We start from the raw sequence: 72,089 nt of genomic DNA, 5'->3' as shown, positions 1-72,089 counted from the left end.
CGCATTTGTGGCTCTTACATGGAGCGGACTCTGCGAGTGGCTCATCTAACTCGGTGAGTCTAGTCGCGAGTCTCCGAGTTTGTCCCCTTTTAGCTATGTCGAGTTGTGTGGTCAGTCCAGGGTGGACTTGGTGAGTTGGAAGCCAAAACTCACCCATAGTGGAACTTGGCGAGTCGATGCCCAGACTCGGCGAGTTCAAGGCAATCTCCTTAGATCAAGATCAGACTCGGCGAGTTGTTCATACAACTCGGCGAGTCACAGTATAACTTGTTCATCGGATGAAGATGAACTCGGCGAGTTGTTCATACAACTCGGAGAGTAGGATGAAGGACTTGAACATCAGTTGGAAGGAGAACTCGTCGAGTCGACGCCTAACTCGACGAGTAGAAACAGAATTCAAGTCAGTCGTTGGGACATGGACTCGGCGAGTCGATTCAACTGTAAGTTGACTCTAACTTTGACTTAGGGCATGATCAGGGATAAAATGATCATTTTACCCAAAGAGCGGTCAGCAGTTTTGACTAAGTGTTTGGTGGGAATTGCAACCGGAGGATTTCCGGAGCAGCAGCAGCCGCAGCAGTTAGACTATTCCCACACAGATCAGCATCTACGAGGTGAGTCACCTTCCAATAGCGGTGGTTCTAAGGCCACAATGTCGGCCCACCAGTAGGAGATGTATGATTAGATGATTGTCTCTGTGATATTCATCTAGGGTTGCTACTACCTACGTTATGTTTATGTGTTTGTATGATATGATGCTATGTGCTAGTAATAGTAAGGGAGATAGTCCCCAAGTTACCGGTTGATAGGGCCGAAGGGGCAGTCATGCCTAGCCATGCTAGATAGACTATGTGATATATGTGTTACATGGTAGTAGTAGGGGGTGAAATAGTCCCCGGTACTCGGTCGAGAGGACTGAAGGGGGGCCAGCACCTAGATATGCTAGGCAGTATCCGGTCGAGGGGACCGAAGGGGAGGCCAGCACCCAGATATGCTAGGCAGTATCCGGTCGAGAGGATCGATGGGGTAGGTCGGGCACCCAGATATGCCTGAAAATTTATGCATGTTATGTGATTGTATGGATTGTGGTACAATGGGGGAACTCACTAAGCTTTGTGCTTACAGTTTACAGTTTTGGTTTAAGGTACCTCTTCATCGAAGGGGAAGGAGCTGGCTCGGTAGCGGCACATCATGCACACACACGGGTTTCCGCATTTATTATATTTCTCTGGGATTTATACTCTGATGTTTCAGTTGATTGTATGACTTGACTTTTGAATATGGTTTATGCTGTGACGTAGTTTGATCAAACAATGTTTTTATCTATTAACATTTTCTAAAGTAATGTTTTAAAAACGAAATTTTTGGACATGAAAATTGGGTCGTTACAGTAGTCTTCAAAGTGGTGCGTCCACACTTCATAATCTCGAGTAGAGAGAAAGGGTATCCTAGTAGTGGATCCAATGTTGTTGGAGATGTTGATGGGATTACATTGAGAGTCTTCGTGAGACATGATGAGCTTCTTCTAATATCTGCTAGAATCAGACTTGTAAAGATGAACATAGGGTTTTATCAAGCACAAGAGACACCGTCGACCAGAAGAAGACAACTTCTATATATTCGATAAAAGCGGAAACCCTAAAGGATTCTTCAAAGAGAAGAGACACGTATTAATTACACAGTCTCCTGCTCTGATACCAATTGATGAGAGTAATAGGCTAATAAGATCGATAGATTCTAAAAAGATAACTAATAACAATGAAGTAACGAACACAAGAATGGATCAAACGATATCGAATGCTTAATAATCAACACCTCAGAAGAGCTCGATTAAGAACTTCGACTATAGAGGTGTCAAGGGTTACAATGCAACAATTAATAAAAGCGTTCTTCTCTAAGGCTATACATGCATGCACTATATATAAGCTAACCCTAATAATAATCCATTGTTGGATAGGCCCAAACTGGATATAAAATATAGAGAGTACCATTAGGCCCAATGATGCAACTCGCATAAACCCAACAACTACTTAATAGGGAGTTTCGGCCCATTAGGGTCTAAGAATAAATTTCACTACCCTATAAGAGTTTCATGGCATAATTAGGGGTTTTGGGTCGAGATGACTTGGGCTAAGGCCCAAATATGAGTAGACTTATCTCATTAGATCGAGTTATAGGATTATACATGGCCATTTCGACATGAATCTTAATGTATGAAAGTATAAGTGTGAATAACTTTGTAGTGTGAATTTCCTTGGACAGGTGTTGCAAGGTCACACAGAAGAATTTGTTGTAAGCAAGCTTCACTTCTTAAATCCTAAATTTCTAGTTGTGACAGAATAGTGTAAATACCTGCGAAGGTGGGCTTTATCTTCCCATCCTTGATATCTTGCAAGTACTTCGGGCAGCTTCATTTCCAATCCCTTTATCGTGACAGTAGAAGCACCTACATCTTTCAGATTAGACGAAGAAGTAGCGGAACCACCTTTGGTTCCACATAAAGAAGAACCATCATGGGACTTTCCCTTGTGGATCTTAGAAGGAGATTTCCTCTTCTTCCCATTCCCTTGTCCAATTGCCAAGACAGGGGCAGTAGCGGTAGGAGTTGATGCGATAGCTTTGCCTTTCAAGAGGGTTTCTGCAGCTCTTAACAACCCTTGAAGTTTGCTCAAGGTCACCTCAACCTTATTCATATGATAAGTCATCTTGATATGTTCATAACATGGTGGTAAAGAGTGGAGGTTACTATCAATGGCTAGCTCTTCATAGAAATTGACATTCAACTTGAGCAAACGATCCACATATCTTTGCATACTTTCCAAGTACTCGAGATGGACTCTCCATCCTTCATTTTGGTTGTTATTAATGAGGCAAATATCTCGTACCTCTCTTTACGTGCACTTTGATGGTACTTTTGAATCAAATCTTGGTGAATGTCATAAGGCCAATAGTCCTCATAGAAATTTTGAAGCTCGGGAGTCATAGTGGCTACCATGATCCACGACACCGTTGTTGCCTCTTTGCATCGAGTCCTATACTCAGTGATTTCTTTGAGAGTAGCGGTAGTTTCATTGATCTCGACGAGTTCTTTTTCAAGAATCTCTTCCTTTTCCTCATACCTTAAGGCTATGCGAATGTTGCAAATCCAATCATTAAAGTTGGATCCATCAAATGTGACCCTCCTACAAATTCCCAAGAGAGAAAGTGGGTTTGAGGAGTTGGCGTTAGAGGAGTTTGAGCCTGACATCTGAAAAAAGAAAAGGGACAAAGTTTAGATTAGACAAGAATCCTTAATATAACACCCAAATGAAATATTACGGCTAGAACCTAACACAATATTCTATAATTCGAAAGAGGGATGTCGTAATCCAATTACAAAATATTTGTAGGTATGTAAATGACGATTTACCAATTTCCAACATGAATAACCAAAATGAACATTAGGTTTTAAAAGAATTGAAATTCCTAGATTCTTTGAGATTCATTGAACTTTTCAATGTCATGTTTCAGTCTCGAATATGCCCTTCATATTTGTGACTAGGATACCGAGGATCACAAATAAGGTGTGAATAAGCATACAAATGTGCTCGGTACTCTCGATGTCATTTATCACCTAATCAATGTGTCGGTTAACCACACACACTCCATTAATATATGATAAACATTGAGCTACCCTTTTCCACCCTTGTTAGTCCAAGTTCGTGTGCCAGTTAATGACACATGCTCCACTAACGACTTGGCAAGGTGCAAAGTGCAATTTCATGGAATAACATCATTTTCACTTTTTTCCTAAAGTAACTAGGATTGGGAATTTGTAAAACAATTTAGTTACTTTATTATAATCATTATCCTTATTAATGAGGACTTAAATGTCTTATCCTAACCGTTCGCCTAATGACCCTCCATCAATCAAGAAAGCAGTGGGTGAGAATGGACACCCATTCAACCACCAATTTATAGGCAGATTCCTTATACCCCCCCCCCCCCGCCTTATAGATCGGCTTCGTGAATGAGGCATACTAACGGTAAGACTGACTAATCTTATATATATATATATATATATATATATATATATATATATATATATATACATATATATATATATATACACACACACACATATATATATATATATACATATATATGTATATATATATATATATACATACATATATATATATATATATATATACATATATATATACATATATATATATATATATATACTAACGGTAAGACTGACTAATCTTATATATATATATATATATATATATATATATATATATATATATATATATATATATATATATAAGTAATAAACTTTTAATATTATATAAGTATAAGGATTGTATTTTAAACTTTTAAAATACTAGGGTTTTAGAATTTAATATTTTAAAACTAAAACTTTTTAATCAAATTTTAAATTCCAAAACTTGAGGGCAAGTTATGAAACTTTTCAAAACTTCTATATCAAATTTAAAATATTTAAAATAATCATATAATTTTAGCTTTATCTAAATTTGACCTAATCCATTTCTAATTGGTAAGATAAATACAAATCAAATTTCACAAATAATTAATTTTTCACAAAACTTGTAATTATCTTAAAATCTGACGATTATCTTTTAAATTTATTGGATATCAATTACCATATTAAAAATTTGAATTTTTAATTGGTAAAATAACTTATGGTAATTATCTTAACCTAATTTAAGCCAAATTCCCGAACATCTACTCTCTGACTTGTCTCCACGACGTGTAATGCCATTTACACGCCGTGTAGAGCCAACAAGTCGTGGTCTATTACGACCACATTATGTTCATAAGGCAGAACCAAAAAACAAATTTTCTTTTGTGTTGAATAATTTATTAATGCATCAAATATAATAGAAAAAAATCATAAGCTCTGGTACCACCGATGGGTTTTGAGCACTACAACATTCCTATCGTATACATCCAACCCTAATGCTTTGGATCTAGGTTTCTCTCAAATTATAAATTCAATACTAATCATCCAAATCATGAACCCTAACTAACTTACAGTATTTCGAAATTGTCAACTAATACAAAGTTAGATGAATAACATTTCTTGTAGCTTGCTTAATCTTGACCATCAAGAGCATAGTGCTTCAAATGTTGCACCTCAATTGGATCACAAACACCAAGTAGCAATGAAGGATTATGAGAGAGGTGGGAAGGCTCTAAAATTCAGCTAGGATTCCTCTTGGGATCAAGTGACCGATTTTAGGAGTCATATGGGTTCCTTATATAGCTGAGCTGCTAGGGTTTATGACTGGAACTCGAAATCTTTGTTTTGCCTTAAGAAACCCATTAGATCCTTCTAGAATCCCCCTTTGGACGAATTCAATGTGGGCTACACATAGAATTTCGTCCATCCCTTTCAAGGGATTCATAAGCCCAACTTTGCAACTATTAGATAATTGCAATATCAGTCCCTATAATTTAATTAGTCTCTTTTGATCACCAAATTAATTTATGATCAATACAAAGTAAATAATATGATTTCTCAATTAATATATTATTCCTATAATATAATAATAAATCATAATTAACCTCATTCTCCATAATTCATCCTATCAAATTGTTGTGGTGAAGGCAGTCCAAAAGTACCATGCTACTATTGGATCAAGTACATACCAATTATTGTTATGGACTTATACACTTAATCCAACAGAAATAACCAAATCATTGCTTTGAGATCACGTGTGTCAACTATAGGAGCTCCATCAGTTTCAATAGGCTTACGTCTTTTTGACCTATATGTGACATAATTAGTCTCTTTTGATCACCAAATTAATTTCTGATCAATACAAATTAAATAATATGATTTCTCAATTAATATATTATTCGTTTAATATATTAATAAATCATAATTAACCTCGTTCTCCATAATTCATCCTATCAAATTGCTATGGTGAAGGCAGCCCAAAAGTACCATGCTACTATTGGATCAAGTACATACCAATTATTGTTATGGGCTTATACACCTAATCCAACAGAAACAACCAAATCATTGCTTTGAGATCACCTATGTCAACTATAGGAGCTCCATGAGTTTCAATAGGCTTACGTCCTTTTAACCTACATGTGACAACCCTATGTGACCCAGTTACTTCACCTCTTCTAGAATACTTGCCTCTCCTACTTTTGGGTTACATACCAAAAAGTGTCTGATTGAAGCGACCGATAAACCTCTCTCAACATGTTTGTCTTCATCACAAGAGCAGGAGTAAGATTAGAAAGAACGGGTTCTGATGATGTTAAAAGAACCTAAAGACATAAAAATTGGGTTAAAACTTAAAAAGATTACTCAAAATGATAATGTACGGAAAAAACATACCTCTTCACGTATTTCTGAAGGGAAAGTAGCGATTATTGATACGATATCCATCTCCTCAGGTTAACCTTACAATATGTGTGACCGTTATTCCTCTTGTGCCTGTTGTTGTGCTAAAAGTTATGCTCGGATATCTAGAAGTTAGGGAATCATTTGAGGGGTGGAAAATGCTACCCCGACTCCAAGATAGATCTGCCACTGGAAGTTGGGGCATCATTTCTTCGTCTTCTTTATAGGCTCTAGCGTTGAGGGTTAGAGGCAGTGGACGTGGATGAGCAACGGAGACGAAGGCATGGATGGAAGGGGATATTAGAGAAAAAAATAGAGAGACGAGGGGGAGAGAAGTGAGTTAAATGAGTGTTTTGAGTGTTCTTCAAAAAATCCCTAGAAATTATCCTTGTGATTTTGTGATAAGAAACGTGTATTTGAGTAAAAATTATAAAGCGAAGTTTGTATAGGACGCACATTTAAGATAAAAGTGTCATCTGTGTTTGTAAATTTTTTATTGGACACTAATTCAAGGGCATGCACAAATGCATGTCCTTTATCCTTGAAAATTTGAAAAGTTGACATATTTTTAGGGCATGCAAAAAATGTGTATTGTAAATCAATGTGTGTCATTGTTTGCGCGTCATTAAATGGTTGTTTTCTAGTAGTGACATCACGTCCATTACATGTTCACTAGCCTGTGGAAATGGTTATGACACCATATTATTTATCTTATTTATCTTTTTTTTTACATTATATTAAATAAAAACCACAATTAGTAAACTTACATAAATATTTTTTAAATAAAAAAACATTAACTTAAATAAAAATAATAATTTTAAAATTCAACATACATTTTACTAATAAAAAACATTAATAAAACATTGAAATAAAAAAACACTACTCGTCGTCATCATTGTCCTCACCGTCGGCCTCGTTCTCATCGTTGTGGTCTTCAAATTTTCGTTGTCGTATGAGCTCAATCAAATCTTCACGTAGATTGTGATGTGTTTCACTGTTTTGTATTTCCAAAAGCCTTGTAAAGTATGTTGGGCTGCCGAATTGTATTACTGCAGGTGGATTGAGTATATCGTTCGCATTATATGTACAAATAGCCCTACCCTCTTCTTCTATTATCATATTATGTAAAATAACACACACTTTAATCACCTTCACCGAATTTTCCCTATCCCATGCTCATGCAGGATGTTTGATTATCTGCCACTTCTATTTGAGGACACTGAATGCCCACTCTACATCCTTCATTGTAGACTCATGTGCTAACTTGAACAATTTTTGTGTTTCATCGGTGGGATATGTGTATGATATGACAAATGTAGCATATTCTAGATATACCCATCACCAAGTAATATCTATAATTGTATTCATATCTATTTACAACGTATGGAATGTTTAGTGTTTTACCCTGCAAAATATCATTAAATAACAGAGATGCTCCAAGCACATTCAGGTCATTGTTTGACCCTGCCATACCAAAAAATGCATGCCAAAACTTGAGGTCCTGGGAAACAACTGCTTCTAGTATAACAGTAGGCACACCATGATCACCTTGTGTGAATTGCCATCGCCATGCATTGGGGACAATTTTCCTTCAACGAATGTGTACAATCAATTGTACCTAGCATTCCTTGAAATCCATATTTAGCCTGATGTGCGGTATACAACTGTTCGACATCACTTCTAGTTGGATTTCGCAAGTATATGTTACCGTAAAGCTCTGTAACATACTCACAAAAAAGATATGTGCATTCTCGACTGATCCTCACATACATTCTCAAATATTCATTTGAAGCGTCTGTAGCTATATCGTACGTCTATTGTGTAAGAGTTGTTGTGCATTTTTATAATGTAGTAAAACCACATTTACCTCTAGCATCTCATCTCAATTGAATAAGCCTTTCACATCACCTCTTACACGCGAACAACCCATCCATACCCGATGAGCTTATAAAGGTATTGTTTTCGGGAAAAAAAAGGAAAAAAAAAACTACCCCTTGTTTTCAGAAAATGAATATGTACATATGCATACAAAATGATGTTATAGGTCAAACTCTTATAGGGGATTAGTTAACATCCTTGTACTATAAAATAACTTAAGAAACTGCATGGAACGCTAAGAGCATAGAGTGTGGGCAACTAGATATAACATCAAATTTGTACCACCTCACATGGCGCATTACCAATTGTGTTATAACACCATGTGGGGAAATGATTTTCATGTTATAACTTATAACAAGATCTAACACCTACTTTTTTCCATGACAATTTTTTTTTTACTTTTTTTTGCTTGACTTTTTTTAAATTAATAAAAAAAATTCTTTTTGATAAAATATAATATTTAAAAACAGAAAAATACATAATATTTAAAAACTAAAATTAAGATTACAATAAAAAAAAGATATAATTTTCCAAGGTAACATTTTTTTTCCAAGTCCTAATTAAGCTAAATAACATTTAATTTAAACCTAAAATCATAATATTTTACTATTAATCCTAATTAACACAAATACTTCTTCCTAATTTGATCATTCATTGCTTGTAGCACCACTATAGATCTTTAGGTGCCAAACCCTCCTCGGTAGTCCGAAGAATTGACAACTGATAGTTCATTAGTTCTCTTTTTTTGCTCTTGCTTCTCCCATGCCTGCCTTTCTAGAAAATCCAAGTGACTACGTTTCAAAAATTTTTTTTATTTTATTAATAAATTGTGCTCATCGAATTTGACTCTTATTTTCGCCACATCTTTTGTTATCGCCTCAACCACCTCTGTAAGCCTTGCAGCGCGCCTCACTTTGTCGCGTCTGAGCGGTCGTCGTGGTGGGGATATCCCCTCGATATCTGTGATAACTCAAACTAAAAAAAATTGTATAAATATATATATTTGGATTATATTATTAAAATAATATAACGGTGATTAAGTAGAAATAAATAGAGAAATCAGAGAAAATAATATAATGGTGATTATATTTATTGTTTTGCTTGTTTTCAAACTCAAGTACGTGCTATTTTCCAAGTAAATAGAAAATGTTATTTTAAACTGTGAGCATTTTCAGTTTTTATTTATTTTAGACTATAAAATCAAAAATTACATATTTAACCCCTGAATTTTATAACTTGTTGATTACTTAACGTTACAGATTTAATATATGGATTTTAACCATGCCGAGTGTATTTTAATGTTAAAACTATTTCTAGACATTAACGAAAGATGGCATATACTTTTCTTAAGGGAAGTATTATAAATTGTTCAAGAAAGTTATTATAAAATAATAATTTATAATTGTTATTAGTCGGTTGGATGAGATACGTAGACAGTTGAACCAAAATGATCGCATAGGATGTTTTCTAGAATTGTTGACTTAGGAAAATTTGTTGGTGGAATGTAGGGTGCGTATAGCGTGTCAAGATTTGGTTAAGACCTAAACGCCAACAAGGTGAGTTTCGTGTGAATTTTGTGGTTGCTTGCATGAAAAGTTGATTTCAAATTATTTGCAATTACATGTTTCTATTGTTATTGCTATGATTATTTGTGTGAAATTTTGTGAATTATTTCATATAAAATGGTGAAAATGGTGGGTGACATATAGGGAACAGGTGTATTTACACGGTCTTATAATTAGTCGTCGTACAGGGTGTTAGTACGCGGCGGAGAGCTTACGCTTTGTTTATCTAGCCGTAAGCATATTTGTTGTGCCGGCGGAGGGACTTGTTCCCTGGAAATGATAGTAGTTCCCTAATGTGTTATCAAGGGTGGAAAGAAATGAAAAGAATTATATTGATAAATTGTTGCATTATTTTTATTTTATTGACGTCAATATGCATGAAAACCACGAACTCACTAATCTCTAGGCTTACCTATTAGAATCTTTAAATGCACGCAACCTAGGAAATAACGTAGCAAGTGGCAGCAGGAATGGTAAGGATAAAGTTCAGACTTGAAGAAGGCGACAAGTTTTGAGGAAGACGTAGCGCACCAAGTGTTTAATTAAATTTCTATTTGCTTCCGCTATTATTATTAATAATTACATTAGTATTTGAATCTTGATTTTTGGAAGTTTTGGGACTATGTTAAGTTATATTTACATTTGAAATTTGGGGCGTTACAAGTTGGTATTAGAGCCAGGTTTAAGCAGATTAGGTGTTCCCGTAAACACTTAAGCTTAGACGAAAGGAGCGAGAGGTAACCTAGAAACTAATTTAGACCATATCTTACTAGTAGGCATCATGTCCTCATGGATATCAGGGAGGCTTATTAAGGTAACACTAGAGTGGGAAGACATTCCAATTTTGGAGTCGATGTTTTTGCACCCGAAGAAGTACTAGAGATTCCCGTAAACCCTACTTCCGGTTGTTGGCGTGGTTAGGGTCGAGGTAGAGGTAGTTGTAAGGGAAGAGGTCTAGGAGTCATTATAGCACTCATACGAGTACAATTGGTAAAACTGAGCTCTAACTCCAATCGAGGTCGTGGTCGGGGTCAAGATTGCGGACGTCGTGCAACAAATATGGTTATGTGAGAATAATTAACTGACGAGATTGCTCAAGATATGCAATCTACATTGGTGCATGTAAATGTTCAGGACCGAGATGCACTATAGAATAACGGTGGTAATAGGTTAATGAAGATGAAGGCTATGGATATGGTATGTCGGTTTCAATTTCTGATCCTAGTGTCACACTACGATCACGGAAAGATGTAAACGAAAAATGATGAGGTAATTGTTACAAGACGTTCATGACTTGTAAACCACAAACGTGTCGCGGGGACGTTGACCAATTGTATCATCAATGTGGATCATGGAGATAGAGGAAACATTAGATACCGGTAAGTGTGAAAATAAGGACAATGTGGTTTATGTTGTGACGATGTTTAAAAATGAGGCTTTATACTGATGGGGAGGATAAAAGTAGTTAGGGTGTCAGATACAATCAATAGGATGTAATGGGAAGAGTGTGCAAGAATTTTTAGAGAGATGTTTTGTCCTCGAACGATGATCAAGAAATTGGAGGAAGAATTCTTGCGGATGGAACAAGGAAATGTGAGACTGAGAGTAAACCAACAAGGATGAAAGAATTTAATAGCAGTTGCAAGATCTGCTTGATAAGGTTTTTATTCAACATAGTACATCACCATGGGTGCACTAGTAGTGCTCGTGAGGGAAAAAAAGAGTGGATGATATATATGCGCATGGATTACCAAAAGTCATAGAAGGTGTAAGATCATTACGAATTATGGAAGATTAACGTTGTCACTTATTCACTAAGTCGTATGTTAGGAAGGAACCAAGTAATATTTATCTGATGAGGATTGATGTAACCTTCAGTGTATTGGGTGGACTGAAGAGGAGCCAGAAGGATCCTCGATAGATGAGAAGTGAAACGTTTTTTAGAATTGTTTTCCTAATACATGATGACACGTTTAACTAGGACATGGGTGTATGATAGTCAGGAACATAACGGGTGTGTTGCGACCGGCGGGGATAGGAAATTGAGATGTTACTCATTTCCTTAAATATTTAAATGCTTGAGCACAACGGACGGGTTGTGCCAAGTGGGAAGGGAAGTGGACCATTGGTTTTTTCTCTGGATATATAAAATACTCCCTTAAACTGTGTTATCGGGTGAAATATATGTGACGGAAAAGTTAGTTAAGTTGTATGTTGATAAAATGGTTCAATTGTCTATTTATGACCATATCCTTAATTTTCTATCACCATTTTGGAAAAGTTTACAACGAGGAATGGATTATTTGTTCATGAAGTTAATGAATGTGGAGATATAACTCATGAAAGCACAATGAAAGTAATGACATGGGAAACGTATTAGATAATAAGACCAAATACCCTTATTTGTTTTTTTAGTTCAAATTCCGAGGACGGAATTTTTCGAAGGGGGGAAGTTTGTGATAACTCAAACTAAAAAAATGTATAAATATATATAATTTGATTATATTATTAAAATAATATAATGGTGATTAAGTAGAAGTAAATAGAGAAATTATGGAATTTTAATTCCAAAACCCATCACTTTGATTAGTGTTATAAATTTAGACTTTTGGGTAAATTAGAAAGGTTACAAACTTGGACATTATAAAAGACATGGGAAATAGAGTGTAGTGCCAACGAAAAAGTGCAAGAAAGGTTGGGGAAACAAAAGAGAAATCGGGGAGTTCGTGAAGATTTTCAAAGCTATTTTAGAAATTAAGGTATGTCTCTTTGATTTGAGTTTGAGTAGGTTTATAGGATTTGAGTATTTATTTTGGTTCAATCCTATGTCTCTTTTCGGCCAAGGAATAATCGAATTCGGTGAAAAACAAATGTTATGTTTTGGTAAAAGTAATTATGAATTTAAATTTGCTTTATAATAAGTTATTCAAGATTTAGTATATGAATATTTTAGTATGAAATGGAGATGATTAACGGTGGTTTTATAAATTTTATTTGACAACAGTTTTTAAGTTTTACTGTGATAAAATGGTCGAAAACGTTTTTATTGTTCGGGTAAAGAAGAAAAGAATATGGATCTTTTGTTGAAACGGTTATCTTGATGTTTCAAATGATAAAAATGATATTTACATAAATGGTCCTACTATTGTTGGTAAGTTGGCAATTTTAGTTTTCACAAATAGGTAACAAATGTGTTACTTGTGTATCATAACAAAAGATATGTAAAAATAGCCCCTCGAGTTTTTATAATTTGACAATTTTTACCATCACATAAATGGTTGTTATTTTAAATTTGCTACTTTATATTGATGTTAAGGTTTAGTTATTTTGACATTTGAATATTAAATCTTTTATGGGTAAAACCTCATTAAATAGGAATGACGACATGAAAATAAAATGAAGAAAAAGATAATAATATTTTTATTAAAGTTGTTACGCACATTCTAATTAATATGATGAAATAATTATTGGTTGGCCGAAGGAGACATATGTGTGATGGAACCAAAACAAACACATAAGATGTTTATAGGATTAAGCCTTAGAAAATAAATGTTGGTTAAACGTAGGTTGCATGTTTGCGGGTAGCGTGACGACATCTGGTTAAGACTAACGCCATCAAGGTGAGTTTTCTCGTGTTCTGTGGTTGCTCGCACATAAATGTTTGTCATGCGTTTATTATGTTGTTTTTATTTATTTATTGACAGTATGTTTTATGATAAGTATGGTTGCATACAAAATGTTATTTTGGATTTGTTATCTACGGTGCGTGTTTTTTTTGGTGACATGTTTAGTGGAACGGGTGGGTGTTTAATCGCCGTGAGCATGGCGAATGTGTGTGATCGGCGAGGATGGGAATTGAGATTTATACTCATTTCCTTGGATATTTAAAATACTTGAGTACAATGGATGATTAGTTGTCTCAAGGAGAAGGGAAATGAATCTTTGGTTCTTTCTCTGGATAATTAATCGTTCCCCTAAATTATGTCATCGGGTGATATATTTGTTGTATGATTTATTGAAACTATATGATAAAACTGTTTGTTTTTTTTTAATTGATGGACATATATGTGCAACACGAACACACTAGGCCCTAGGCTTACCCATTTAGAAACTTTAAATGTGCGCAACCCAGGGAAGTATTTAACAAGTGGCAGTAAGAAGGCTAGGGAGAAAGATTGATCAACAAGATGACAAAGGATTTCCGCAAAGATGTAACACCCGAAGCTCTTTGGTTGAAGACTTTATTTTATTTTATTTTGCTTTCGTTGTAGTTTAGTCTGTAAGTAAGTTCCTAATTGATCTTGGGAGATGTTGGAACGATTATTTGTTTTTTTAATCTATATATGAAAATTGGGGTGTTACAATATCATCCGTCATCGGTGTCGGCGTTTAGGTCGATGTGAGTCCGTGCGTCCGACACGTCGATTGAGCTCGAATTGCAAGACCTTTTGGATTGAACCTCCAACGATGTAGGAGTTTTATTCCACTTTGGATCCGCTCTCAACAACTCCCATCATTTCTCAAACTCGAAAACATATCTCATTTTGACCTGATATTGTTCTTTTCAGATTTGAACAAATCGAAGTTGTTGGTTCCACTTTGTTGTTGCATCTCGATTGTAAATACCGTTGAATTTGCTGCACTGCTTATTTATTTGACTAAATTTGTTGTTTAACATGTCATTATTGCGATACAGTTTTTTCTTCAACATTAGCGTGAAAATTTTCATGTAGCGCCCCCTACCCCCCCCCCCCCCCCCCCCATAAGCACCTTTATTCATTCCATTTTTGCGGAGTTCGTCTTTTGAAGTAGTACACCATGCCGCCGTCAAAGCATATTCCTCCTCCGGTGTCCATCATTGTTGAACGTCTGCGTTTTCCGTTTCAACACGTATCGATTTTCGATTTATTTTTCCTTTCCCTTTCCCTCTCCTATTACCTCATGCTTCCACTTCAATCCATGGTTGTGTTGGAGGTGGTCGTTCGGTGGTTGTTTGTTGCATCAAAGCAAGAGTAAGGAGAAGATTTTGTTGTAAATTTGGGTTTTGACTAATCAGATTTTGTTGAAGATAAGGTGCGTTGGAAAATGTAATGGTGGTAAAGTGTGATTGAAAGCGGCGCTTTGGTTTGAGATTTGTGGTGATCCTTGAGACGATATAAGGTAGAAATAATTTTCGTAACCCGCAAATCCAAGATTCGAGGTTGTGTGTTTGGGTTTGATGATATAGGGGGTGTGGTGTTTGGGTTTTGCTCCATTTTTATGATTGAGAAGAAAGTATGAAATTTTTTATAAAATATAAAGAGAAAGAAAGAAAGAAAGATGTAAAGAAGATTGATGTTGTACTTATATAAATGTTTAAAAGGTATTTTTTTTTAAAAAAAATTCAAACATTATGACTGTTGTTACAACGATTCATTTGCATTCAAACCGTCGATTTTTATGCGTTTTGCCCTCTGGTAACGCGCATGAGATGTCCCGTAACGAGAAACAACGACTAGGGGGCGGTGTTCCCCCCGTTACAACGCCATTATGTCATGTCCACATCGACTATAACGAGCACTTATGTGCCCATACTGATCGCTCTAAAGGAATGTTTATTTTAGAAAAATGTTATAAATTTCATTTAAAATGAAAAGATGAAAGTAAGTAAGCAAGGACATACGTATTGCAAACCTTGCAACATAACCATTAGAGCATAAGTTATCGCTCAAAAGGAATGTTTATTTTAGAAAAATGTTATAAATTTCATTTAAAATGAAACAACCATTGCAAACCTTCCAACATAACCATTAGAGCATACGTTAAGGCCAACGGGAAGTGGTATTTTTTTGATGCTACATCTCATAACCTATTCATAACAAGATGAACACCCCCCCCCCCCCCCCCCCCTTCTTGTTAATTGGTTGTTATGACATATCTCGTTGTGACGAAGACAAGGTGAAACAGGAAGTTTAATTGGTTGTTGCATTTATCAACTAATCAAATCATTTTGTTTCTTTCTCTCTCTACCTCTTAGTATGTTATAACATGAGGAATACCCTTTCCCCTTGGTGTTATAGTTGCGGTGACATTTAAATTTGATGTTATAACGTGATCTATAACTAATGCTCTTATACATTTTCATGAGTACCTTAAACATAACACTCAATACACTATATATAATTGATAGAATAAGAGCACTGTTAAAAGTCTAGATCACACACACAGAGAGAGAGAGAGAGAGAGAGAGAGAGAGAGAGAGAGAGAGAGAGAGAGAGAGAGAGAGAGAGAGAGAGAGAGAGAGAGAGAGAGAGAGAGAGAGAGAGAGAGAGAGAGAGAGAGAGAGAGAGAGAGAGAGAGAGAGAGAGAGAGAGAGAGAGAGAGTATTTCCTATTTTATAATTATTAAAGTATTAAAAAAAATAAAATATATAACAAAATAAACATAATAGTCGTTTTGCGTTTGAGACAAAATCCACAAAAGTTTTCATGTTTTGGACAAATGGTTCTGGTTGGAAACTTGATGGATATTCACCATAGTTTTCAAACAAGCCACGAACACGAAGACCTAATTTGTAGCTTATAATAATAATAATAATAACATAAACAGACGGACTTTCGACAAAATAAAATAAATAAATAAATAAATAACTTTTTTTATCGGTATTCAGTTGGCAATTTCCCAAAGATAGTTGATCTTTGAATGTCATTTTTGTCCACTCACATAGGTATTACCAACGTTTTTTTTTATTTTTTTTGAAACAGCAAATCTAATTTAATCCTAAAATACACTTTAAATTGTCCATGTTTCCACGACACGACAGGACTTGAACCTCAACTTCAATGAGGGAGAGCAACACCGGAAACCGCTAGGCTATAAGCCCTTGTACCAACGGTTTGTTTAGCATTTTTAGTATACATAGATAATTTTCAGTTATTTCTAATACTGATATAAGTTGTGTAAAGCTTACACATGAGATTACTTCTCTTTTTTTCATGAAAGGAAATTGTAATTGTCGCATCATGTTGCATTGCTTGATGAATACAAGTTTTGTGTTTTGTTTGTGGTGCCATATTAAATAAGAGTAGAATTTTTTTGTCTATAGATAAGAGCGATTATATATTATGGAACATAAACTTAATTAATCATTCATCTTTACATGAAAAAAAGTAAAGCAAAGCAAACATCCATTTATTTAAGTAAAAAAAGTGGAAAACACAAGAACGAAATCATTTCCATTTTTAACACTCTATAATCAAAGCAATTTTTGTCATGCTTGTTGCTTTAAGAACTAGTAAGCTTCAGGATGAGCGATGGCATAGGCCTCCATTGCCTTGAAGGTGTTCTTGAATGCTTCTTTGGTAAAGTTAAGAATATCTTCTCCTAGCTGAGTATTAGGTTTGCAATTAAACAAAGCCGTGTGCTTGTATACAGATCCACCATCAGCTGAAGGTACAAACGTAACATGATGAGTGGCTGAGTCAACATTATCCAACAAGGCATCACCTCCGAAGATTGTGTAGCTGACGCTTAGATTGGTTACGTCAATTGCATCGAATCTCTGCTTTGAATTTGTGAATGGAACACCTTCACATGCATTAGACGAGAAATTAATTAAGGAACCATACATAAATGACACTACTATCAATATGTTTAACAAGATTCGTATAGATAATGTATATCTTATGAAGCAGCATGAATATGTGAGTTATCTATGTAATACTTACCATCTCCAAAGGTAATGCTCTTGATGCTTCCAACACCACCATCGCCTTCAATAATACTGATGGCTTTGAAAGTTTGAGGATCCACCTTAGGTGCGAGGGTGTCAAAGTCTTCATAAACCTTGAAAAGCTTAGTAGCGGAAAGGGAAGAAGTCACCTCAATCTCGGTGGTGAAAACAGCCATTATCGATAAATTTGCAAGATAGAGAATATGTAAGAAGAGGAATGATTTTGTTGCAATGAGTTATGAGTACATCGTAGAGGTATTTATAGAGAATTGGAGGCCTGGAAACAGCAATATTTAATGGTTTCTATATGTTGATATGTATTAGTGGTGGCTACTCACCCGTCCTATAGTTCACTCGCTGAACATTATCAGCAAAATGTATATATCATGTTTTTTTTAACTCGTATAATGTTGATGGATCAAACTTATATAATTTAATTTTAAAAATTAATAATTTTAACTATAAAAAGAATATTTTCCACGTTTAATAGTAACATTAGTCATTTTGTAGATTCAACAGGTTTTAAACTTGTTCCCCACAAAATTTAACCATATATGTATTTTGTATCAAAAGTAAATAATAGATATATCTAAAAATGTGAAATTTTGTTACAACTTTTTATGTAAAGATTTAATCATATTTTAAGAAAAAAAAATCAATAATTTTATTTAAACTAAACATACAAAAGATCTCTACACATTTGCAATTTTGAACGTGCTTACACATAGCTAATACATTTTTATATTTGATTCTCCACCACGTTGGCACCCCTTTGGTTAGAGACATTCTAATTGAATTATCAAACCAACTCAATCATAATCAGCCCTTTTATATAATAATGTATCAAGTTGAACATATTCCAAAGTATTATTAATTTGAAAAACTATACGTCGATCACATCTTTTTAATTTTCTTCTGTTTTATGTTTTTATTATATTTTTATCAAATAAACACTAAGTTCCACATAGATATTTATCAGCATTGTTCGCTAATTATTGGAAAATTACCGATGGATCTACCACAAATTCTAATATCACATTTCTAAAGTAAATTGTGACGGAAAAAGACAAATCATGATAAATTTTTGGCACGCAAATTTTTTAAAAATTATACAAAGGGATGTCAATAGATGCCACCATACAAAAAAATATACGTTTATGACGAAATCGAGATGAAATTACAATTTGAATTTGTGTTCATGTCAAGTTTAAAAAACACGTTACTGTATCGTGTCTTGTTTGTGTTCACAATTCAATGCGAAATTGACCTGATTTAACATGCCTTAGTTGTTTTTTCGTGTTTGTCGTTTCTGGCATGTTATATAGATTAATTATGAATTAAATAAACTAATGGTTATGTTATGTTATCTATATCATGTCATATTGTGTCTTGTTTGTTGTGTTTTAATTGATACATTTTCGAATTAGTGAAAAAAAAAAAGACATTGTTTTGTATTCATGTTATATAAAACATTTTGTGTCGTATTGTATAAAATAAAAATAAAATACGATTATCCAATTTAACACCCCTAATTATTTATAAATGTATTTGGAGCAAATTGTTATAGCCCAAGCCCGAGTCTAGCTAGTTTATAGGTAGTTTGTTGGTTTGATCCAACCTACCTGATACAACGCTTCTAGATTGTGTGTTTTCAGTTTCCTTGGCTGTTGGTTTACTTGTTTGTTAGAACTTCAGGTCTCTTTGTATTCCAGGGCTCTATATAAAGGCCTACATTTGTATTTGTGCATCACGAATTTCCTTATCAATACAAAGAGTTTCAAGCATTTTCTAATTTGCAAGTGTTGCCTTGTTAATCTCTCTAATAATTTTCGGCTTACTTAGTATCTTGGACAGCAACATTGCTAATGCCGCACGGGTCTAAAATCGACTCTGTGATAGGTGGTATCAGAGCAAAGGATCAATCTTAGGTACTTCACCAAAGATTGCAACACAATGGCAGCTGATCAAGTTGTTGCTTCTGAGATTGCTGATGATGGTCGTGGTTGGGAAGCTGAGAAAAAGAAGACCAAGAGAACCAAATCACAAAGCAAGTCAAAAGCCCTCTGATTACCCCTACTACTCCTAAAAGTTCTGGTGAAAGTTTAAACTCTCGTTTTGCTAACCTTGAGTTTCTATTTGAGGGAATGCACATCCAGATGAGTGAAATGTCTGAGATGCTTAGAATGTTGTCCAAGGAAAATGTTGAGATGCAGCGTGCAGCAAAAACGATGATTGAGGATTTGACCTTTGATTTCAAGAAACAACTCAACACTATTTCTGAGGAGCTTCTCCCTTACAAGAAGACTATGAAGGACGAAATCCTTGGATCCGAGAAGAGATGGAACTTTTGAAGCAGGAAGGCTAAAGGCGACCGTCGTTCTTTAGGAACCATGGAACACATGGCTCATCCAACTCGAACATCAACATTCCAAACCAAATATATACAATGGTGCTCGCAAGGCTTCCACGATTGAAAACTTTCTCTTTGGACTGGAACAGTACTTTAAAGCAAGTGGAGTACTTGATAATACAAGTAGAATCGGAAATTACCTTGCATTCTTGCATGAATCAGGTCAGTTGTGGTGGAGGAGAAAGTACACTTAGCGGGAGAAAGGATTATGCACGACTAATACATATGAGCAGTGCAAAGCTAAGCTACAGAAACACTTTGTCCCCCACAATGTAACCGAGGAAGCCATAGGGAAACTAAGGCAATTACGCTAAGGGGGTATGATTGCGGATTACAAAAAGGAGATCAAAACTATAATATTGGAAAAAAGATGAACTTTCTGACAAGGATGCATTGTTCTATTTCAAGGAAGGGTTATGTGATTCGGAAAAAAGCTGAGTTGAATAGAACAAATGTCTAGACCTTAGATGATATAATCTCGATAGCTGACCCTCCTGTTGCCAAAAGTGGTGGAGATACAAACGCCCTGAATATTTTCAGTATAAAAGGACGGAAAAACCAAGATTTGAGAATCTATTCATGCGAGACACCCTGAAGGCCCTAAGAAAACCCTCTTTCATCTACTATTAGCCTCATTGGACTAGAGAATAGACCAGTCGAAAAGCTATGAATGCATTGGTGGATGACATGGTGGGAAAACTTAATGGCAAGGAAGAAACTAAAGAAGAATTAGGATTGATAAGGCACCTCGGGGCTCTGACAAAGGTACTTTTAAAAGTTAAGAATGAAGACAAGGGCTTACTCTTTGCTGATGTGTCGATGAACGAAAAGAAGTTGGCAACTCTTGTTGACACAAAGGCATCCCATAACTTTCTAACGAAAAGGAGGCTGAAAGGGTTGGAGTTCATTACTCACCGAGCTGTGGTACGATCAAGGCAGTTAAGTCGGGAGCCAAGAAGATCTTAGGGAAAACCACTATTCAGGTTCGTATTGATGATTGGACAAATGATCTAACATTCACCATTAGTTCAATGGATGATTTTAATATAGTATTGGGGTTATCTTTCTTCCGAAAAGCTCAAGTCTTCCTGATTCCTTCCGTGAGCTCCCTTATTTTCCTTGATGATAACTCCATCCAAGTGACTCGGTTGAGAGGCAAAAAGGATGATGCATCTCTGATTTCAGCAATACAATTTAAGAATGTATTAAAAGAAAGTAGGGGCTATGTTGCACCGATCCAAGAGATGTGCAGAAATGAGAATTTTGTCATGGAGGAGTTGCCTAATTTGATCCAAAAAGTTTTGAATAAGTATCAAGATGTAATGTCATCAGAACTACCAAAATTATCAACCTCAAGGTGAGAAGTAAACCACCAGATCCATCTAGAACTAGGAGCAAAGCCCCCTAGCAACGAGCCCTTATCGGATGGCTCCCCAATGTTGGCAAAACTGTGAAAATAGCTTAGAGAACATCTTGACACCGGTTATAGTCAACCATCAAAAGCCAGTTTCGATACCCTGGTGTTGTTCCAAAAAAAGAAAGACACGTCCCTGATATTGTTATTGATGCATATATTTAGGCATTATTTAAATACATTTTAAGTTAATATATCGTTAATTGCAAAGTTGTTTGGTATTTATCGAGATTAATTATGTTTTGCAGCTAAATATAACATTCTTGAAGGAAAAGGAACAAAAACGACAAAAGCTGGAACCTGGAAAGACTGGAGCTGAGTTTTGGAGCTTAAAAGGAAGAAAAACCATGAAAATACACATCCCATGTCATCGCGTTAGAGTAGCGTGGCACGGAGAAAGGAAAAATCTTGACGATATGCACAATAATGATGCTCACGACATGAGCATTATAATCTCAAATCGTGAGGAGGATTCTTCCAGAATATAATTATGCAAATTGCAGTTTCCTTTCCATACATGAATTATAAAACGAGCTCACGATGTAAGATGCCAATTCTCATGATGTGAGATACGTTTTATGGAAACTATAAATATCATATGATACATTCAATTTTGGGAGGTTGGATTAGGTTTTCTGGAAGCATAGTCGAAATTAGAGACCAGAGAAGTGCGAAGTGCGAAATTCAACTATTGGAAGAGGAAATCGACTGGAGAATAAGAGTTTGAAGACTACACATCACATTCGGTTTGCATTGATTTAATTATGTTAAATTCTTATCTTTTTGTGTGCTTATTTTCTGCTATGACTAGCTAGTCATTAGATTTTTGTTTAGTGCAGATGAACCTTAATATTATGTGTTAGATTCTTGATTTCTATAGATTTTATAAAGTTGCTTAAAGCTTGTGTTTGATTATTATAACCTAGCATGTTAAAGTTCTAATCTTTGTTGGTTTACTTCACGTTAAGTGTAGTTTAATGACTAATTGAATTGCATGAACTTGATTACCTAGTAGTTTATGATCAATAAATTGCTATAGCTAGGATTAATCACATCTTAGATTAAGTAATAAAGGTAACAACTTCAGCTGTACTTGAAAACATAATTTGATCATAATTATGTTTTATCTTTATCATAGATAATTATCTTACATATATCTTACATAGCCTAATTATCTTTAATGATTAATTATGTGTTTACTTATGTATGATGAGTACATAGTAGTTCAAGAATTAGTGAAAATATTAAAAGATTGAATCAAGATTGCTAATTACATTTATATTGGTAACCAACTGAATATATCTATAATTAGAAACTAACCATAGGAAAAAGGGGGATTCGAAGCTAAACGAAAGTGTCTTTTAAATCTTTTTTACAATCTTTTTTAGTTGAGTGTTTAATTTTAAGTTAATTTAAACTTGAAAAATCAAATAAAAACCCCCCTCTTTACTTATTATTTTTAGGTTAATTTTTAGAATTTATTTTATTAGCTAAATATGTTCTTTGTGTTCGATACCCAACTTACCTGAACTATTCTATATATTTGACTAGTTACACTGACCAAGTATAATTAGTTAGTTAAGTAGGTTAGGATTATAAATTTAAAACTAGGTGGTATATAAATTGCACATCAAGTTTTTAGCGTCGTTGCTGGAGAACTGATCCTTTTTGTGGGGTGAAAACTACAAAAACTTAATTTTCTGCAATATATATATATATATATATATATATATATATATATATATATATATATATATATATTCTGTTTGTTTAGTTCTCACAACGTGAGGGACATTTCTCATGACAAGAGTTCAATATTTTTCGGTTTTTTTTGTTTATTTTTTTTAGTTCATTTTTACTCGTTTTTATTTTGTTTTATTTCAGTACTTTATGACCCGAGGATCCATAATTCCGATCATTCTACCACTTGAAGATCCGGAATCCACTTTCCATGAAAAGGAGGAAAAGCATTTGACAAATCAAGCAGTACTTCTTACGTGGACAAGTTTGAAAGTGTTGAAAGAATTCCTAACGCAAAGGGGTTTCGATATAGGGCGGGTACAGAAAGCAAATATGAAGAAGAAGACATCAAATGCTACGTCGAAATGATGGAGGACATATTAGATATGACTATGGAAGAGTACAAGAAAAGGTTATGTAGTGTTGTGACAACGGGTCGGGTCTTGTGCCATTCGAAATTCCAGTTGCCACAGAATTTGAGCTGAAGGGACACATTTTTTCTATGCTCAAAGACCTAACTTTTATGGGAAAGACTATGAAGATGCATTCAAACATATTGATGAAGTATTGGACATTGCTAAGTACTTCAATGTCTCAAATGTTAATAAAGATGCGGTTTTACTAAGGATGCTTCCAGTGATGCTTATTGGAGATGAAAAAGTTTAGTTGATGTTACTCGCACCTGGAACAATTAGAACATGGGACAACCTTTGTGAAGCTTTTATCGAGCAATTTAGTCCTCCTTCAAAGATCTCTAAACTAAACATAAAGATAACCAACTTCCAACAAGAAATCGATGAATCATTGTACGAAGCATGGGAAAGATACAAGGGCCTTCTAAGGAATTGCCCTTAACATGACTTGAATGTGCAACAAGAAGTCTCTATTTTCTATAATTGGGGTGAATGTTACAACAGGGCAACTACTAGATTCTCAAGGGCCAATGACTAAAAAGAATCTGGACACATTTAAAGAGTTAATTGAAGAATTTGTGAAGCACTCAAGAGAATACCACAACCAATGAGAAGATGAGATTAGAGGATATGGAAGTAGCAGTGGAGGAGATTTGGCAGCTGTTATGGCTAAACTCGAGAATGTGGATCGATAATTGATGAAATTGGATCAATCTATAAATGCCATAAGAGTTCTGTATGAAAATTGCAATGGCTGCACTTAACTAATGATTGCAATTTAGATGAACATGTGAATAGAAAAGCTCAATTATGTTATTCTAGTGGAGATAGATTTAATAAAGATTGGAGAAAGCCAAAGAAAGAAGGGTTGCATTACAAATAATATATGAAGCAAAAAGAGTAAAAATATAGGCAAACCGAACGAGGCTACTACCAAAAAGAACAACCACCGCCTAAGAGGAATATTGACTTTGAATCAATGCTTAACAGGTTTATGGAAGCCTCTGGAAAATGACATGATCCTACTGATGTTACTATAAGAAACCCTCAAGCTTCTATCAAGAATATCAAGACTCGACTCGGACAATTGACAACACTTGTGAACGAAACATTACTACCCAAAAACCTTGATCTGAACTTGAAACCTCATGTCATGACCATATCCACTAAAGAAAACCTTCATTCAGAGCCAATAGAGATCCAAAGTGAAGCCTCAAAGCAACCTGATCCAAAGTCGAAAAAAATGAAGATTGAAGAAGAAGAAATGGTCGATGCCCATTGTAACATCTGGACCTCTAGGTATGTTGTGTATTTATGTTTTTGGGAAGGACTATTGAGCGAATCGACGAGTTGGTGCTACAACTCGTCGAGTAGGATCGTGATATGCCATGTGGATTAATGATCTACTCGAGGAGTACGAAGAGCAGACTCGCCGAGTAGACGATGTGAAGAGAAACCCTAAATCCCTAGGTTTGGGGCCTATTTAAGGACACTTATAACCTCATTTGCGGCTCACCAGTTGTTACCTTCACTGAGAGTAAATCCTAATCAGCCATTGAGCTTAGAGAGAGTATTTTGAGCTAACTTTAAGTTTTTGGTGCATCTTTTGAAGAGAAGAAGGAATCCAAGCCAAGGGACGAGAAGGAGTTATTAGATTCATGGTTATTTCACCTTAGAGTTGCTGGAAAGGTATAAAGCTTGCACCTTTCTCATATTGTTGAGTAGATCTCATGATTTTGGGAGTTAAAGACTTTTTCCATCTAATATGAGGTCCTTGAGTGTTTTGAGTTCATATAGAGGTTTGGACTTCAGATCTGGACCATGTGAGGTCCCTAGACTCCAAAAGTCCCTAATTTATTCACCCATAATAATGCTCCTGATTGAAAACCGCTATTAAAGTATGTTTTTGGAATTTCACGCCCTAAGTGTCATGCATGGACGTAAAGCTTGTGGCTTTACATGATAAACGAGCCTCAAGAGTGTAGATCTAGAGTTTGGGAAGGTTTTATTCCTTGGAATCGTCTGAATGAGAAAAGAGTCTGAATGGACTCGCCGAGTCGAGGAGCCAACTCGACGAGTCGGTTAGGGTTTGTCCCGATGAGCTGGCCATGTTGTAACTCGGTGAGTTAGGGGTTAACTCGACGAGCTGGACCTTCACAAAGACTTGTGAGGGATGACTGGACTCGACGAGTCACATGAGTGCACTCGGTGAGTCAGGTCAAACTTCGACTATTGACTCGATTTTTACTTATGTTGACTTTAGGGTTGTCCAATATAAGTAATGGGGACCATGGAAGGGTAAAATGGTCTTGTACCCATTCTTATAATTTGAGAGAAAGAGAGAACAACCTTGGTGTAATTGAGTACGAATAGAGTATTATTTAGAGATGGTTATCCTATGTATTAGGCGGAGGCTAGTTCGAGATTTCTGAGCACGAGAATTGTACTTACTAGCTTATGAGGTGAGTCTTCTCGCTATACTTAGCATGAGTGGTATCCTTGTGTGTTTGAGATGTCTTATGTGCTTATTTGTGTTATTATGCTACTTTGCATTTTGTTCTTATGATTTATGCTTATTGTTGTGAACTTACTGAGTTAGGGTCGGAGGGTCCTCCCAAGTGGTGGGACTGGAGGTCTCCACTGGAACACATTGACCAGAGGGTCGTATTGAGTTAGCCTCGAGCGGCTAATGTGATATGTGTGATATTTTGGGGAACTCACTAATCAGCGATTGAGTTATGATTTAGAGGATCCTGGAGTTTTGAAATATGAACAGTTTTTGATATGGGAATTGATGATTTGACATTTTCACATTTTGTGTTTATTTATTGAGACAAATGTGTTTTTAAATTAAAAAAAATTGGTTTGAATTTTCACGTAGTTATACCCATTTCTCACGATGTGAGCAAGAAAAGCTTATGGCGTGGGCTCAGCCTGAACAAAAAATTACATCTTCTGTTAAACATAAGCAACCTCTATTACCTTTTCCTTCTTGAGCAAGGGAACATCCATTGGATCAAGAGCATAAGAGATTTATCAAGCAAGTCAAGGGTATTCCAATAAATACCCCATTTATTGAATCATTAGCAAAAATGGCCGAATACACAATATTTATTCATGATCTTCTTGACACTCACCAACAACTACAGAAGACTTCCAAGGTGGTTCTTAATGAGTAATGTTCATCAGTAATCATGGAAGGATTACGAACAAATATAGGAGATTTAGGACACCTTACACTACCATGTGAATTTAGAAATTCCACGAAAACGTTTGTCTTAGCCGATTCTGGAGCTAGCATTAATTTAATGCCTTATTCTTTTTATCAAAAACTCAATCTTCCAGAATTGAAGACTACAAGGATGGTGATCTACATGGCAAATCGTTCGGTAACTTATCCTTGAGGTATAGTAGAAGATTTATTAGTAAGAATTAGGAAATTTGTTTTTCTAGTTGATTTTGTAGTTATAGACATGAAACAGGATGAGGATGTACCTATTATCCTTGGATGTCCATTACTTAACACTGCTAGAGCCTTGGTTGATATTTATAAATCAATGCTTACGTTACAAGTGGGAAAAGAAGATATGACATTTGGAGTTGAAGAAGGACTTGAAAAGTCTAAGACTCAAATGAAGTGTTCTTTATAGATGAAGAAAATGAGCTTTAGGAATTAGGGAAATTGATGGAAGAAGAGGTCCAAACTAGATAAAAACCAAAAGAAGTTAAGCTCACTAAGGCAAGCACCTCAATCCCAACGATCTTTATAAAGAGGTTTGTGAAAGCGAATAGATCAGTTCAAGTGATAAAGAAGATTATAAAAAAGGCAAGGAATTAAAGCTTTATGGGATGGAGCTAGAAAAGAAGGAGTTAGTTGAAAATCAACTGAAGGGATCAAAAGAAGATAAATCCCAAGGAGTTAAAAGAAAAATTGAATATTGCGACCATGAAACGAAAAAGGGAAATTCAAAGAAAGCATACATAAGGAGAGTTCAAGTGTACAAGAGGAGGTGGAATTATCAAAAGAAGAAGATGGAACTTCCGCTCCCAACCGATACAACGTAGAGCGGGAAGGATTCTAACTCATGACTCCTCAAAAGGAAGCGCTTAATGGGAGGCAACCCGTTGTTTGAAGAAGATTTTATCCTTTTGATTTTTAGTTTTCTTTGTTTCATTTTTATTTTTTCTAACCGAGTGTTGGTGTTGTTTTTTTTTAACCTAGGATTTTGTTTTGTTTGTAGAATTTATGATTTATCAAGAAAAAAGAAAGCCAAGAACGATAGAGTTTTAAGAGCGAAGACCACACTTTTTAATAAGTGTGGGGTGAAAACTATGTGCAAGATGAGATAAGAAAATAAGGAGTGTTAGAAAAAAAATATGGGTCTTAAATTGCGTCTTAATCACTTAAGAAGACAACTGAGGGTTTTCACGTGAAGAATTTGAAGAAGACAACCATTCTGTTTTGGCGCAGTTCTCACGATGTGAGCTGTATGCTTCACGCCGTGAGCAATGTTTTAATCACGATTAAGAATTTATGACATACTCATGTTGTGACTCTCTATTCTCATGACGTGAGTATGAACAATCATGTTTCTGTTCTTTCTTTCAACCATAAAATGTGGCATATGTTTTTCCACATTATGATGCATTACTTTGAAGATTTTATGCACTACACTTATTGAAGATGAAAATCTTTGGTTTACATTTTTATCGACACATTTAGGAGTAGCAGCAAATGTCCAGTTCTAGCAACATATTCAAGATGTTCGAGCTTTCCCACCAACGATACGGATTTGATCTCGCCACCACTACCCCTAGGGAGTCTGTTCATTATTCTCCCTTATATCTGCTTTTTATATGTTTTAACTATTTTATGCATACAACGAAGGCATTGTATGAAATAAGTGTGGGGTAAGGGACCAAAAAAGAATTTTTAGTTTTGAGTGAGAAAAGAAAAAAAAAATTGAAAAAGTTGAGAAAAAAGAAAAAAAATTGCAAAAGTTTGAGTGAATAAGAGTCTACAAAGTTATGAAGATCGAAGAACTATTATGAAGAAAAGTTCAAAATTTTATAAATTATCGAAGAATCAAGAATAAGGCAAATTGCCAACTTATTATTACTGCAATTTTTCTTTCTAGGTTATTTTACCATATGTATGCTTGGGAGCTTAACCAAAAACACCTCGAGGTTAAAAAGTTTTATGGGGATGGATTCGGAGGGATGCATAAAATGAATGTTGTTCAAAATAAGTGGGAAGCGTTTTTGAGGACCGTTAATATTTAGGGCTATGAGGTAATTAAGATTTGGACACAATTACATGCATTGCAGTAAGGCATAATTAGTGGGTTCAATTCGAATTGTTTTTTGTGATATTGGTGGGTATGGTTCTATCTGATGTATTTAATATAGTTTTTGCTTGAGGGCAAGCTAAAAGGCAAGTATGGGGTATTTTGATATTACTAAATTTATACATATATTTAGGCAATATTTAAATAAATTTGAAGTTAAGATTTGGTTAATTGCAAAGATATTTGGTACTTATTTGTACGTACTTATTGGTACTTATTAAGCTAATATTTTGTTAAATACAAATATATTCTTGAAGGAAAAGGAAAAAATGACAAAAGTTGAAACCTGGAAGGACTAGAGCTGAAGTTAGGAGCTTAAAAAGCTTAAAAGGAAGAAAACCTATGAAAATACACGTCCCACGACATAGTGTCAGAGCACCATGGCGAGGCGAAAGGAAAAATCTCTACACTATACACAATAATGATAATGACGACATGAGAATTATAATCTCACATCGTGAGGACGATTCTTCCAGAAGATAATTATGCAAAATGCAATTTCTTTCCAGACATGAATTATACTGTGCTTACGATGTTAGACAGTAATTCTCACGACGTAAGATAAGTTTTATGAAATGTATAAATATCCTATGACATATTCAATTTTGGGAGGTTGGATTGGATTTTTTTGGAAGGATAGTTGAAATTAGAGACCAACGAATAGCAAAAATCAACTATTGGAATAGGAGATCAATTAGAGATTAAGAGTTTGAAGACTACACATCACATTCGATTTTCATTGATTTAATTATGTCAAATTCTTATGTTTTTGTGTTCTTATTTTCTGCTATGAGTAGCTAATCAGTAGACTTTCGTTTAGTGTTGATGAACCCTAATACTATGTGTTAGCTTCTTGATTTCTATAGATTTTATGAAGTTGGTTAAAGCTTGTGTTTGATTATCATAACCTAGCATGTTAAAGTTTTAATATTTGTTGCTTTACTTCAAGTTAAGTGTAGTTTACCATTTGAATTGCATGAACTTGATTACCTAGTAGTTTATGATCATTAAATTGCTAGAGTTAGGATTAATCACATATTAGATTAAGTAATAAATGTAACAACTATAGTTGTGCTTGAGAACATAATTTGATCATAATTGTGTTTAATTAATTATCTTTATCGTAGATAATTATCTTAGATATATTTTACATAGCCCAATTATCTTTAATGATCATGTTGGAATCCTAAGTCTTGGGGTCCAAGCAATCTAATTTATGGAAAGTTTAGTTTATGGCAAGTTGGTCATAAGTTTCCTAGTCTAATACAAGTTGGTATGTTAGGCTATATATACGTGTCCATAATCGAGTTTATGATTATGAGAACAGATTGTAAAAACATTGGTTTTGAGTGATTTTCCAATTAATCAAAGAGTTATTTTGGTTATTTTGTTTTGCATTCTTGTTTTCACAACTTTAATTGGTATCAGAGCTTAGGTTGAGAAGCTGTGAGATCGATTTGTACCTGTTGATGAGTTGGGTCAACATGAGAGATACAGGGGGAGTAGGAGAAGCTCCAGTGAGAGTGAAGGAGGTTGGGACAACCTCAGTTTCGTGTCTGATGCTCATATCCACTAACTACACTGTGTGGGCAATGCGTATGAAGTTTGTCTTACGCATCCACAAAGCCTGGACTGTGATAGATCTAGGAACCGATGTCAATGAAGAAAAGGACTGCCTTGCCATGGGTTTGCTATATCAAGCCCTACCAAAAAACCTCATAATGCAGATTGGAGATTAGGATTCGGCCAAGAAATTGTGGGATGCGATTAGAGCACGTAATGTCAAAGAAGCGAGATTACAAACCTTGATGTCGAAATTCGATCGCCTGAAGATGCTAGAGTCAGAAACAATCGACAGCTTTGCTGGAAAGCTGTCCGGAATCGTGTCTACATCATCGGCATTAGGAGAAACGATTGAGGAATCAAAATTGGTGAAGAAATTCCTCAAATCATTACCCAGAAACTTCATTCACATCGTTGCATCTCTTGAACAGGTACTAGATTTAAAATCGGTAGGGTTTGAAGACGTAGTGGGTCGATTGAAGGCATATGAAGAAAGAATAAGGGAAGTCGATGTTGGAGAAGGACAATCGAGGGTTCTATTTGCCGAAAAATCGACCGAAGATGGAGGTGGATCGTCGACTGGTGGGGGTAACTCATCGAGAACGAAGGGAAACTGGAAAGGATCGAATGAGTCTAATAAAGCGAATGAGTTTAATGGGACTAATGGGTCGAGTGGATTCGGGTCTGGAGGGTCACATGGGTCAGGCGGGCCCAAAGGGAATAATAGGGTTGCTCAAAGCAATCGGCCCAATAAACTATCCAATTCTAATTCTGATTACAAAAATTGTAATTGTTGTTGTGGCAAGAATCGGAAAAATAGGGAAAAGGATCGATCTAAGGTGATTTGTTTTCGGTGTGACAAACCGGGTCACTTTGCTTCTGAATGTCCGGAACGAATCCAAAAATTACAAGACGGTGATTTTTCGGAACGTGATGACAGTGACGAATCCGTTTTTTAAATACGGATCGGGTTGAAGAATTCTCTAGGACTTAGAGATTCGGGGGTGATTGTTGGAATCCTAAGTCTTGGGGTCCAAGCAATCTAATTTATGGAAAGTTTAGTTTATGGCAAGTTGGTCATAAGTTTCCTAGTCTAATACAAGTTGGTATGTTAGGCTATATATACATGTCCATAATCGAGTTTATGATTATGAGAACAGATTGTAAAAACATTGGTTTTGAGTGATTTTCCTATTAATCAAAGAGTTATTTTGGTTATTTTGTTTTGGATTCTTGTTTTCAAAACTTTAGATCAATCTTGTGTTTGCTTATGTATGATCATTACATAGTAGTTCATGAACCGGTGAAAATATTAGGAGATCGGATCAAGATTGCGAAGTACATTTATATTGGTAACCAACTAAATAAATCCATAATTAGAAACTAATCATAGGAAAAAGAGGAATTTGAAGTTAAACGTAGGTGTTTTTTAGATCTTGTTTACAATCTTTTCTAGTTGAGTGCACTACAAATAAAATTACATTTAGTCGAACAGAAAAAGTGCCACTAAAAAGAAAAAATGTGTCACTAAAAACCCCGTGGCAATCAGCGACACAAAAAAATAGTGCCACTAAAGGCGCTGCCACTAAAGACCTTTAGCGGCACTATTTTTAAACCACTATTTAACTGCAAAAATAATTATTTTCTTTCTTTTAGTGGCACTTTTTTAACAAAAAAATTTATATTAATAAATTAAATCTTATTTTTTTATTTTTAATGAAATAAAAAATAATAATAGGACATTTAAGATAAAACAAAAACAAAATATCATTACATCAATTCAAACTTTATTCAATACATTTAAAAGATAACCGTCTTCAAAAAAGTTTAATAAGTCTAAATGTTGTGCAAGTACTCAAAATATAATACTATTAAACTAAGTACTTGTTGGGAAGAAACATGAACCTTCATTGACCTCGAATTTTGTATAATTGCTTCTCTTGTTCATCTAACTTACAAACAATTACCTATCATACATAATACACCCTATTAAATCATGTAGAAATATCACCAATATAAATGAGATAAAAAGAAGCGTACACACTTAGTTATGATTGCTTTCAGATGAGGCTGGTCAATTTCCTAAAGGAGAGACATTAGGAACCATAGAAAAATTATCAGGAACCTGAAACAAATGCAGAGTAATATTGTCACTAATATATAGTGTAATACTACAAGAATTATTAATTTATATTTAGTTACCTTTAAGTTCAAATTGTTAAGCATTCCAGATAAGTTTGCATTTGGAATATGATCCTTGACAAGGTTGAAGACAACGTTCAATGCATTTGAGCTAACCCCTCCTTTAGTTGTTCAACAGTTTGCGGTTCAATTAAACATGAAGCATTGTTATCTTTTACAGCCGGCATCCTTCATACACATCGAATGTAACCATGTTTCTCCGAACCCTTAACTTTAGAGTAGAGTCACTTAAAACATCTTGTAAAGAAGACTACAAAAAAATGTTATAATACAAGTTTTTATGAGTATACAAAGTTATTAATGTTGATCAAATACATTACCATAATTTGAGCAATACTCTAGAGTTAACCAAAGAGCTACAAGTTCTTTAAATTGTTCTGGGTTCGCGCGACTATCATTCTTTATTTCCTTTGCCACAATTTTATCAACAGTAAGGCTTGGATCATATGCCCGTGCTTTTAATGAAACGTTCCAATGGCTCCACTTTTTCCCCATGTTAAAAAATATCCATTTTTTTATGGAAGTTATTTTGGTTGGATGAATGACAAATTTTGACTACAAATGAAACTTAAATAATTTAACAAATACTTATAGATTAGTAAAAGATCTTCCAATAAGGTAATTTAAATTTGCATTTACCTTAACAATGGAATACATATCCTCTTTTTTGTACATGGGAACCTTTCTCCAGTCTTCATATTATATTCCAACATGGTCAGCCATCCTTACAAGAGTCCAAAGAAATTGCGTTAGTTCATATCCTTCTCCATCTGGTTTCCCAAACTAACAAAGTTATTAAATGTCACTACTATTTTTGAATTACTACTCATCTTCCATGTTGCAGATTTTGATGTATCACCCGTAACCTTCTTTTGAGTTCCTTAACAAACTAGGTACAAAACAATAAAAAGAAACAATCAATACACATATAACAGTTAATGGACAGTTTCTATAACAGATTACTACCACAGGGACCATTTATGTAAAAGAGTGATACACAGGGACTATTTTTGTAACAAATTACTACGACACCGATCATTTCTGAAACAGACTGATAGAACAGGGACCATTTCTGTAACAAATTCATACATAGGGACCATTTCTGTAACAGATTACTACCACAAGGACCATTTCTGTAACAGACTGACAGAATAGGGATGATTACTGTAATAGATTGATACACAGGGACGATTTCTGCAACAGATTACTACCACAAGGATCATTTCTGTAACAGACTGATAGAACACGGACCATTTCTGTAGCATATTGCTACATAGGGACCATTTTTGTAACTGATTACTACCACAAGGACAATTTCTTTAACACGGAAATGGTATCTGTTAAAAGTAATTCATGTACCAGATCACATATGCATCAAAATGAAGACAAAAATAAGAAATGACTTTGTAAGATTTTTCAGAAACCCTCTTTACATAAAAATGAAAAAAATAAGAAACGGCATTGCTATAAATAACCATAATTTCAAATATTTTCCAGAAACAATCTTTGCATCTCTAAAATCTGATTTTTATAAATTAGGTTGCTATAAATGTGCATAACTTCAAAGATTTTCTAGAAACCATCTTTACATCTCTAAAAATCTGATTTTTATAAATTAGGTTGTTATAAATGAACATAATTTCAAAGATTTTCCAGAAATCATTTTTACATCTCTAAAAATCTGATTTGTATAAAGTAGGTTGCTATAAATGAACATAATTTCAAAGATTTTCCAGAAATCAACTTTACATCTCAAAAAAATCTAAATTTTATAAAGTAGGTTGCTAAAGGACCATAAACCCAAACATTATGCTTATTTATAGCAGACCTGTTGCTGTTTATTTCTAATAATCTGATTTTTATAAGTTGAGAAATTACCTTCTTCTTCAGTAAACTGTTGATCCATTAGACCATTACTACCATCAAAATATCATGTGCCTATTGGTAGGCCAAAAAAGAAAAGAATAAGAGTTTCTAGAGAAGATGATGGTGCTAGAGTTTCTAGAAGAACTAAGTCAGTTACATGTTCAAAGTGTGGAAATGTTGGGAATAATGGTAAGATTTGCAAGTGGCAAGCAGTGAGAAGATCACATGCCAGGGGTAGTGGTATGTGACTAAATGTTGGTGTGGGATAGAGTCCAGGTTGATATGTATCCCTAATTTCTCTCCAAGATTGATTCCTTCCTATTGTAATGATCGGCTATATTAAGCCAATCCTTGAAATTGTTTCTGTGTAAAAAATATATACATACACATTCAGACATTCTATCTCCTTTACCTTTATATGGTATCATAGCGTACAAGCTCCAAAGAGACGCCGATCCAATCTCTCACTTCACAGCCTCCAACCTAGTCTCTTTATTCAAAAACCTTGTGCTACAATGAGCTTTAAACTGGTTATCCAAATTAAACTCACATCGAGTAAATTCCTAGTCTGGTGTCATCAAATTGAATCAACCCTAATCCAGCTTGAACTCAACTCATTCATAATTGATGAGCAACAACATCCACTGCATGTTCTAGTTGATAACGAAAAATCGATGCCAAACCCAGCCTATGTTCCTTGGTACAGACAAGATCAGGTGATTACTAGCGCAATTCTGGAAGCTGTTCGGATGAAATTCAGTCTATAATATCATCTTGTATCATCTGCTATCAATTTGTTGCAGAATACCTTTAAGATATGTGCTCCATAGTTGATGACCTTTCCCTGACACAGAGTCCTATTGCTGAGGAAGACCTTCTAATTCATATTCTTTCACAACATGGTGACGAATTCAGTACAATTGTAGTTGCTATTAAAATATGTGAAAACCCATTGTCATATCCAGAACTGTTTGAAAAATTAATAGATTTCGAAAGGACTTTCAAAGAAAATGCAACAACCACTAAACCCATCTTAACTACTGTCAATTATATTACTCGACATCAAGGCGACAGCCATGATCATAATGGCTCTCTTTCAAAACCAAATCAGTCCATTGACATCACCTCATAGGGTCAGCACAACAGAAACCAATCCATGAACAATAACTCAAGTGGAAATCTCTCAACTCGCTCTAGTTTCTGGCACTTCTGCAATATCCCAGGTCATAATACATGTGACTGCAAAAAACTTTCTCGCCTTCTTCAGGAAAACAACATCACTGTTACTTCTTCAACAACGCCAGTGGAAAATGTTAAAACGTCTGCCTCATCTCAAATTCCACCTACCTGGCTATACGTTAATGGTGGTTCAAATCAGGTCGATCCATACTACAAAATGTCTCCGAGTATGGTGGTGTAGATGAGATAATACTCGGTGATGGTAACTCTTTACACATCTCTCACATTGGTTTTAAACACATCAACACACCCAATAAAACTTTATATTTACCTAATGTGCTGTGTGTTACACATTTACGTCGTAATGTTATCTCTGTTGTGAAATTATGAAAAACTAACCAAGTTTCTGTGGAACTTTTTCCTTACCCATTTTTTTTTTGTGAAGGATCTTCGCATGGGGACACGTCTAATGCGAGGCAAGAAAAGTGAAGATGTTTATTATGCTCACCTTCCATTCAATTCACAACTTAATGTCACAAAAAAAACCTCTCCACTCCCTTGGCATCATAATTTGGGACATCCCTGCATTAAAGTGTTTAATTAATATCTCGTTTCTAGCTTAGGCATTTATTCCAAGTCATTTTCTGATTTTGATATGCATTGTTCTTCATTATCTATCAATAAAAGCCACAAGCTCCCTTTTGGACCAAATTCATTCATTGCTACTAAACCTTTAGAATTCATATATTACGATATGTGGAGTCATGTGCAATCCTCAATAGATCAGTTCACATATTATGTCATTTTTGCAAACTACTTTTCCAAATACGTGTGGCTTTACCCTATGAAACGAAAGTTTGATAGCCAACATCTTTCGTCAATTTAAGCTACTCGTTAAAAATTTCTTCAATACTCCCCTGGTCTCCATTTTCACTGATAATGGTGAGGATTATCAGGGTCTTTACCATTTTCTACAAGTTAATGGCATATCTCACTACACTACCCCACCTCACACCCCTGAACAGAATGATGTAGTTTAATGTCGTCACCGCCATATTGTTGAGACGGGCATTGCCCTAATCCATTATGTCAACCTTCCTCTTATCTACTGGACTCATGCTTCCCAAACTACAGTCTATCTCATAAATCTTCTTCCCACACCCATTATCAATAAGCAAATCAACCACCAAACTACAATAAGTTAAAATCATTTGGATGCCTTTGTTTTTCGTGGCTTAGACCATACACTACCTCTAACCTTCAACCAAGGTCCATCACACGCATTTTTCTTGGCTATTCGACTTCCAAGTCTGCCTACAAATGCTTCGATCCAATCACCAAACGTCTCTATCACTCCCGTCATGTTGAGTTTATAGAAACTAATTTCCCCTATCATGCCACCAAATCTCCTATCCTACCCACTGATGACACCTTTATTCCTGTCCCATATTCACCCACCACTTCTTTCCCAATTCCTACTTCATCCACCTTATAGTCATAAACACCTCATATGTATCCTACTTCTTTACCTTCTCATGTATCTACTCAACATTTATCCACTACTCCCCTTGCCCATCCTTCCCCAACATCTCCCACTCGCCCCACTCAAACTACTAAGTCCACTATTAACCCATCTGTCACCATTCAACAATATCAACCTCCTCCTATCCAACTAGAGGACCTCACACCAACCTCTCCTTCTACTCTTACTACACCCACTCCCACCACCTCTCTTACTGTATCTACCACCTCCATACCCACCCCTCACCACTTCCATAAAGAATCAGAAAACAAAATAAAAAAATATTTCAATCCCTCATTCATAAACTCCACCATAGTTCATCCTATTCCCCCCACCCTTAAATCCAATACCTATAACCAAGCTCTTAGAGACCAAAACTGGAGACAAGCCATGAGCCAGGAATTTAATGCTCTTATGTAAAATGGAACTTGGGAACTAGTTCGTAAAGCTTCCCACAACCCCATTGGTTGTAAATGGGTCTTCTGTGTTGAAGGTCATCACTAGCCCAATAGAATCATGTTATTGTCTAGAAGAAGTTAGCATGTTCTAGAATGATCTGGAAGATTCTAGAACATTATGGAATACTATGGAGGAGTGTTGAAGATGCTGGAAGATTCTAGAATACTCTAGAATGAGATGGAAGACCCTGGAAGGCTATGGAACATTCTAGAACACTATGGAAGACACAAGAATGTCTATACTTATCTAGGACATTATAGAACATTCTAGAAACATATAAAAGCTTGTAATAGATATAGAATATGGTAGATAGTTCTAGAATATCCATGAATGTATGTAGATCTAGAAACTTCCTATAAGGAGGTGGAAACACCTATAAATAGGTGTGGTGCTCATTTGCTCCAAACAATCCCAACATCCAAGTATCCAAGAAAGCCTCAAAGAAAGCAAAGTGTGTAGTAGTCTCACAAAGTGTAAGGTCTTCTTAAGTGTCTTAATAAAAGTCTTGTTGTTTCCCACATTAAGAGTCGTGTTCAACAATCTGGTATCAGAGCAAGGTTTCTTGATAGTGAGAATGAGTGATTCTCGTTGTATCGTGAGTAGTTTGTGACTCTGCAAGTTTAGTTTCGAAACTAGCTTGTTTGGTATTACCGAGGTACTGCCGACACGATGGGTGATCTCCAAGTCGTCGGAGGAATCAAGAAACTCAACAACAACAACTACAAAACGTGGGAAACATGTATGAAGTCCTACTTATAAGGACAAGATCTATGGGAGGTCGTTGGTGGAAGCGAAACTACGCCACCAGAGGAAGACGTTAATGGTGCTTTGCGCAAATGGAAAATCAAAGCAGGCAAAGCAATGTTTGCCTTGAAGACCACAATCGAAGAAGAGATGTTGGAGCATATTCGGGATGAAAACACCCCGAAAGAAGCTTGGGACACGTTTGTGATGCTTTTCTCAAAGAAGAATGATACGAGACTACAACTTTTGGAGAACGAGCTATTATCAATCTCACAACGTGACATGACGATTGCTCAATATTTCCACAAGGTCAAGTCGATATGTCAGGAGATTACCGAACTAGATCCACAATCCATCATTGCAGAAGCTCGAATGAAAAGGATCATCATCCATGGACTCAGGCCAGAATATAGAAGCTTCATTACTGCTGTACAAGGATGGCCCGTTCAACCATCACTTGTAGAGTTTGAGAATTTGCTGGCCAGCCAAGAAGCTATGGCTAAGAAAATGGGAGGCATCACGCTGAAGAGTGAAGAAGAAGCACTCTACACAAGTAAAAGTCGGAGGAATTTCAAGCCACCTTCTAAAGAAGGATACAAAAATGCTGACAAAGGGAAGAGTCAACCAGGAACCTCACAACCATGGAGATCTCAAAAGACCGACAATAAGAGTTCTCTGCAACAACTGTGGAAAGTGGGGCCACATGTCCAAGGATTGTTGGTCAAAGAAAAAGTCTGTGGAAAGCAATGTAGTAACTTCCAAAAAGGAAGTAGAGGATGAATGGGATGCTGAGGCACTATGTGCTATAGAAGAGAATAAGACTAAAAGAGGAAGGCTAATGTTCGTGGATGCCAGGGTAAATGGAGGATACACCAAGGCTTTAGTAGATACAAGTGCATCCTATAATTTCCTTGCTAAAGATGAAGCTAAAAAGTTGGGCATCAAATACACCAAAAATCCAGGCCGGTTGAAAGTCATCAACTCTTTATCCAAGCCTATCATTGGTGTTGCATATGGAGTACCTCTTAAGATAGCAGAATGGGAAGGCACCATAGACTTGACAGTGGTGCATATAGATGACTATCGTATGGTATTGGGAATGGATTTCCTAGACAACGTACGACCCTGGTCATTTGAGAGAGATGATACCATGCGTATCACTAAGGGTTCAATAATTCACATTGTACCCTTGAAGAGAAATAGGATTGGATCCCAAATCCTATCAACTATGCAACTCGACAAAGGTCTCAAGAAGAGTGAGGCAAAGTTTATGACAGCCTTGAAGGAGGAAATTGTTCACTCAAAGATGGACATTCCGAAGGAGAAGAAGAACATAATGCCACTAGGGTTACATAAAAATTCGCATCTTAGACGAAAAGTGGAACATGTGATGGAGAAACCTGATAAGGCAAATAAGAAGAAAAACACATTAATTCGTAAGAGCAAAGTAAAATCTCTCAACCAAGCAACATCTAAACGAGATGATCAAATCAATAAGGGATCACGTCATAACATGTTAATATTACAGGAATTTTCCAGGGCTTGTAAAAGGGACACCCCACATGCTTATAAGTTCTCCAACGGGAGGCATAAGAAACTATATAAGAGATTTCAACGGGGTCACGGACAATATTATGGTGCAACAAAAGGCAACCACGAATGTCATTGTCAACTATGGAAACAATATACGAAGCAACAACTGCAACAACTAAGGAAAAACAAAACATGTGGAAGAGAAAAAGTTCTCAAGGAAGAAGTCAATATGAAACATATCAAGACTAATGACCAAGTAGCAAATGAAGTTCATAAAGGGTTAAGTACTGACAAATATGAGGGCTTTAATTATCAGCTCAACATAGTACAACAAATAGGGGCTAGTGCTGAGGGGGAGTGTTGAAGGTCATCACTAGCCCAATAGAATCATGTTATTGTCTAGAAGAAGTTAGCATGTTCTAGAATGATCTGGAAGATTCTAGAACATTATGGAATACTATGGAGGAGTGTTGAAGATGCTGGAAGATTCTAGAATACTCTAGAATGAGATGGAAGACCCTGGAAGGCTATGGAACATTCTAGAACACTATGGAAGACACAAGAATGTCTATACTTATCTAGGACATTATAGAACATTCTAGAAACATATAAAAGCTTGTAATAGATATAGAATATGGTAGATAGTTCTAGAATATCCATGAATGTATGTAGATCTAGAAACTTCCTATAAGGAGGTGGAAACACCTATAAATAGGTGTGGTGCTCATTTGCTCCAAACAATCCCAACATCCAAGTATCCAAGAAAGCCTCAAAGAAAGCAAAGTGTGTAGTAGTCTCACAAAGTGTAAGGTCTTCTTAAGTGTCTTAATAAAAGTCTTGTTGTTTCCCACATTAAGAGTCGTGTTCAACATTCTGGATCAAACGAACCCTCTCTAAATACAAAGCTCGTTTGGTTGCTAAAGGATTCCTTCAACAATATGGACAAGACTACTTTGATACCTTCAGTCCATTCACCAAACTGATAACCATACTTATCATTCTATCTATTTCCCTTTCACAAAATCGGCCACTAGGCCAACTTGATTTTAATTATGCTTTCCTTCATGGTGCTCTATATCAAGAGGTCTACGTGACCTAACCACCAAGATGTGTTCATCCTCAGTTCTCAAATCATGTTTGTAAGCTCATAAAGTCTCTATATGGTCTAAAGCAGGCACCACGGGCCTGGTACATGGAACTCACATCCTTCCTCCACTCTTGTGGTTTTTGTAAATCCCAAGCATATGCCTCACTAATCATTTATAATCAGAACATCATCTGCTTCTTTATGGTCTATGTGGATGACGTTGTACTCACAAAAAACAATAATGCCTTTCGTATAAACTTCATTCATACCTCAACAAATCTCTTCTCTATTAAATATTTCGGTTCTCTCCACCACTTTTTTGGAATTGAAGTTATTCCCACTTCTCATGGCCTATTTCTGTCACAACATCTCTATATTGAAGATCTCTTAACCAATTTTCGTATGGATGGTGCAAAAGATGTGGTGACTCCAATAAACTCTTATACTGTTCTCAACTCCATGGACGGGTCACCTAGTGTTGATCCTACACCTGATCGGAAACCGGTGGGCTCATTATAGTATTTGGCCTTCACAAGGCCAAACGTATCGTTTGCCATTAATCGTTTCTCCCAGGTTATGCATGATGCCACTTCAGATTCATTGGCAAGCTTTGAAATGAGTTCTTTGCTACTTAAAGTGTACAATTCATCATGGATTATTTCTCAAAAAGGGGAACTCTCTTAATCTCAAATCATTTTTGGACTCATATTGGGGAGGGGTCTCGAATGGAGGTCGTTCAACTACTGCTTACATACTTTATCTTGGCTCAAACATTATCTCTTGGAAATTGACACGACAAAAGTCTCTCCTAGAACATTAGTCCACACATCAACATTTGTAGTTTGAAAACGATGATCAAATGCAATTAAGAAAATTCTTATCTCCTTTGTATCTCCAGCTTCATGAAATTAGGGTTGATCTAGAAATAATAAACGGCTAATGAAGATCTAACAAGCATGTGCATGATTTTTAGTGTTCCATTCCTATCTGCCCGATGCCAATGGTTGTAACAAATGTGGATTAGAATCAACTTCAAGAGATGGAAGAATAAGTAATTTATACAACTGGTTAATTTTGGTGAATCGTGAATTAAGTTAATATAAAGATAATGGGCAACTCATTAGAGCATGCGTTCATAAGATGAAGCTTCAGCTTTAAATTGGTAAGAAACAGTATCCGGATGTTAATAATATTGTATCCCTACAACATAATGTCACACATTAGAAGGTTAATAGAAAATAGAACAGAAGACAGCACTCTGGCCCATGAAAGTAGATAGTAGACGAGTGAGAGGTCAAGTCTTTACACTTTTTAATATTTGCAGCATCATAAGCTTTACTTTCTTATATTTATTTACATAAGAATAATTGTATTTTTTATTTATTTACATAAGAACAATTGTATTTGACATTTCAGAGTCAACCCGATGTGATTTCATTTTGATAACACTGATACAAGACTTGGGAGATTTCTTCAATTGAGAGATTTTTGTCTCGAGTTGGCTGAAGACACTTTGAAACAAGTTGAGCCAACTCAAATGCTCCCTTTGGAGGATGATCATTATGTTGAAGTTGAGGGTCCATAATCATTCGCAAATTTACCTTATTCGCTAGTAATGGAGTAGCCCATTCCATCAAATTTTTCTGTTGGAGAGGTATCCTTTCATCATACTTCTTCATCCCTGTTAGCATTTTCAGCAGTACCACTCCAAAATCATAGATCTCACTCTGCACTCCGGTTTCTGCCAAGGAGGTGTTTGATTAATCAGTTGATAATCTTTCCACAAATAACTCAGAATTTTAGTCGTTGTGCATAAATGAATTCTTAGACATGTCGATGTCTTCAAGTTTTAATGCATGTGTGTATGTGTATATTGTAACACCCTTGTTTTCAGAAATACTTATAAAGGTACTGTTTTTGGAAGAAAAAAAAAAAAGCTGCCCCTTGTTATTAGAACATGAATGTATACATATGCATATAAAATGGTTAATGGTGTTATAAGTCTAAAACTCTTATAAGGGGATTAGTTAAGATCATTGTACTATAAAAGGACTTAACAAACTATAGGGAACACTAAAGGAATGTTTGTTTTAGAAAAATGTTATAAATTTCCATTTAAAATGAAAAGTTGAAACTAAGCAAGCAAGCACATAACTTCAACCATTGCAACCCTTGCACCTAAGCATTATACCTTTTCATTTGGTGGATGGAAATAACTACCTTAACAATAACACTAAATATGCTATGTATAACTGTCAGAATAATAGCCCACCTCAATCGTATTAAAAACAGGAAAACATAAAAAAAGTCACAAGGGAAACCTGCAGTTCCGGGTAAATAAGGACAAAAAAGAATACTTCAATGACTCAAAATAGGGAAAAAAAGATAAATGACTTAAATGAGACTTAGACTAGGCCAATAGTTTAGTTCAATAAAGTATTTCAACATTTTCCCATATATATTGAAAATGTACAGAAAACTTCATTTTTACAAAAGAACATACCATCTCCAGGCACACGTCCAAAAATACCATCCGATTTGTTTCTTTCAAAAGTAGAGCAGCCAGGTGGGGCAAGTAAATTGTCTATTTCATAATCCAAAAGCCGAGCATTAAAATCCTGAAAATAAGCAAGAATAGATAAACTAAAATCGACATTACTTTTTCCATGCAAAATGCAAGCAAGTCAACGCAGTGTACATTACCCTGTCCACCAATATATGATTGCCATCAAAACTATTATATGCTGGACGATTCCTCCGATGGAAGAAAGACAGGCCTTGAGCTGCCCCTTGTGCTATTTTCAATCGTGCAGCCCAAGAAAGTGTAGTTGTGTCTGGATCTGTATATACCATAACATATATTTTACACAACCATCACTCAAAGCCAGTTTATGCCTGGACACTCAAAAAGTAGGATCATACATGTTTATTGTTTGGACATATTAACAAGTTGAATTCATTAACAAATGAAGGGTTCTACACAAGTAAAAATAGCAGATATGCTTACCTTTGAATAGAAGATCATCTAAGCATATCCCTGGAAAGAGCTCGTATACCCAAAACATCGTTACATTAGACAAGCAATATCCCAAAAGTCTGGTAATATTGGGATGACTGAATTCTAATAGTTTCAAGTTCAGCTGCATTGCCAAATAGCAGCCAAATTGTTAATGTAGTTCAGTGCCTTAAAATATAAGCTAGAAAATATCACAAATTGAAAGTACCTTCCAGGTTAGAATCTCCTTCCTAACATATATCGCCAAGCCAACACCACATTCTGTTGGTGCATATGACTTTTCATCAACCCAACCTTTGTAAACGGATTTGTAAGAAGTTGGAGAATGCTCCATGTCTTTGAAATCACTTGTTGCACTTACCAACTCATCGTATGTAAATGTTCTGATACTTCCAGTTGTAAAATTCTGGATATGGTGAGCACTAAATTCATATTTGCTAACAACTTTACCATCCTGATTCACAGATTTGCTTCCTACTGCAACACCAGACATCACAGATTTGCTTCCTCTGACTGCAAAAGCAAGCGCCTTAGATTTTCTTCCTACTGCAACACCAGACATCACAGATTCGCTTCCTACTGCAACTCCAGACATTACAGAGTTGCTTCCTACTGCAACACCGGGCATCACAGATTTACTTCCTACTGCAACATCCGACATTACAGATTCGCTTCCTGTTGCAACACCAGACATTACAGAGTTGCTTCCTACTGCAACATTGGGCATCATAGATTTGCTTCCTACTGCAACACCAGACATCACAGATTTGCTTCCTCTGACTGCAAAAGCAAGCGCCTTAGATTTTCTTCCTACTGCAACACCAGACATCACAGATTCGCTTCCTACTGCAGCACCAGACATTACAGAGTTGCTTCCTACTGCAACATCGGGCATCACAGATTTGCTTCCTACTGTAACACCAGACATCACAGATTTGCTTCTTCTAACTGCAAAAGCAAGCGCCTTAGATTTTCTTCCTACCGCAACACCAGACATCACAGATTCGCTTCCTACTGCAACTCCAGACATTACAGAGTTGCTTCCTACTGCAACACCGGGCATCACAGATTTGCTTCCTACCACAACACCCGACATCATACATTTGCTTCTGACTGCACCACCAAGCATCACAGAATTTCTTCCTACCACAACACCAGACATCACAGATTCGTTTCCTGGTGCAACACCAGACATTATAGAGTTGCTTCCTACTGCAACACCGGGAATCACAGATTTTTTTCCTACCTCCCGATCCAACATAATGTCAACTGTGGCTGTAAAAAAAGCTCTTAACTTGTAAACGATAGAATCTTTGTTTTCCCTTTCTTTTGACAGAATACACTCGAGCCTAAAGATAACCTCATCCATGGTAGGGCGTTCTTTTTGTTTGTCACGTAAACAATGGCATGCTATTTTTACAAACTTCTTCAAGCATTTTCTAGAGATTTGTCCCATCAGTTTTGGGTCAATAATTTGATCGAGTTTTCCTTCTTTGATTTGGCGTTGAGCCCAAGGTGCTAAACCCTGTGGCTCTTCATCAAGCGTTGAATCTACTGCCTGCTTTCCGGACAACACCTCAAACAATACAACTCCAAAAGCGTAAACATCAGATTTTCTATTCAATTTTCCAGTATAGAAGTAACACGGATCAAAATAGCCAAATGTCCCTTTGACATTGGTGATCACATAGGTTCGTGTCTGATCTATTGGGCCAACCTTGGCCAATCCAAAGTCAGAAATTTTAGCAGCAAATTTTGCATCCAACAAAATATTCGAGGTCTTTACATCCCGGTGGATAACTCCATGTTGAGTTGATGTACCTGTGTGAAGGTAGTGTAATCCCCGAGCTGCACCTATGCATATCTTGAGTCGTTGTGACCAAGATAAGGCACAATCAGCTTTGCGAAGATGATCTTTAAGAGTACCATTAGGCATGAACTCGTAAACAAGGGCCATCTCTTGCCCTTCAATACAATAACCAACCAGGGATACAAGATTGGCATGCCGCAGCTTGGAAAGGACCTTAACTTCCGCCTCAAATTCATGGGCTCCTTGTTTCGACATGGTACGCAACCGTTTAACTGCAACTTCGCTTCCACACCCAATCTTGCTGACATCACATTTATACACGTTGCCGAATCCACCGCTCCCAATGACTAAAGTCTCGTCAAAGTTGTTGGTTGCCAATTGAATCTCGGAAAGAGTAAACCGTTGACATGTCTGCTCTCCCACTAGGAGTGACGAGTTAGTATCGATGATAGGTGCATCCGACATTCTGGGGCACCGGGCCTTTGATTCTTCACAATACCACTTCTATCCGAAACAGAGCTCGAGACTTGCAGATGAATAAGAATCCCGTGTTTCTAAATTGATCTCTAACGAACCCTAATTGAAGACATTGTGGTTTTGTTGATGACTTGTTCTATATACACGGTCGAAGAAAGGAGTAATGGTAGATTGTTTGTCTTCTTGCAGCGTTAGAGAGAACTAGGAGCAAAAAAGGAGAGGATTACTAGGTGAGTGAAAAATGTTCCAAACCTGGTTGAACTCGACGGAACCCCAACTCGATAGCTCGTGATTCCAGGCTGCTTGTTGAATTTTTGTTGATATGTTTCCCCCTCGTCAAAAAAACTTCGTCACCCGATGGTTTCATCCGGTGTCGTTATTACTTTTAATAGAATTTTATAGTAAATTACAAAGGCTCCATCTATTTATATCATGACAATTCAATCTCGGCACTTGCAGCAATTCCAATTCTAATTCCAATCCCAACCACCAGTTTAAAGAACCCTGTTTTATTTATAACTCGATGCTTCTAAATTGGTCTTTAACGAACCTAAATTAAAGACCTTTGGTTTTACTGATGAATTCAACGCTTTTAAGCTAATCAACACAGCTGGTAGAGAGATGGAATGGAGGAACTGAGGAGTATATGGTCGAAGAGAGGATTATTGGTAGGTGTTGAGAGAGTTGAGAAAACTGGAGCAAATAAAGAGAGGATTTCGACGTGAGTGAATCACGTCCATATGTTTCCGTCTCCTCCAAAAATTTAGTCAACGGATGGTTTCATACGGGTTGCGCTGAGCGCTCCTAGTGGTTATTTAATAAAAGTTTAGATTAAATTACATAAATGGTCCTTTGTTGTCGCATTATCACAGTTTGAGATAGTTCAAACAAATATTAAAACTAACAAGTTTTGAAGTTCTTAACAAAAGCATGAAAATCAAAGTAACATAGAAAATAGAAATAGTTAGTTACAACCAAAATTCCATAACATGAAAACAACATCAAAAGTCAAAACACCAATCTTCAGTCTTCATCCTTCGAATCGCTTCACCATTTCCCATTTCATCTAAAAACCAAAAACAATTAGTATTGAGTTATAAAGCTATAATTATGCAAAAATAATTACCAAGTTTTATCTCTGCCAACTTTTCTTGCAATTCTTCCACATATACAGCCTACCAACTTTTCTTGCAATTCTTCCACATATACAGTCTGACTTTTAATTAAATATCAATCAGGGTGGAATGTATCGAATCATGGGTACAAATCAAAGCTTTTGCGGTTGCATCTGTAAGGGAGCTTCTAGTAGCATCAATCACCCTCTGCCGACACTAAATGTTGGATCTGATACAATGGTAGAGACTGACATTCTTAAAACCTACATCATCACATAAGAAAGTACAACAAACTTTATGGAATTAAGTTTCCACCAACTTAAAATTTGAAAAAAAATCTTCCACCTTTTTTCCTATTCCATCCAACAAATAAACCTCAACCTCTAATTATTAAACCCTTGCCCAGTTTTTCCTTAAATCTTGCAAAATCATCTTCCAAATCAACTTCATGCCCACTCAATGGTGGAAATGGCTTAGCGCAAGTAGTATGTGCACGCCTTGAATTTGTAGTAGTGTAATTTTTTATATATATATACAAGTGCACTAGTAAATTTTTTTTGCAACTTCTAGATTAATTAAAAAAAGAAAGCTAACTCATTGTGTCAAAATCTAGTGCCGATTACCTCATAATCCACTAACCAAATTATATTTTTAACTTATTAGGCTTATAATAAATAAGATTTGTTAATTCATAAGTCCATTTGGATTTAAATAAAAACAAAAGCCTAAAAGGTCGATTAATTGGAATGATGGTGGGGGTATACCTACACAAAGAAGGGGAACTGGGGAGCACATATGGTCCTTCCAGTGATGCTCGCCTGTGAAGAGCAAAACTGCAAGAAAACAATGTTGAACATGACTCTTTTATATGGGAAACAACAAGACTTTTATTAAGACACTTAAGAAGACCTTACACTTTGTGAGACTACTACACACTTTTCTCTCTTTGAGGCTTTCTTGGATGGTTTGGAGCAAATGAGCTCCATACCTATTTATAGGCCTCTTAGGAAGGTTCTAGATACTAGTATACACTTACTACATACTAGATAACTCTAGAACTATCTAACATACTCTATATGCTTCCATATGTTTCTAGAATATTCTACCATGTTCTGGAGAGGTCTAGGTTGCTCCAGTGTCTTCTAGAATGATCCATATCCTTCCAGGGTCTTCCATGTCGTTCTAGAGTATTCTAGACTCTTCCGGTATATTCCAGAGTCTTCCATAGTCTTCCATAATGTTCTAGAATCTTCTAGAGCATGCTAGAACAAGCTAAAGTCTTCTAAATAATATTTGTTTTATTGGGCTAGTGATGATCTTTAACACTCCCCCTCAACACTAGCCCTCATTCTTCGTACCACGTTAAGCTGACAGCGAAAACCTTCACATTTTCCAGTACTCAGCCCTTTGGTGAACAAGTCTATCGGTCTTGATCTGCCGCATCTCAATTTCTTCCATCAAGACTTTCTCTCTGATAAAGTGATAATGCACTTCCACATGCTTTGTTCTAGCATGAAATACTGGATTTTCTGCCAGCCGAATTGCAGACTGGTTGTCACAGTGAAGTGGTACTACATAGTCAACTTTTTGATGTAAGTCCTCCATTAGGAGTACCAACCATGTACTTTCTTGAGCTGATACGGCCGCTGCTTTGTACTCCGCTTCCGTGGTTGACAATGATACTGTTGGTTGTCTTTTACTACACCATGATATTGGTCTCGACCCAAGCTTGAACACATACCCAGTGGTTGATCTTCGGGTATCATGGTCTCCTGCATAGTCAGCATCACAATATCCAACCAACTTGCAATCTTCTCCTCTTTTATACAAGAGACCATAGTCAATTGTACCTTTGACATATCTCAAGATCCGTCGGGCAGCATCCAAATGAGGTTTCTTCGGACTTTGCATGTATCGACTCATAACTCCAACTGCATAAGCAATGTCAGGCCGAGATAAAGTTAGGTAGATAAGACTACCTACTAGTTGTCAATACATCGTTCCATCGTCCAACTCTTTTCCTTCATGAGCACATATCTTGGCATTTGGCTCTATTGGTGTTGATATTGGCTTACACTCCAACATGCCAAACTTTTGAAGTATATCTCTTGTATACTTTTGTTGGCAGAGAAACAACCCTTCCTTTGTACGATCAACTTCTAACCCCAAGAAGTGTTTAAGCTCCCCCAGCTCTTTCATTTGGAATCGTACCGATAGATTTTCTCTTGTTTGATGGATTTCTCTTTCGTCATCCCCGGTGATGATCAAGTCATCCACATAAACCAACACAATTGCCAACTTCCCTTCTTTTTCTTTGATGAACAGGCTTGAGTCTGCATGTGCAACTGAATAACCACTTCGGGTAAGAAATTCAGCAATCTTACCATACCAGGCTCTTGGTGCCTGCCTCAATCCGTAAAGAGCTTTTCTCAGCTTGCACACCTGAGTGGGATTAACTGCATCCTCAAATCCCTTTGGTTGGTTCATGTAGATCTCCCGATCTAATTCTCCATGAAAGAAAGCATTCTTCACATCTATCTGCCATAATTTCCAGTCTTTACTAGCCGCAAGAGCTAGCAGCACCCGTACAGTAGTTATCTTCGCCACTGGACTAAATGTTTCATCATAGTCCAGCACATATTGTTGTGAGAATCCTCGAGCCACCAAACGAGCCTTGTATCTTTCAATTGATCCATCTGTGCGTCGTTTTAATTTATAAACCCACTTGCAGGAAATCGGTTTTATATCTCTTGGTCTTGGTACCAGTTCCCACGTTTGATTCTGCTTTAAGGCTGTAACTTCTTCTTCCATTGCCTTCTGCCAAGCTTTATTCTTAACTGCTTCTTCATATGTCTCCGGCTCTTTAACACCGTCTTCTAAAATGGCCGCATTAGCATACTTGGGATTAGGCTTTCAGATTCTTTTCGTCCTTCGAAGTTGTGGAGGCGGCGGCTCCCTTTCACCGGCATCACTTGTTTGAGTTACTTCTTGCTCAATGACATCAGTGTCGCTCGTATCTTCAGGTGTTTCAACACTTGACCAAATATGTGCAGTTTGCTCCCCCATCTTTTGTTTTAAAACTTCTTCAATATTTTCCGAGTCTGGTAGTACTTTCTTCTCTGAGGACCACCATGAAGATGCTTCATCAAACACTACATCTCTTGAAGTGTAGCATCTTCCACTTGTTGGATCACAACATCTCCACCCTTTTCTTTGATTGTCGTATCCAACAAATATACACCTGACTGCTTTCTTGTCAAACTTGCTACGTAAATGACTAGGTACAAATGCGTAGCAGATGCAACCAAATACTCGGAAGTAGCTAACAGTAGGTTTCATGTTCCATAGTGTCTCAAATGGTGAGATGAAACCTAACCTTGGTTGGGGAAGTTTATTGATCACATGGGCAGCAGTTTGCATTGCTTCAGCCCAAAATCTTCCTGGGACATTCTTCGCGTGTAGCATGCTTCGACAAATTTCTGCAAGATGTCGATTCTTTCTCTCAGCTACACCATTTTGTTGAGGTGTGTTGGCACATGTGAATTGATGACGTATACCACATTCTTTTAGATAGCGATTGAATTCTTCTGAGGTGTATTCTCCTCCATTGTCTGAGCGTAGACACTGAATCTTCTTTCTCACTTCTCCTTCGACCGTTGTCTTGAATTCTAGAAACTTTGAGAATGTTTCAGATTTTTCTTTCATGAAGAAAACCCACACATATCTCGAATAATCATCAATGAACGTCACCATGTACCGCATCCCGCTAACTGATGTCTGCTTGACTGGACCGAACACATCTGAGTGAATTAACTCTAGTGGCTTCTTTGCTCTAAAATTTGACTCCTTGTATGGTAATTGATGAGCTTTACCATACTGACATCCAGCACAAACAACATCTGTTTTAACTTCAAGTTGAGGTAAGCCATTGAGCATGGATTTCTCCATTATTACCTTCAACTTGTGATAACCAACATGTCCCAGCCGTGCATGCCATAGATTTGCTGTCTCATTCTTACGAGTCTTATCTACATAGGCAGACTCTGCGGAGAGCACATAAACAGACTCCACTCTTCGTCCTTCCATTGTTGGCGTTTCTGATATTTTAAGATCTCGATAGACCTTCACATCTTGTGGGCCAAACAAGACGTAGTTACCTGACGATGTTAGTTGCGATACCGACAACAAGTTCTTCTTCATACTTGGCACGTGATACACATTATGTAGTGACACCATGTCAGATTTATTACCAGGCATGATCATCGTTTTTCCAATCTGAGCAATTGGAAGTCGTGCATTACCAGGCATTCATATCTATAGACACCAGATTACTGTAGAACATACAATCCTAAAATAGTTCCATTGTTTTCTGGATTTAGTTATTTGGGGCAATGGAGGATATCATTAGTCAAAGAAAATGGAGAAAAATTGCTTATGGGGGTATGCAAACTGGTTTTGATGACAATCACACATACAACACTTTCCTTCAAAAAAAGGTTGATGAATGCTAATGTGATCAAAAGCCTATCCATCAATCATAAAAGCCTATCCATCAATCATAAAAGCCACATCCTGCAATTTTAAGAGCCTATTCATCAATCATAAAGCCTATGGCCAATCCCTGCTGACGTGGCCAAACCTGCTACACTTGTAGCAACCCGAATCACTAGACAGATTTCGATAACCACTCGGAGCAATCACGGTAGAAAACCAACCTGAGATCCAACTCATCACAATTCCCCAAGTGTTACAAATACCCAGTATCCACTGGAAATGGCATAAGATAGCATATCCACGAACATCTTAAGGGTTCCTGACCACCTCCTCCTATGGTACCCCGACCACCCTAAGAACATAATGTAGCACCTCCTTCCGATTACAATGATAATCCAAACCCTTTGAACGAAACTTCATCGCGAGACCCTCTAATGCTGATCCAAACTCTTGGGTCTCCTCCCGAGACCCTCTAATAAGTTCACCTAACCTGAACCTCTCTCATGAGATACTCCTAATCAATCTTCCGTCCTCGACTCTGAGATCTGTATCATTGAGGGTCTTGCACCCTGACATGCTCACCAGCTCAATCGACACGACTATAATGCAATAGCTAGAGCAATCTTTGCTCTAAACCGGGCTACAACTATCCATGAGACTTGGTCTCCAAACCCAAAATGTGAAATAGATCGTACAATCAACCCTTTCCGCCTGATACAAAGGATCTGAGGTGAAATCGAAATCCTGGTAGTCCTTCCACTACTGGCTCACCACCGGTGCTGGGACCAAACCATGTCCCATCCCTGCGTGCTCATCCTCATTCTGCAAAGCAACTATTCCCACGATCAAGGCATAACCAAGAATTCTCCTTCCCATAAGCTTATCAGATTCTCCAAGACTCTCACCGATTCGAGTATGGATCATGTGCTTTCAGTAGTACGGGCCCAATACTACCTTCCACACCTATCCATACTTTACTTAGCAATCCTCCTGAATCCTCTAAGTTGCTTACTCCACCAGTACACTAAATGACTGCTAAACAGCAAGACAATCTCTACCATAACACCTCCTAGGCTCCCCCTAGGTTCTCAACCTCGCCTTGCCATTAGCTGCTGAGGACTCTTCATGATGCCAACCATCCTCCTCCTAGATATCATCATATGCACTTAGTAGCTGGCTCCCATCACCTAAGAGTTCCACAAAGCACCAAGCAAGCAGCATTCGTGCAGGAGCACTTCGATCCAAAGAACTATCATAGAACATTCCGCCCACATGTTGCGACTCGCGCTGTCCACATCCATCCATGCTTACTGTCGGCTGCCTTTATGCATGTAAATTGTACACAGTACAGGAAACGAGTCCTAACCGTATATAATTTTTAAAACATACACCTAACAGTTACCAATACCAATTATCATTCTAATTCCAACATGACATCCAATATCCTCATGGCTACAAGCACCACATAACAGGCCAACCTATTGCTGACTACTCAGTACTAGCATGCAAGTCTACTAGCTCATACAACATATAAAGGCATCTCTCCTAGCCCTAACTAGCATTCGATTCGCAGATTCATAATCAAATCATAACAGATAAAAATGTGGGTGTTCTGGGGAAACTTACTTGAGCTCGGTTGATTGCATGCACCACACCCTTTCTTGTCTTAGAAAATCTCTTCCTTGAAACATTTTCTTTTGAAAATTTTGAAAGCTTTATAGATCCTCAGTTTGAGTCCAGACACCACCCGAATGTATCCCCAAATCCCTCATACCAAGGCTCTAATATCAACTTGTAACGACCCAAAAATCAAAGGTAAAAATTTCATTTTTAATATAGATAAAACATTGATACCATTTATTCTAAACAATTCAAATCATCATTAAGTAAAACATTTATCAGAGTTCATCCCAAAATCATTCATTGCGGAAATCATAGGTGTGTGCATTGCGATCAATCTGAGCCCTTCCTTTTCAAAACGATGATACCTGAAACCATAAACAAAACCTGTAAGCACGAAGCTCAGTGAGTTTCCCAGAGCATACCGTACACACAAACCACATATCACATATCATGTTGCTATAAAAGCTACCTATATCACATTTCCTACTAGTTATAAAAGCAACATATAACACATAAGCCATGCATACAAAAACCTATAACGATGCCGTGGGCTCCCCCCCAGGGTCTTACACCATTGTGCCATGGGCTACCCCACATGGTCTTAACCTGAGAATGCCATAGGCTACACTACATGGTCTTATATCTAATTGCCACGGGCTCCCCCCGGGGTCTTCCATTCAAGTTTCACAAAGACAACTAGCATAACACATATCACATAAACATATCATATATCACATAAATACCTACACATAACACAATTAAACCTATAAGGATGTCGTGGGCTCCCCCAGGGTCATACACCATTGTGCTATAGGCTACCCCACATGGTCTTTACCTAGGAATGTCATGGGCTAGCCGACATGGTCTTACATCCAATGCTACGGGCTCCTCCAGGGTCTTCCATGCAATAACACCTAATCACATAGCATATAAAATCACCGAATGCCTAACACATATACCATAACTACATAATGGGCCGGCCTTGGTGCCTTAGACCCATGGGTATTGTGAGAAAACTCACCTCGAATGTAGAAGCTTCCTAAAGAAATCCTTAGTTGCTGCCCCACCAGCTACCCGAGCTGCCACTACCAATCAATATACCCAATTAGAAAGTGGGTCCCAAACCATAATCCTTAATCCATACATGTGGTAAAATGACCATTTTACCCCTGGCCCAATATGATCCAAAACTAAGGGCCCAAACTCAAAACAAAATCCCAACACTATAATGTCCGTAAAACCATCAATGACCCATTTTTTCAAATTAGGCCGAGACCTTTCTAATAGACCTTATACTAAAGCTCAATATTCTCCTTAGTCAATAATCCTAACCAACCCACGAAGGCCCACATTAACCCATTCCAAGAATTGGCCCAAAACGAGGCCCACAAATGTGAAGTCGATTTCTATAATGGGCCACAAGGCCCAATAGGCCCAACTATTCCAATATTGGCCCATGATACATTCAGATCCAACAAACAACAAGTCCAGGCCCAAAACCATTAGGGCCCAAAGGTCTGAAGTTCACTAAGCCCTAAGTCCTCCTGAGAGCGTACGCCCAGCATACCTCTTCTGTACGCTTAGCATACTGAGGAAATGGACTGTACGTGCCGCATACTACATAGTACGCCCAACGTATAAACAGCTCATGCACAACATCCATTAAGTGCTTAATACTTGATCCAGTAAGTCCAAATCACAGATCTAAACTATACTTAATGTCTAAGCCCATAAAGTCATTGACTTGATGACTTTGCATGCCCTAAACAAACCCAAATTCCAAAAATGGCATCCTACTTCCATAAAAGTGACCCTGACTCATGCATGAACCCATTAAGACCATCAAGATGGCAACTTTCTACCTCAGGGACTCAAATAGCATCAAGGGTGGCAACCCTAAGCCTAAAAACGGATTTGGAACCATAAAGGTCGATTCTTGGGACCAAAAGATCCAAAAACTAAACATAATAGATCTAAGCATTCAATGGTCAAGTTCAAAGCTTTATACCTTTATCAAGTTGAGAATGAGTCCTAAAAGCCAAATCAATAAGATCCTCCTTGATTCCCATCTTTGCATCAAACTTCATCTTCTTGAAAATAGGTCAAACACCCCAAAAATGGACTCCATAAGCTCAAAATGCCACCATGGATGATATATGACAATTTCCAGGGTTTAGAGGGGTGGAGGCTAAAGATATTAGGGTTAGGTTATGAGATAAGGAGTTTAAATAGGGTCCAAGACCCTAAAATAGGGTTCAGGCCTGATTGGCGTACACGTAGCATTCATATGGTACGCTCAGCGTACCCCGAAGAACATTCACGGCCATCCTGGTTAGTACGCCCAACGTACTGTCTTCTTCACTAGTACGACCAGTGTACTCCTTGTGTATGACCAGCGTGCTCCAAAAGTACACCCAACGTACTGCCTTCTTCACTAGTACGCCCATCATACTCCTTGTGTACACCCAGTGTACTCGGCTAAGCCTAAAACTACTAAACTTCCGAAGGCCATAACTTCTTCGTTATAAATCCGTTTCTGACGATCCTTATATCCACAGAAAGGTAACGAGAAGCCATGCGCTTCTATCAACTCATATCTTCCTAAATACCTTCTGAACAAAAGTCCATTTTTTACAAAAAGCAGAACTGTCATTTTACCGAAATACCCCTATGCTCCAAAACACGAACCGAACACCCATATCACTTCTAATACATCACCCGCACCCAAAAGGGGCTAGATCTTACCTTCCCTAGAGCCATAATCCTTATAATGACCGACCTTCAAGCCACCACCTCGGACTAGGAGTCAATTCGGAAGCGTTACAACTCTCCCCCACTTAAATTAGATTTCGTGCTCGAAATCATGCATCAACTTCCCCGACATACCACACAACCTGAGCAACACCACCACAAACATGTGAATACTACAGCCTACACAAGGCAACTGAATCCAATCCTCATAAGGTCCTAGAGCACAGAGATGAACAAATTCCTTGCAACCCAATCACACCTGCCCCATCTGAAATCTGAAGTCTCGAGATGGTTTGTCTCCTTGACAGACTACCCACAACAAACCATCATCGAACTGATTTCCCAAGAAACCAGTCTAGATAGAATACTTCCCACTCGCAATACCTTGATGCTTCCTAAGGAACAATATCACCAACCAAATGTAACTACCGAATAACAAGCAATTCCACATATAGACCCTAAATCACTGAAGTCGCTCCTACTCCTCTTGTTGCCACATGGCCGCTTTCTAGGAGAACACCCGAGGACCTCGCTGGTCCCAACCTGTCTGTCAACTGTCTGGAACACCCCACACATACCCGATTGCTAATCCAAAAACACACTTAGCAGTCCCCTGCGACCTCTGACAAACTACCTCGTCCAACCATAATTGCCCTATCTCCTTCAACCCATTGATCCATCCGATCGAGATAGGATGACAACCCGTCGCCACTGAACCCAACACCAAAAAGATAAATACTACCAAAATAACTGTAGACTTACATCATACCTGGCCTCCGTCGACCCATTATTTCCTGATTTTGACATGTCGCGGCTCTATTACGGATATGGCCACCTGAGACACATCACAATAGCTTAAACTAACATCAAACCAATCCGTTCACCACCCTGGAATTCTACCATCAATTCCCTTGGCATATAGATTCCCCACATCCCACTTACTCAAACAAAATCCCGCACGAATTCCGATTCGGGTTCCTATCCAAATCCAAATTGTCACTCTGGTCCTATCCAAAGATCCTCGAATAGGCATTTGCATAATGTACCATGACTTCCTGTCATCCTTTACTCGACCAATAAATAAATACCCTTAGCCGATTCCCTGAGACTTCCAGTCTCGCACCTGGTCTAACCACCAGGTTCTTATGAGATTCGATAATAGGGCTACCCAGTCGTAGCCCTACAGAAACATGCACTACTCGACCACAAAATCTTGCATCACAAGGTCCAACCCTTAGCTCAGGAGTCTCTACCGGTTCCATCCTAAATTCCCATAACCATCCGGGCTCGCCCTCGAATAACTGATCGATCAATCACCTATGGTCCTGCTCCTAACTAAGTTGTGGCTCCCCCACAACCCTACGAACTAGCCTGCCCTAGTCCAAATCACCAGGAAGGATGCATGAACGCACCCCAGTAGCCTTACAACACTCTCTACTGCTAGTGAATGCTACGTCTCCCTTGCAGTCTTACAACACTTCCCACATTATCTGACCGATAGTGAACGCTACGGCTCCTAGGTAGTCTTACAACATTTTTCACACTACCCGATTGCTAGTGAATGCTACGGTTCCCCAATAGTCTTACAACACTTTCCACACTATCCGAATGCTAGTGAATGCTACGGCTCCCCCGTAGTCTTAACACACTTTCACCCTCACATTATCACTAACCATAGCCCTATCACTCATCTATCAATTCAAACACATCTCAATGTTGAGCGCCCATGTGGTTTATCCTCCTAACTGAACTCAAACACTAACTGGAACTCTACGTAGTTCCCTCCCCCAAAGCCTGCTATATGATATCAGACGACACAAATCAAATGTTTAGGAGTTTCCTGAACTCCCATCCACGATATCCTATATATTCATTCAGCCGCTAAGGCTGACTTTCCTCCCCCAAAGGGGAATGTGAGAGGCATCCTCGTCTTACACTCGCTTCTATCCTGGATATCTGAATAACTCTCCCCGACTTAGATTTAACTAAGTCCACTCAACATATGAGAATTGAAGGATTCCCAAACCCTCTCTCGTTCCAATGATCAATCTGCTGACGGCCAGTACTTAACAAAGCTTTAACACCATGAATAACCCTTCCAAAACAACATGATTCCCGAAAACCAGCTAACACTTCTTGAATACAGACAATGCCAATGACTCTAGCTATTCAAACTGATATCATACTCAGATCTCAGACTCCAAAAGTTGGATGCTTCCAACAACACTTCGGCGACCACTTCTCTCTTCCTTTGACATCCCCAAAAGCCTTTCCAAACATAATTGTGACATCCTCAAAATCACGGCTAGAAAAGACCAGTTTGTTTATGCTTTATTTCAAAATCGGAGTAACATTTTAAATAAAAGTGTTGCAGAATTTGTCCCAAAACAAAATATGATAAAGATTTATCAAAAGAATTTCCATAGAAATGTATTTCATTAAAAGACTCGGGATGTCATGTTCGTACAGATCAAAAGCATAAACAGTACAATATAAGCCTTACTACATTATTTCATATCTACAGGCCTATATCCGTAATCCCTCGTCCAAACATCATATCTATGCTCAAGCTCCACTACTTGTAATACATAAAACTGAGTGGGTCAGGCTTGGGAGCCTGGTGAGCACATAAGGTTTTCAACCCACTATAAATAAGTTTATTAACTTCATTAAATTAAACAAACCCGATTACTCGTTCCTGTTATCCTCACATTACGTCCCTAAGCATCTATCATAAGGGACCTATCCTAAGGATTATCATCGGGATGGACATTACTGCTAAGGGGATTCCTTAGCAACAAATGTCCTTAAGTCAACCATGTGGGGGATGGATTACATCTGGTGAGCACACAGTTCAAATAAACACACAGTTCGAATAAACACCTACAAGTTGCGAGACTGCTAGTGTTCCACTGGAATGTCTAGAATAGTCCGTGGTCGTCATCTATACTCCGGTAGATGACTGGATCATCAATAACATCTATAACGAGGCCTGCCATTATTTTATTTTGTCACAAAACAACTATTACATCTACCCATGTTTTACCCAACACAATTTGTAGATATAAAATACATATACAGTTTAAATCATTGAAAACATCTATACAATGTTCATCCAGCATAGATAGCAAGTATTCAGATAATATGCACACATAGTAGGTAATTTAGATAAAATACTTCATATCTATGTGTAAGCTGAAAGTAACTATGCACTCACCTGAAAGGTGGTGACTCAGCACTCGGACAGCGCTTCGATACTCTCATAACGATTTTCCTCGATAAAACCTAGTATTGATACCACTAGGGTTTAGTCTAATGATAACCGCGATAAATTAATTGTCTGACTATTATTATTATTATATAAGCGTTAATAACACTCAATATAACTCATAATAATAGCCCAAATAATTATTTTAAAGACCTAATAACATTCATATAATTATTTGAAAACTATATTAAAAGTTGCGTAAGCGTAGCACACTTACAGGGAATTTTACCGAAAACCAAAACTTAATTGGAGCAGCTTTTCAAAACCAAAAAACTCCTTTTTCTCGGGACTCCGGGAGCCTCGGGGCTTCCCTAGGGTGCTAGGGGTTTAACTAGGGCTTAGGGGTGGTTTGGGGTTGTAGAGAGAGAAAGAAGTTAGAGAGAGAAGTGATTTTGGTGTGAAAAATGGAGGCAGCCTCAGCCTCCTTTTATAGCCTCGAGGGCCTCGCTACGTTGGGCGTTCGGAACTCTATGCGGGGTGTAATCTCCGGATATGGGTGCCAGCTTTGCACAACTGGCTCGCACTCGGAAGAAGACCCGGATAAGACCGGAGGTACGCAGGGCGTACCGATCCTCGTACGCGGGGCGTAACGCGAAGGGCGTGTCACAATCCGAAGCGAAGACCATGGGCCGCAAGCGACGGATGGGATCGTGCCACGTCATCACCTTCGCAACAGGTTTCACTATTTCATGCTTCAACTTTAAAAATTTGTAAATTTTTCATTCGAGCTCCATTTTTGACGTTCTTTATATCCACGCGAAGGTAGGAACGTACTCTACAACTTTCGTTTAGACTTCATCGGCTAGTTTTGACTCGATTTTAAACTTTATATTGTTAACGGGTCGGGACAGGATTGGCCCGTTAAATCCTTGTAACTTCTTCATCTTACATCCGTTTTTGCCCATCTTTTTCTTGTTACGCTACTTTTAACGAGACCTTCGATTCTCGTTTAGGTCGTGTTAGCCAAAAACCGCTCGATCTAATGTTCTAATTTCGGGATGTACACTGCTAACTCGAAACTTCGAAAAATCATAACTTCTTCATACGAAGCTAGATTTGGGCTTTCTTTTTATCGATGTTCTTAGTTTAACATATTCTACGACTTTTGTTTAGATCGCTAAGGCTAAATCTCGCTCTATCGTAAATTCACTATTTGCGCTTCTCGGTATCGTGCCGGTTTTGTCGCGAAACTTCGATAGGTCATAACTTTTTCGTTATAACTCGGATTTCGGTGTTCTTTATATCCTCGGAATCCTTGTTTCGACCACTACAACTTTATGTAGAGATATTGGTCTTATCCCACACTTTAATTTTGATGCTTATTTTTATTCTTTGTTAATTATAGATTTATAATTAAATAATAAGCACATAAATACACATAATTCACATAATACTCAAATATTTCATCTTTATTACTTCAAAAAGAGTTACAAGAGTTGACCTAGACTATTACATTGACAAAAATGATTAGCCCTGAAACCCGGGCATTACAATTCTCTCCCCCTTAGGATGATTCCGTCCCGGAATCATGCATCAGCAAACAGATGTGGATAGCCACTCATCATGTCATCCTCTGCTTCCCAAGTGAGATTCGGCCCATTTGAATGTTTCCATCGGACTCGCACTAAGTCTACCATCTAGCGTCATAACTTGTTAGTCTTACGGTCAACAATTGCCTCGGGCTCTTCGATCAGCCTTTTGTTCTCATCCATCCTTAATTCCAAGATTAGAATTATGTCGGGAACATCTGCCGTGAATTTCCTCAAATAACACACATGGAAGGTGTTATGAATACCATTGAGTTCTTCGGGCAGTTCTAGCTTGTAAGCTTGGTTCCCAATTTTCTGAAGAACTTTGAATGGTCCAATAAACCCTGGACTCAACTTTCCTCGTTTCCCAAATCGTATAAGTCCCTTCCACAGTGAGACTTTAAGTAAAACGGAATCGCCAACTTCGAAGGTTATCGGTCTTCTTTCCTTGCCAGCATAGCTCTTTTGACGATCCTGGGCTGCTAACATTCTTTCCTTAATCACCTTCAACTTCTCAACAGTCTCATGGACTATCTCAGGGCCCATAAACTGCTTCTCTCCGGCTTCAAGCCAACAAGACGGCGTACGAAACTTCTGTCCATACAAGGCTTGATAAGGTGCCATCTTGATGCTCGAGTGAAAACTATTGTTGTAGGAAAATTCTACTAGAGGTAAGTGCTCGTCCCAATTCCCTTGGAATTCGAGGGTACATGCTCTCCGCATATCTTCTAGTGTCTGAATCGTTCTTTCGCTCTGACCATCGGTTTGCGGATGGTAAGCAGTACTCAAACATAATTTCGTACCCAATTCCTCTTGCAGACTCCTCCAAAACCTCGACGTGAAACGACTATCACGATCAGATACAATTGTAAGAGGGACACCGTGAAGTCTTACAATTTCCTTCACGTAAGCATTTGCGAGCTTATCCATAGACCACTTCTCGTTGGCTACTATGAAGTGTGCACTCTTGGTGAAACGATCCACGACTACCCAAATCATGTCGTGTCCGTTCTTCGTTCTGGGCAGTTTGGTCACAAAATCCATGGTGATGTCTTCCCATTTACCCATGGGTACAGGTAAGGGTTCTAAACTCCCATATGGTTTTTGATGTTGTGCCTTAACCCTCGCACATGTTACGCACTCGACCACATACTTCGCAACATCGAGCTTCATCGTCGGCCACCGGTAGTAGGGTTTTAGGTTCCTATACATTTTAGTGCTACCGGGATGAATTGAGTACATGGTCTTATGTGCTTCTTCCATCAGAAGATCTCTTATTCCACCCGTTTTAGGTACCTAAATTCGATCTTGGAATACCTTCAGTCCTCGAATGTTTGTACCGAACACTAACGTTTTTCCCAAACGTTCTTCCTTTCGGTCATTCTTCTCTAAGGCTTCTTCTTGAGCTTTCCTGATACTTTCCAAAATCGTCGAGGCGACTTCAATTCTTAACGCTCTTGGCCTTTTCCTTTCAAGATTGACTTTCCGACTGAGAGTATCAGCAACAATATTTGCTTTACTTGGGTAGTAAAGTATCTCACATTCGTTGTCCTTGAGAAGTTCTAGCCAACGTCGTTGCCTCATGTTCAATTCCTTCTGATTAAAGAGATACTGGAGACTCTTATGATCAGTGAAGAGCTTGCACTTCGTGCCGTAGAGGTAATGCCTCCATATTTTTAAGAAAAATACTACCACTGCCAACTCCAGATCATGAGTGGGGTAGTTCTTTTCCTGCTCTTTAAATTGTCGAGATGCGTATGCTATCACCTTTTCTCTTTGGGTCAGAACACAACCCATCCCGACTCCAGATGCATCACTATAAACCGCGAAATCGTCGACTCCATCGGGTAGAGAAAGTATCGGTGCTTCACATAACTTCTTCTTCAGTTTCTCGAATGTCTCATCGTGCTTCTCACTCCACGTATACGCAGCTCCTTTATGAGTCAAAGTTGTTAATGGAGCAGCTATCGAAGAAAAACCTTGGATAAACCATCGATAATATCCGGCTAATCCTAGAAAGCTTCGAATCTCCGTGGGACTCTTTGGATGTTCCCACTTCATTACAGCTTTGATTTTTGCTGGATCAACCATTATTCCCTCCTGGTTAACCACATGACCCAAGAGCTAGACCTCTTGTATCCAAAAGTCGCATTTGGAGAACTTAGCGTAAAGCTTCTCCTTCTTTAATACTTCCAACACTTCTCGTAGATGTTTGCCATGCTCCTCATGGCTTTTCGAGTAGATGAGAATGTCTTCGATGAACACTATCACAGATTTATCGAGGAATGGTTTACAAATCCTGTTCATCAAATCCATGAATGCTGCTGGAGCATTGGTTAGTCCAAACGACATAACCAAGAACTCGTAGTGTCCATATCTTGTTCTAAATGCAGTCTTCTCAATATCCTGATCTCTCACTTTCAGCTGATGATATCCCGACCTAAGATCGATCTTTGAGAAGTAGCTCGAACCTTGTAGCTGATCGAATAGGTCGTCAATCCTTGGTAATGGATACTTGTTCTTCACCGTTGCCTTGTTCAGCTCTCGGTAGTCTATACACATTCTTATGCTTCCTTCCTTCTTCTTTACGAATAACACCAGAGCTCCCCAGGGTTTTGAACTAGGTCGAATGAAACCGTTGTCCAACAGCTCCTGAAGTTGCATCATAAGCTCCTTCATCTCCGTCGGTGCTAATCGGTAAGGTGCCTTTGCTATCAGTGTTGTTCCTGGTAACAAGTCTATACGAAACTCTACTTGCCTATCAGGTGGTAATCCGGGAAGATCTTCGGGACAGACTTTCGGATAATCGCACACAACCGGTATATTCTGCACCTCTTTCTTTTCCTTCTTAGCATCGATTACGAATGCCAAGTATGATGCACATCCTTTGGTCAAACATTTCCTGGCTTTCGTCAGGGATATGATTCCAGAATTCACTCTGCGTTTGTCCCCGTACACCATAAATGATTCCTTTCCGGGTGAGTTTATCCTAACTATCTTCTTTCGGCATAATATCTCGGCATCATTGGCGCTAAGCCAATCCATACGCAAAACGATGTCGAAACCGTTTAACTCTATGGGTAATAGTTCCTCATGGAATTCGTTTCCGTTTAGGTCAATGATGATGTTCCTAATACGATTACTAACAGGTACGAATTTTCCACTGGCAACTTATACAATTAGGGCGTTATCAAGTTTTTCTACAGGTAATGCTAATTTCGCACTAAATTTATGTGACACAAAGGAGTAGTTGGCTCCGGAATCAAATAGTATATTTGCAGGTAAACCATTTACAAGAAAGGTACCTGAAGCGACGTCTGCTGCCTCCTTTGCAGCCTCGAGCATCATCTGGAAGGCTCTTTCCTTCGGCTTCGGTGATATGTTGGTCCTTCCCGCATCTTTCTTCTTTGGGCAGTCCTTAGCAATATGCCCTTCCTCACGGCACTCGTAGCACACCTTCTTGTTGGTGGTGCACTCATTGGCATAGTGCCCCGTTGTCCCACACTTGTAGTAGGTTACTTCCTTGCCACATTTTCCCGAGTTCTTCTTCTTGCACTTCTCGCACCATTTAAATTCATTTCCTCCCCCGAATTTTTTTGAACCGAACTTGCTCTTCTTTTTGTTGGGTTTAGCAGACCTTTCAAATTTCCTCTTCTCGCCAACCTCGATTTTGCTGGCAGCTCTTCCCTTAATCATGTCCTCCACAAACTGTTGGGTTTTGAGCAATTTAACACTTCCTAAGTATGCATGCAACCCTAATAAACCTTGGATCTATGTTTGTCTAAATATGTAACGCCCGCAGATCCGGGCTAGTCAATTTAGAGGCAATAGGGGTCAAAAATGACTTTTCGACAAAAGATTATTTAGAATGAATAGTCTTAACCAAGTTTTAGAATATGTCACAAGGTTTCCGTACATATAAAGAACGCCGAAATCCGAGTAATAACGAAGAAGTTATGGCCCGCCGAAGTTTTACGGCAAAACCGGCACGGCACCGGAAGACGTAAATAGCGAATTTACGATAGAAGACTTTTTAGCCTTATCAATCTAAACAAAAGTTGTAGAATATGTTAAACTAAGAGCGTCGATAAAAAGAACGCCCAAATCTGACTTCGTATGAGGAAGTTATGATTTTTCTAAGATTCGGCTTAGCAGTGTACAGCCCGAAACTCGAATTTTAGTTCGAGCAGTTTTTGGCTTACATGAAATAAATGAGAGTTGAAGATCTCATTAATAGGAACTCAACGGTAAAAAGACAGACGAAAACGGAGTCCGTATGAAGGAGTTACGAATTCTTCGCGGTCATTTAACAGTCTAAACGCCTCGTACTGTTAAATTTAAGATCGGTCGAGAATTAGCCGACGGAGTCAAAATGAAAGTTGTAGATATTATTTTTACCTACGCGTGGATATAAAGAACGTCAAAAACGGAGGTCGTATGTGAAAGTTACGGATTTTAGAAGTCGGAAGTGTGCTGTGCGAAAATGGGTGATGTGGCACAATCTTGGCCATTGCTTTCTCCCCAAGTCTTGCCACTAGATGGTGACATGTGGCACCAAGTTCAGCCATTTTCACCCTATAAATACCAGCTCTCCCACCCTCATTTTCTTCACACCTTTCCCATTCTTTCTTCTCTTTACTCTCTCTCTAGAACCTCTCTCTAGCCCGAAATCCCCCGAAAAGCCTAGGGAACCTCCCTAGCACGAGGCGGAAGCCCCGGAGTGCTCGACGGCTCCGAGAAGAAGAGCTTTTCGGCTCGGAAACGCTGCTCCAAGCAAAGCCTGGTTTTCTATAAAACCCGCTGTAAGTGAGCTACGCCTACGCTATTTTTAATATAGTTTTTATTTAATTATATTAACGTTATTAAGAACATATAATAAATACTTGGGCTATTATTATGGGTTATATAAGTATTTTTTTTTTTTACGCTTATATAATAGTAATAATAGCTAGACTATTAATTAGTCTCGGCGAATAATAGACTAAAATCTATTGGTGATAATACTAGGTTTCGTCGAAGGAAATTATTTTAAAGTAAACGAAGCGCTGTCCGAGTACCGAGTCACCACCTTCTCAGGTGAGTGCATAGTCCCTTTCATGAACATGATTTTAATACAAGTATTGATTGAAGTATTAATTATATGTTTATGTGCGAGTTAATTGATGTTGCTTGAAATTCGTGTTAAAGAACATACCTGATTATATTTGATAATTTAGGATAAAGAGTAGACCTAAATTAAATATGAGGAATATTGGGTAGTATATTCTTACGAGTACAAGTGAGTTAAACTCAGAGAATAGAAGTTAGTATATTTCACTTATCCGGGAGTATGGATTAGACATAGTCATTATCCCTAGTCCGAGAATATGGATTAGGCATAATCATTCGTCGTTAATCCGAGAGTATGGATTAGCTATTGTCCCTAGTCCGAGAGTATGGATTAGGCATAATCATTCATCTTTAATCCGAGAGTATGGATTAGTCATTCGTCCCTAGTCCGAGAGTATGGATTTGGTAAATTCGTTCATTTCTGATCCGAGAGTATGGAGTAGGTAAAACGACTAATCTTAGGTCCGAGAGTATGGATAGCCTCGTTGCGAGGATCGACGGGGTGGGATAAGAGTTGTTTATATATATATATATATATATATATATATATATATATATATATATATATATATATATATATATATATATATATATATATATGGTGAAGTTGTATATTTTGTGAATTTTAAACTATATATATGGTATAACATTGTGGGATTGAAATCCCTATGTGCTCACCAGGTTTCCCAACCTGACCCACTCAGTTTATTTATATCACAGGTGTTGATATGAAGTGACATTACACTGAGAGATTTAAAGAGATGTAGACCACTAGTGTGAATAATTGTAAGTTCTTTTTTTGCTTATGTTCCTGTATTAACGATGACATCCCAAACGTTTTAAAATGAAATAAATACGTTTCTTCAAAAATGTTTTAATAACGTATTTACCATGTTTTTCTGGGAACAAATTCCGCAACCTTTTTATAAAATGAAGTACTCTGATTTTTATAAAGCATAAACAAAATCGGTCTTTTCTGGCCGTGATTTTGAGGATGTCACAGTTGGTATCAGAGCATTAGTTTAAGTGAACTAAGAATATGGATTTATTTCTAGACTTAAACTTAGAATGCTAAGCGATAATTGTGAGGTGTGAGCACTAGCTTATTTTAGGAATTATGCCTAAAATGCTTTTATGTGCTAAATACTTGTGCCTGATATGCTGTTAGTTGTTCGGATCTATGGTCTGTTGCCGACCGGATCTGGAAACCTTATGTGTTTAGGATTCTAAACGTACGACTACGATATTAGAACTAGCATATAAACGTTTCGGAGTGATAAGGATGATTTAACCGTCAATCCTAAGTAAAAATCTAGATTCACCTTATTCGGTGTATAGATCAAGATGGCAAGAACCCGTAGCGGAAATGTGAATGCAAATGGGAACAGAAACCAACCCCCAGTGATTGAGCAAATACCGGTGATGGAAGCCGCCGCTGAGCCAGTCACCATGGCCGGAGTGCAAGCGATGATCCAAGCGATGTTGGATCGTCAAATGGAGGAAACTAGACGTTTGCTCCAGCAAAATCGTGAGGAAGCCACTATTCAGATCGAACAGCCCGAGTTGAACGAAGGGCAGACTGAGGAAGGAAACTACAGTGGGACTGTTGGTCAAGTCAACCCACCAATAGTTCGACAAAACAACCAAGATGACGAGGTCGAGAGGAATGGATGCAAGTACAAGGATTTTCTGACTTGCAAGCCATCGACCTTCACTGGAAAGGAGGATCCGATCGGGGTCATGGATTGGATCTCGGAGATGGAGTTAGCCTTCATGACATGCGGTTGTAGAGGGAAGCTACAGACCACATTTGCAGTGCGTCAGTTTCGAGGAGGCGCTGTACGTTGGTGGAATACCTTGGGGAAGACTCTGAGCCCTAATGAGCCTCTACAACTGACATGGGCAGAATTTCTGGTGCAATTCAAACGAAAGTACTACTCAGCTCAAAACCTGCTTGAGCTAGAGAACCAGTTTCTAACCCTGAAGAAGGGAAGCATGTCAATCGATGAATACACCAACAACTTCACAGAGAAGATGGAGTTCGCCTTGCGTCTTGTTCCGGATGAGCTGACGAAAATCGACAAGTACGCAAAAGGACTTCCATGGGAGTACGCGGTGCCAGTGCGTCAAGCACCTACTCTAGAGGCAGCTATCTGGGCTGCCAAGTCTGTCGAAGATATGATCAAGGGAAGAGCCTCCAACAAGATGGAGATTGGCGAGAAGAGAAAGTTTGAAGGATCTTCAAGGTCCAGCGAGAAGAGAAAATTCTCGAAGTTTGAAGAAGGAACGCAATGGTGTGACAAGTGTAGAAAGAAGCACATTGGGAAATGCTCTAAATATACGACATGCTTTAAATGCGGGAAGACTGGTCATTACGCCAGCGAATGCACAACCAAGAGAGAAGTCTGCTTTAAGTGTGGAGAAGAAGGACACTTCAAACAAGACTGCCCAAAGAGAGAAGGGGCTACAAAGCCAAATGTGCCACCAAAGCCAAAGGCGAGAGCATTTCAAATGATCCTTGACGAAGCAGATGACAATGCAAGGATTCAAGAGTGAAGGCTTGACATCCGAGGATCGAGTTATGGAGTAATCGTGTAGATAGTACCTCACGATGTAGCCCGTTAGAGGCATAGTCTAGGGTGAACTTGAACACCTATGTAACAGTTTCAAGAAATAATATAAAACCTTTGTTTTGTTATATGATGTGTTAAGTTGTTGTATGGTTTTCTTGTATGGTGACTTGGAAAAACTGCGGGACAATACTTGGGACGAGTATGAGTAGGTGTGAATGGTAGTAGAGGCCTATACTACCGGAAGCACAGGACTCACACTTGGATCAGGGAAAGTCACAAGGTTACCAAGAAGCTAGTAACTGATTCTATTTTTTTTCAAGTATGTCATTACCATCGTTTCGATAATGACTAAAAAGATTGTTAATTTCCGACCCTAGTGGTCGTACCGAATTGAGTCCGACTACGATGAGTATGTTGCGTGGTTCAGGGAACCAAGTTCGATGTAGTGTCCGACTTAAACCAAACAATTGAAATCAAAGCGATCAATAGAAGTATTGCGTTCGTTGTTAAAGAAGTTGGTAGCCAGAAACGCTACATGTTAAAGTGTGATTATATCACATTAGAACATGAAGGAAGGCATAGTCTATTTTAGAATTTAACTCTAAGAGACCTAAGTCTAAACGTGCATCACATGATGATAGGTCATAATTTGAAGTCTAGCCTGAGGTAGAGAGTAGGTGCACGATCAAGTACTGCTTACAGTCAATAAGTCTAAGAGATAGACTTGAAGGAATAAAGAAGTTATAATTATTACCTAGAATGAAGAGATTACGTATGGAGTCATTATACGATCCTTGTTTCGTTGATGATTCCGGGACGTAATCATCCTAAGGGGGAGATAATTGTAACGCCCGCAGATCCGGGCTAGTCAATTTAGAGGCAATAGGGGTCAAAAATGACTTTTCGACAAAAGATTATTTAGAATGAATAGTCTTAACCAAGTTTTAGAATATGTCACAAGGTTTCCGTACATATAAAGAACGCCGAAATCCGAGTTATAACGAAGAAGTTATGGCCCGCCGAAGTTTTACGGCAAAACCGGCACGGCACCGGAAGACGTAAATAGCGAATTTACGATAGAAGACTTTTTAGCCTTAGCAATCTAAACAAAAGTCGTAGAATATGTTAAACTAAGAGCGTCGATAAAAAGAACGCCTAAATCTGACTTCGTATGAGGAAGTTATGATTTTTCTAAGATTCGGCTTAGCAGTGTACAGCCCGAAACTCGAATTTTAGTTCGAGCAATTTTTGGCTTACGTGAAATAAATGAGAGTTAAAGATCTCATTAATAGGAACTCAACGGTAAAAAGACAGACGAAAACGGAGTCCGTATGAAGGAGTTACGAATTCTTCGCGGTCATTTAACAGTCTAAACGCCTCGTACTGTTAAATTTAAGATCGGTCGAGAATTAGCCGACGGAGTCAAAATGAAAGTTGTAGATATTATTTTTACCTACGCGTGGATATAAAGAATGTCAAAAACGGAGGTCGTATGTGAAAGTTACGGATTTTAGAAGTCTGAAGTGTGCTGTGCGAAAATGAGTGATGTGGCACAATCTTGGCCATTGCTTTCTCCCCAAATCTTGCCACTAGATGGTGACATGTGGCACCAAGTTCAGCCATTTTCACCCTATAAATACCACCTCTCCCACCCTTATTTTCTTCACACCTTTCCCATTCTTTCTTCTCTTTACTCTCTCTCTAGAACCTCTCTCTAGCCCCGAAATCCCCCGAAAAGCCTAGGGAACCTCCCTAGCACGAGGCGGAAGCCCCGGAGTGCTCGACGGCTCCGAGAAGAAGAGATTTTCGGCTCGGAAACGCTGCTCCAAGCAAAGCCTGGTTTTCTATAAAACCCGCTGTAAGTGAGCTACGCCTACGCTATTTTTAATATAGTTTTTATTTAATTATATTAACGTTATTAAGAACATATAATAAATACTTGGGCTATTATTATGGGTTATATAAGTATTTTTTTTTTTTTACGCTTATATAATAGTAATAATAGCTAGACTATTAACTAGTCTCGGCGAATAATAGACTAAAATCTATTGGTGATAATACTAGGTTTCATCGAAGGAAATTATTTTAAAGTAAACGAAGCGTTTTCCGAGTACCGAGTCACCACCTTCTCAGGTGAGTGCATAGTCCCTTTCATGAACATGATTTTAATACAAGTATTGATTGAAGTATTAATTATATGTTTATGTGCGAGTTAATTGATGTTGCTTGAAATTCGTGTTAAAGAACATACCTGATTATATTTGATAATTTAGGATAAAGAGTAGACCTAAATTAAATATGAGGAATATTGGGTAGTATATTCTTACGAGTACAAGTGAGTTAAACTCAGAGAATAGAAGTTAGTATATTTCACTTATCCGGGAGTATGGATTAGACATAGTCATTATCCCTAGTCCGAGAATATGGATTAGGCATAATCATTCGTCGTTAATCCGAGAGTATGGATTAGCTATTGTCCCTAGTCCGAGAGTATGGATTAGGCATAATCATTCATCTTTAATCCGAGAGTATGAATTAGTCATTCGTCCCTAGTCCGAGAGTATGGATTTGGTAAATTCGTTCATTTCTGATCCGAGAGTATGGAGTAGGTAAAACGACTAATCTTAGGTCCGAGAGTATGGATAGCCTCGTTGCGAGGATCGACGGGGTGGGATAAGAGTTGTTTATATATATATATATATATATATATATATATATATATATATATATATATATATATATATATATATATATGGTGAAATTGTATATTTTGTGAATTTTAAACTATATATATGGTATAACATTGTGGGATTGAAATCCCTATGTGCTCACCAGGTTTCCCAACCTGACCTACTCAGTTTATTTATATCACAGGTGTTGATATGAAGTGACATTACACTGAGAGATTTAAAGAGATGTAGACCACTAGTGTGAATAATTGTAAGTTCTGTTTTTGCTTATGTTCCTGTATTAACGATGACATCCCAAACGTTTTAAAATGAAATAAATACGTTTCTTCAAAAATGTTTTAATAACGTATTTACCATGTTTTTCTGGGAACAAATTCCGCTACTTTTTTATAAAATGAAGTACTCTGATTTTTATAAAGCATAAACAAAATCGGTCTTTTCTGGCCGTGATTTTGGGGATGTCACAAAATACATGCAAAATAATAATTTTCCAAGGTTTATAACCTATCTAACATGACATGGGGAACATTTCAACATAAAAGAGTTAGAGGAGATTACATACCTTTTGGTGAGTTTGGTTCTAAGGAGTTTGAGGGCCAAGCACCAATAGTATGAATGCCTCAAATGGAATCA

The 72,089-nt window shown here is 37.6% G+C and overlaps 2 protein-coding genes, 1 non-coding gene and 1 pseudogene across 3 annotated transcripts; all 4 read right to left on the bottom strand.

Annotated features, from left to right (window-relative positions):
- Positions 1 to 16,959: 16,959 nt before the first annotated feature.
- LOC145005374 (root allergen protein-like) lies at positions 16,960 to 17,763 on the bottom strand. Its single transcript, XM_078964453.1, has 2 exons — positions 17,517 to 17,763; positions 16,960 to 17,376 (listed from the first exon to the last, which is right to left on the bottom strand). Exons 1-2 carry the CDS (start codon positions 17,695 to 17,697, stop codon positions 17,081 to 17,083), a joined length of 477 nt encoding a protein of 158 aa, XP_078820579.1. The 5' UTR covers positions 17,698 to 17,763; the 3' UTR covers positions 16,960 to 17,080.
- A 6,078-nt stretch (positions 17,764 to 23,841) lies between these two features.
- On the bottom strand, positions 23,842 to 23,948 carry LOC145007773 (small nucleolar RNA R71). Its single transcript, XR_013663139.1, has one exon. It is a non-coding gene; the product is annotated as a small nucleolar RNA R71 (small nucleolar RNA).
- Positions 23,949 to 42,309: 18,361 nt separating this feature from the next.
- Positions 42,310 to 47,071, bottom strand: LOC145006410 (uncharacterized). Its single transcript, XM_078965494.1, has 5 exons — positions 44,226 to 47,071; positions 44,009 to 44,141; positions 43,705 to 43,841; positions 43,505 to 43,619; positions 42,310 to 42,742 (listed from the first exon to the last, which is right to left on the bottom strand). Exons 1-5 carry the CDS (start codon positions 46,290 to 46,292, stop codon positions 42,420 to 42,422), a joined length of 2,775 nt encoding a protein of 924 aa, XP_078821620.1. The 5' UTR covers positions 46,293 to 47,071; the 3' UTR covers positions 42,310 to 42,419.
- Positions 47,072 to 48,802: 1,731 nt separating this feature from the next.
- Positions 48,803 to 49,330, bottom strand: LOC145007086 (secreted RxLR effector protein 161 pseudogene; annotated as a pseudogene).
- Positions 49,331 to 72,089: the final 22,759 nt, after the last annotated feature.

This window comes from Lactuca saligna, chromosome 7 (assembly GCF_052625555.1).
Source record: "Lactuca saligna cultivar CGN05327 chromosome 7, ASM5262555v1, whole genome shotgun sequence".
Taxonomy (NCBI): domain Eukaryota; kingdom Viridiplantae; phylum Streptophyta; class Magnoliopsida; order Asterales; family Asteraceae; genus Lactuca; species Lactuca saligna.
The sequence above is the reverse complement of the archived record's forward strand: the minus strand, read 5'-3'. Positions and strand labels throughout refer to the sequence as shown.

Coding starts and splice junctions, on each gene's coding strand:
- LOC145005374 (XM_078964453.1), bottom strand. CDS start 17,697: ATGGCTGTTTTCACCACCGAGATTGAGGTGACTTCTTCCCTTTCCGCT. Junction 17,377..17,516: donor GAGCATTACCTTTGGAGATG/GTAAGTATTACA, acceptor ATGCATGTGAAG/GTGTTCCATTCACAAATTCA.
- LOC145006410 (XM_078965494.1), bottom strand. CDS start 46,292: ATGTCGGATGCACCTATCATCGATACTAACTCGTCACTCCTAGTGGGA. Junction 44,142..44,225: donor AGGAGATTCTAACCTGGAAG/GTACTTTCAATT, acceptor TTGGCAATGCAG/CTGAACTTGAAACTATTAGA. Junction 42,743..43,504: donor TGGACGTGTGCCTGGAGATG/GTATGTTCTTTT, acceptor CCTCCTTGGCAG/AAACCGGAGTGCAGAGTGAG.